Source organism: Neolamprologus brichardi, chromosome 9 (genome assembly GCF_056152115.1).
Source record: "Neolamprologus brichardi isolate AB-2024 chromosome 9, ASM5615211v1, whole genome shotgun sequence".
NCBI classification, from domain to species: Eukaryota; Metazoa; Chordata; class Actinopteri; order Cichliformes; family Cichlidae; genus Neolamprologus; species Neolamprologus brichardi.
Window position 1 is genome coordinate 1799216 of NC_142112.1, and position 72089 is coordinate 1871304.

Genomic DNA, 72089 nt, shown 5'->3' on the forward strand with positions numbered 1-72089 from the left:
GGTTCTGCACAGCAGCGGTCCGTGAGTCGTTTGGTACCGGGCCACGAGAGTTGAGGCTCCGCTGTGAAACTTATGGTTTTCAGGGTTTTTATCGTTAACTCGGTTTCCCTGGGTCTTTCCCTTGTTGTAGCTGTGTGTCTTAAATATTTACATGTTACCATAGCGACCAGAGAGCATTAAGCGGCAGAGAGGAGGATGTTACTCTCAATGTTGGCGCATTTTCAGGAGGACGCTGCTAATAACGTTACACAATTACACACTACATTCAGGTTTATTATTATATTTACAAAATACCAGTTTTTGTCTTGATCATTTTATGTGTTTGTATTTATCCGCGACACCTTAAAGGCTCCGTGTCTGACATAAACTGGTCTGTGGCGCAACAAAGGTTGGGGAGCGCTGCTGTACAGCATGAGGGTTAATGGGACCGCACTCATATGAATATGATGTGTAAACTGATTTATTCTTGTACCTCCATGCCGTAGCGGCCCAGTTCTTCACCCCAGTGAAGAGGTGATCATTTTCTCCTCGTTTTAATAAATTAAGACGTTTGTTCCCCACAACATATCACCAATTCAAAAGAATCAAAATTAGCTGTATGTGAGCGGCTATACATGAATAACCGCGGGACCCGCGATACAAGCTGGTTTACGGTTATTTTAAATAAAAGAAACATGTCTCTGCAGATGCCCAAAGATTAACAACACGACCGCTATAACAATTTAACTTTTGTACAACCGGATGTTCATATACTTACATTTGAAAGTGTTTTCCTCTCCTGCTTCGACCACCATCGTTATCAGGAACAAATCTCCTCTATGACCCGCAATGAATGCTGGGATATAGTAGGACACGAAGGATACATCGGACCATCCTTAGAATTCAGGGCAAAGTTTGTCGCCACATTTTGAGCACTCTTTGAATTCGGACAGCCTTTGTCGCGTCGCCGTGATGTCATTGCTTCCAAATGTGGCATTGGCGCATCCTTCCCCTGAATTCGGACACGACTAACCCTCAAATTCGCGGAGAAGTAGGACGCATTTGTCGCCACATTTTGAGCGCTCTTTGAATTCGGACAGCCTTCGTCGCGTCGCCGTGACGTCATTGCCTCCAAATGTGGCATTTTAAGCATCCTTCCCCTGAACTCGAACACAGCCGGAGAGTGACATGCGGTCTTGCTCTGAGGCTTATCCACAGCCATCCACTTGGGAACATTGTTCAGGCGACGCCGTAAGTATATATATTTCATGAGGAAGGTGTTAAAAAAAGCATGATTAGCGGTATTTGTTAAAAACTATATTTATTTGTAATTCATGAAGGTTGATTTGTACATGTTAAAAAGGCAGTTTTGATGATCATTACTGCTCAAGCTAATACGAAGATGTAAGGTCACATTTTGAGTTATTTCGTGATGCAATATTCATGTAAACACGATCATTTTTTCTATTCTGTATTTCTGTTCAACTACAGTTTTCACCACTTGTCAAATGAAGATTCTCAACTCTACTCGGACTCGTGTGTTCATCGACAGAGGTTTAGCTTGGTGTTTAATCAGAGTTGCTGCACTCTGCAACAGAACACTGCCTGTGTGTGGTGCTCTTTGTTCGTTTGGGTATCCAGAGAGAGCAGAGAGACGTGGCAGCCGGTTTTTAACTTGGGCTTTCAACTGCTTAATACATTTCAGAAAATGCACTTTGAGCATATTTATCTTCTTTCTCCAGAAATGAACCCAATATTGACCATGTGTTTAGTGAATACCTCAGGCAGCAGAAATCCAAGAAACAGGAGGAACCATCATGGAAGGACAGGCCCCTGCACAGTATGTACCACCGGCAGGTAGAGGAGGTGGCTGATATCCAGAAATCCTACCAGTGGCTGGACAAAGGTGGGCACAGAGACAGCACAGAGGCACTAATCATGGCAGCACAAGAACAAGCTCTGAGTACAAGATCCATAGAGGCTGGGGTCTATCACACCAGGCAAGACCCCAGGTGCAGGCTGTGTAAAGATGCCCCAGAGACAGTCCAGCACATAACAGCAGGGTGCAAGATGCTAGCAGGCAAGGCATACATGGAACGCCATAACCAAGTGGCCGGCATAGTGTACAGGAACATCTGTGCCGAGTATAACCTGGAGGTCCCGAGGTCAAAATGGGAGACGCCCCCAAGGGTGGTGGAGAATGACCGAGCTAAGATCCTGTGGGACTTCCAGATACAGACGGACAAAATGGTGATGGCTAACCAACCGGACATAGTGGTGGTAGACAAACAGAAGAAGACGGCCGTAGTGATCGATGTAGCGATCCTGAATGACAGCAATATCAGGAAGAAGGAACACGAGAAGCCGGAGAAATACCAAGGGCTCAGAGAAGAGCTCGAGAGGATGAGGAGGGTGAAGGTAACGGTGGTCCCCGTGGTAATCGGAGCACTCGGTGCGGTGACTCCCAAGCTAGGCGAGTGGCTCCAGCAGATCCCGGGAACAACAGCGGAGATCTCTGTCCAGAAGAGCGCAGTCCTGGGAACAGCTAAGATACTGCGCAGGACCCTCAAGCTCCCAGGCCTCTGGTAGAGGACCCGAGCTTGAAGGATAGGAGTTATATATATATGCGTTGAGGTCAAATGTTTGTGCATGTTGGAGGTATTTTCCTAGTTTGTTGTGTTCAGTGTGGGAGTGATAAGAGTTGCAGTCTTACACGCCTCTCTGCAGCTTCTCTCCTCCTGCTACCCCCCCAAAAACCCATCTCCATAGAGACTGTGTCTGCTTCCAAAAAGACAAAAAACAAACTAAAAACCAGCAACAAACAACTTAAACATTTACAAAGAAAGAACAATACAGTATCCACATCTGAACCAAAGAGTAAAACAGTGAAATGTGGATTATTAAATATTAGGTCTCTCTCCTCCAAGTCTCTGTTAGTACATGACTTAATAATTGATCAACAAATTGATTTACTCTGCCTTACAGAAACCTGGTTGCAGCAGGATGATTATGTTAGTTTAAATGAATCAACACCCCCGAGTCATTCTAACTACCAAATAGCTGATACGACTGTATCAGCTATTTGAAGAGTGAAAATTCAGACACAGAGAAACCACTGTGTCATCGCCCACCTGATGTGCTTCATTTGGTAATAAATATGAAGCACTGAATCTCACCATATAAAGATAAAACATGAGGAAGATCATGTTAAAATACAAAATTTTTGTGCCATTTCTAACCTTTCATAGAGCAACAGGAGGTGGTAATATACAAAGAGAAACACGTACAGAGAAAGGTCAGTCATGTCAGCGTCACCTGGTCATTTGCTCTCACTGTGTGTAGCAACACTGAGCTGTGAGCCATCTTTCTTCTGCTGTTTGCTATGTGACTCGCCTCCCCGCGCTCTGTATGTCTGTTCCTATCTCCACTGTTTTAAGAACAGTCCATGCATTATGTGAAAGTGAAAAAGACAAGGAATACTGGAACAAACACCAGAATGTGGTCGACAGGTTTTTAGAACTGAGCATTTAGATAATATGTTTACAGGCTGTTCAAAGTCTTAATATGACTGACTCTTACAACCGCTCCTGATTGAAGAGCGCTCTCTGGTGCTTTAAATGAATTTATCCTCTGCTACATCATTTATACATACATTTATCCTCTACAGTGTCCATATTTCTATTTGCCAGGGCAAACCAGGCGCGGAGCTCTGAATATCAACAGTGTGTTTATTTACAGTGTGGCAACAACTGATGCACAATTAATCCCCGTGCTCCCCAAGACTCCCGTGTGTCTCCCACTCTGGCGTCCGTGTTTGTGCTCCTCGCTGTCGTGACTCTGCACAGCCTGTGCTGTCCTTCCTCTCCACGTCCTCCTGCAGGACAACAATGGAAGCAGCCGTTAGACACTGACCCCAGAACCAAAACACAAAAACAACAAAATAACAAACCCTCCCAGGTCACAGTCCCAAAGTCAGACCAAGCATCCCGCAGCGGTGCAAAAAGAAAAAAAACCCCACAAAACAGTCTCAGGTGGTCCATCACTTTAACAAAAGAGTTCAGGTGGCCTACCTTGGTCCCGTGATAGCAGTAGGACGCTTTAGGCGGCCTACCTCGAGTCCAGTGGTGGCAGCGTTGCAGCTCTGGCGGGCGGCCATGGGTCTGCAGCGGCGAAACAGTTCCGGCAGCCTGCCCCAGTGGCGCTGCTCCACTGGTGGCTTGCCCCGGGTCCAGTGCCGCTGTAGCTCCGGTGGTCTGCCACAGGTCCAGCAGCAGCGGCAAAACGGTTCCGGTGGCCGTTTCGGCGGATCCAGTGGCGGCGTTGGCGCTGCTCCTCTGGCGGCCTGCCCTGGGTCCAGTTGCGGCGGCGCTGCTCCTCCGGCGGCGCTGCTCCTCCGGCGGCCTGCCCCGGGTCCAGTGGTGGCGTTGGCGCTGGTCCTCCGGCGACCTGCACGGGGTCCAGTTGCGGCGGCGCTGCTCCTCTGGCGGCCTGCCCTGGGTCCAGTTGCGGCGGCGCTGCTCCTCCGGCGGCGCTGCTCCTCCGGCGGCCTGCCCCGGGTCCAGTGGCGGCGTTGGCGCTGCTGCTCCACCGGCCTGCCCCAGGTCCAGTTGTGGCAGCGCTGTAGCTCTGTCTGCCACAGGTCCAGCAGCAGCGGCGAAACGGTTCCGGTGGACGGAAAACAGAAATCAGAAACTTGAGAAATATTTTGCATGTTAATTGGCAGCAGGTCAATAACACGATTGGGTATAAAAAGAAGATCTTAGAAAGGCAGATGTCAACCAGCACTACAAATGGGCAGAGTTACAGCACACTGGTTGCTAAGGTTGCTTAACATAAAATTATGAAGTATTTGAATATATCAGCGTCTACTAAACATAATGTACTCAAGGAATTCTGGAAATCTGGATAAATCTCTGTGAGAAGGGGATTGGAAACCAATGCTGTGATCTTCAGACCATCAGGCAGAGCTGCATTAGAAACAAACATGGTTTTGTCATGGTGATCACTGCACAAGCCTGCCTGACCTGTTAAAAAGTTAACGAGGCAAACCGTCCTCGCTGCACCGCAGGCTACTTTAGGCAAAAAGATAAAAAGCTTGTAAAAAAGATTAAATAAAAGATAAAAAGCCCTCTTTGACTCCTTTGAGAAGTCACACAGCGAAGGTGTATGAAGGGACTTCTTCATCCTGCTCCTCAACTGTAGCCTCGATTGATTACCTATAAAAAGCAACCCAGAAGAGCCCTTGGAGACCATCCATGACCTCTACTGTCAGCTTCCCCAGAACCCACTGGTAAAGGAATGAATGTCAGTCAGGTTTAGAAGAAAACGATGCTTGTCATAAATCCTTTAATCTGTGAAGGAGTGTGGTTGCCATCTTGAACCAGGGAGGTAAAGATAGCGTTTCGGTCTCTGAAGATGAAAAACTGCCAGGCAGCTGCAAAGGCCAGTCAGAACCTGGTCCCCGTCCAACACAGGCAGCAGCACAGCAGACCTGGTCAAGTGGAATCCTCCCCATCTGCATCTGGAGGTTCCACAACAGTTGAATGGTGCCAGAGCACAGAGGTGGCCACGTTGTTAACAACCAAAATTCTTCCCATGCAGGACAACTGCGGCTGGACCCAGCTCCATCGAGACCATCGGGCACTGATCTTTTCTGCTAGACCTTCCCAATTTCTCTTTTGGAATTCGTCTCTTCCAGAAACACACCCAAGCATTTCATTCCATCCCTGTTACACTGCTAAAGTGGGCTCCCTTACACCCTTTCAACAGAGGACCTTCACATTTGATCCAGTTGATGTTTGCAAAAGATGCTTTCTCGTATAATTCCAGTTTTATATGAGAGCGTTGATATATTTTTAGTGGTTATAACTGTAACATATTCAGGATACACAGACAGTCTCAGTGTGCTTCCTGCTCCTTCTGCAAAGTTCAACCCCGGGAGTCCCTGTCTGAGGTGGTTTAAAGGGGGCCAGAGCATAGAGGATTTGGGAAAGGGGGATGTGGCGTGGAGGTGTGGTCTTTGGCTCTGCAATGACCCACAGATTTTCCTGGAAACCTTCCAGGCCACGGCAAAGGCATGCCAGTCTCCCGCAGAATGGGCACAGTGGTTACTGCAGCTGCTGCTGCTCTTGGGAGAGGCTCCGACAGCGGCTCTGCCATCAGCTTAGTTTTGAAGACAACTGCTGCATGGTGCTGGATTGTTTGGGCCTCTCCCCGGAGGATCACTGGCGGCAGTTCCCAGCCATTCTGACGGCAGGGGAGGAGTTGCCGTTCGCATGGCCCTGTCAGCTGTACAATGCGGCAGCAAGGGGGCTGCAGCCTGGGCCGTCAGAGGGGGACACAGATGCGCATTTATTCAGTATTCTTCGGGACCGCAGTCGGCAGCCAATAAGAGTTAAAACTCGTTGCACATGGGTGTCAGGTTGACACTGTGCCCGCTGCACACTACAAGGTTAACGGGTTCCTCACTACTGAGCCCAGACGGACTAGCCACAGACATTTTCTACATTTACAGAATAAATCAGTTTCCTAAATATTTCGTTCTTGTTGTTTTTTTGTCTTGTTTTGCACAAAAGCGAAATGCAATCAGGAGCGTTGTCATGAAGCTTTCCTGAAGCTGCCTGCACTGAGTGAGCAGCGGCGCCCTCTGCAGTTTGCGTGTGGAAGTGCAAAAGCTTACAGCACTAGTATTCCCAGGCGGTCTCCCATCCAAGTACTGACCAGGCCCGACCCTGCTTAGCTTCCGAGATCAGACGAGATCGGGCGTGTTCAGGGTGGTATGGCCGTGAGCGAGGGAAGCCCGCTATAAAAGACCTTTTATACTTGGCAAATGTCACACAGTTTCAAATATAGTATTGTGCTGAGCTTCACATGTTACAGCCAAAACATGCAAACCTTTGTTGTGAACTGCAGCTTTTTCCCGCGGTAACGTCACGACAATAACACATGTTCGTTTCTCACAGCACAGTGTTAAAGTGACAGAGAGCACACAGTGTGTTAGGACCGTTTGGAAGTCCAACATTTTTCTGGTTTGGAGAATTCAACTTATATACAGGACATAAACACATAAGCATGACTGTGTCATCACAGCATGTATAAAAAGGCTGTTTCTGAAGCCGTCCCTTGCTTACGGCCACACCACCCTGAACACGCCCGATCTCGTCTGATCTCGGAAGCTAAGCAGGGTCGGGCCTGGTCAGTACTTGGATGGGAGACCGCCTGGGGATACCAGGTGCTGTAAGCTTTTGCACTTCCACACACAAATGACAGTTTAAATAGACTGTGAGGCACCCTTTAAGCTCATTTTCTAATAGGATGGTTAGTGAGTCTTGTGCAAAGAGCTCTTCCACTGATGTAGGAATGTCAAATTCTTCAAGCGTTACATCAACATCACTGTACATGCACGGAGCACCTGTAGATGTTTTTGTGCAAACACAGTTGTTTATGACGTGAATATTGCAGCATTAAGTATGCATTATAACTGTGCTGTCATGTGCAGGTATTAAAAAATAAAGTAGAAACTAATCAATATCCTTCACTCTAAATTGTTTTTTAAATCCCAATAAATGGGTTACAGTATCTACATGAACCCCGTTATCGAGGAAGCCTCTCACTCACGGCCATACCACGCCTGTTCTCATCTGATCTCTGAAGCTAAGCAGGGGCGGTCCTGCATAGTAGCGTCACCTTCACCTTGCTCCATGTTAGAAACTCCATGATATCGTGTTCCCTGCTCAGGGCAGCAGGCTGGAGAAGGTGGTCCTGGAACAGTTTGTGGAGGGCTTGCACAGGGAAATGGCACGCTGGGTCTGCTGTCTTAGACCGGTGAGCCTGGAAGCTGCAGTCATCCTTGCAGAGGATCCCCCAGCCCACCCGGGTGGGGGGAGCAGGGAGGCACAGCTGCTGCCACTCACTAATCAGATTCTCCCCTTTTCCAGGGGAGGACAGCTGAGTATAGAGTGGAGAAGCAGCTGAAGCGCTGACTGCCCAGAGCGACGAAAGAAAACGTATTAAACACTAAGAAACATCACCTGAAGTTAGGTGGGGTCCGTTCATTTTACAGTGTGAATGCTTGAATGAAGCCAGTTGTATAAGAGCGCTTCAACTGCTCATAGTAAAAGCAGTAGCAGTACTACAAGAAACAGCCCATTTACCAAACTCACCTCTTCAACAATAAAAACAAAAACCTGCCACTCTCGTGTAAAGTTTCTTGAAAGGAGCTACACCAATCTGTCAAAGCAAAGTTATCATTATTAATGTTCAGTGACAGTGATCCCAGACACTGAAGTATCTTTCCATGCAGTTTTGAAGTGGCGTAGTGTTGTGCATCCAGCAAAGGATGAATGTTTGATAAAGAAAGCTTACAAAAAGTTTTAAATCATTTTTAACATGTAAAAAACATTTTAACATCATCTCAAGAATTAGAAAGTGAACCCGAAGCACTTAAAGGCAGTGAAGAGGAAGAAGTCCCATTTCACACAAGGAGACTTCCAAAAACATCAGGCTCATGGAGGAGCAGGCCAACCACTGGCTGGGGGAGTTTAGTGCAAACATGGAGGCACAACCACACGTGTTTATGAACTTCATGTAGGATTCAATAAGCAGCATTTCTGCATTAAAACATCTAAAGACAGCTAAACCAGTTTACATCAAAATGATTCTGAAATCCTGACTAGACAGGGTTTGAATTTCAACTAATATTAAAACAAGCTGATAATGAGGTAAAATAACTTGGCAGCAGAGCGTTGATTTGCTAACCTCACCTGTGGCTGATTACTCATTTCTGAGGAAATGCTCCAGTTTGAATTAGTTTGGTGCACTTACCGTGACAAAGTGTCACTCAGCTAACGATGCCTGCAATTTTCTGTTTTTCTGTTTTTGGTTTCATTTTCCTTCCTCCATCCTGACTCTTCCAGTCCTGTGGACTTCCTGTTACCCAGGGACGTCAATTCGCTGAAGTGAATTTTCCAGTGGTTTCCCCACATCTTGCCGTGTTCACACACACACACAACAGAGGGGAAAGAGCCACAAGAGGAGAGAAAACAGAACGGCGAAGGAGCGAGACTGTGACAGCACCTCGACAGAAATAACCAGGAAACCTCAAGAACACGTTATGTAGAGATCCACTGTCTAATTAAGAAAACAGAAATCACATGCTTCAAACAGTTTATAAGAAAAACTGTAAACAGCAGTCCTTATAGAAATGTACTCTATTCCTCTCCCGTCTTGTCTTTCTAACGTAACACATTAAAAAACTAACTCCATCTATTCCTACTCTTCTCTTCTCTCATGAAATGAGAAAGAAAAACAAGCTGTGCAGGCAGGACCACAGGGTAACATTAATTTATTAATTTTTGAAGTGCATCCACAGGATCTACTGGAAGGAACCGGAGGCTGCAGCACATGAGAAATGATCCCACTCGAACAAACTGTCTCAGGGTTAATTACTCATTCATTCATCATTGCTGTCCCCTTTAACCCCTCATCTGTGTAATGGATGTGCATACATGTCAGTCCACATGTGGCTGTGAGTTTATATTTACAGTATAGTTAAATTATTGTATAGTTTTTATAATGTGCTATACGCATGTGTGCACTTTTATAGAGCTGTTTCTAATTTTGTTATACGATGTATAATGACAGGCTTTCAATTCAATAAATGACAACAGACAAATATTTGTTTAGTTTATTAAATGGTTATTAAGTATCACTCATTCACTCCTATGTTGTACAGTGCTCACATGTAGCTGCCAGTTTTTGTATTGGCCTGCACAAAGCAACAAGAACCTGAGATACTTGAAGCCTTCAGCAGCTCCTCCTAGGAACAGAAGTGTCCCTCCACCCTTTTCTGGCTGAGAACTATGGCCTCAGATGCAGCAATGTCTCTCTCGGACACCCCAAGCTACCACACTGCCAACCAACACTCTCCTCCCAAACCCTGGTATGAACCTCCCCAGAAGTGGAGCACACCCTCTTGTCCCCTTCTTAAAGACTGTCATCCCAGTCGGCCAATCCAAGGGCCCTGTCCCCAACTTCTACATGCAGGGTTGTCAACCAAGATGACCCCATGATTTCCAGAGCATGACAACCTCAGGGCAATCCTCTCAACCCCATGGGCCCAGCCACCAAGGAGCTGTTTAACTGCCTCAGTTACTTTACACAAGTGATAGGTGAAGTCGTCCGTCTCGTTTACAGACTCTAAGGCTACGATCACACTGCAGGCGAAAGCGCATCAAATCCGACTTTTCTGACCCTATGTGACCCATATCCCATCATGCTACGACAGTGTTAACAGCACTTTCGTATGTGGTCCTGAATCCGATACATATCCGATGTTTTAGAAAGCTGCTGTTTGATGGTCATGTCGCATTAAATCCGTCTTTTACGTCACTGACACGAGACAGACGCCAATTATCAGCACCAGAGAAGACATCGCGAACACTTCCTGTCCATCCAGTGAAACTGTTGGACAAACAACGTTGGAGAAACGTGAACATTTTATTTGTTCTGTATAATCTGCAGATTCTGACAGAAATCTGCAACTATCCTTTGAAGCAGCGCTCCTCTAAAACAGCAATAAGGATCATTATTAGGTTATTTACATTATTATGTAAATAACAAAATAACTTAAAGCAAAACTGGAAAACGCAAAGTCTGAAGTCTTTATATTAAGACCATCAGTCAAACAATACTGTTGCTCTGGGTCTAAACAGAGCGCGTTGTGTGTGACGTCTTCTTTTGCGCATGCGGCTGCTTTGAGCGTCACACTAGAGCGCGTTTGCTGTCGCATTTTATTTGTCGTGTGAACGAGCAGACAAAAAAATCGGATTTGATCAAAAAACCATAATTGAGCATCAAGACCTGCAGAGTGAACGTAGCCTTGGTCTTCCTACCTTCTGACACACCTTCCTTCTCCTGTGTTCTCAGTTAAAGTCAGCAGCATCCATCCTAACTGTACACATTGACAGCAGCAAGGAACTTCTTCCTCCTGACAGTTTTCCAGAATCACCTCTAGGCCACCTGAAAATTTTGCTCAGTGGGTCACAGAACTCCTCCCATTTGCATTCAAGTGTTTGCTTCAGCTATTGTCTGAATCAGCTACTCCTGTCAGCTCCCTCTAGAGTCCCACGACCCAACCAAACTTATTAGAACTTTTTCAGCTTAAAATCCCTTCACCTCTGGTATCCATCTGTTTCAGGAGTTTCCACTATCAACCAACTCAATACAGCCTCAGCAATGGAACGGAGTCCATCCAGACTCAATATCCCCGACCTCCCTCACAATGCTTTTGTTCTTTCATACACAATTCAGGGTCCCGGGGTCCTGGGGTGTAATCCAAGCTAACCTCACAGGGTGAGAGTGATGTTAATATCATAGATCACTACGATTCATCTGTTATGCTGCAATAGATGTAGGCTGCCGGGGATTCCCATGATGCGTTGAGTTTTTCCTTTCCAGTCACCTTTCTCACTCACTATGTGTTAATAGACCTCTCTGTATTGAATCATATCTGTTATTAATCTCTGTCTCTCTTCCACAGCATGTCTTTATCCTATCTTCCTTCTCTCACCCCAACCAATCACAGCAGATGGCCCCGCCCCTCCCTGAGCCTGGTTCTGCCGGAGGTTTCTTCCTGTTAAAAGGGAGTTTTTCCTTCCCACTGTTGCCAAAGTGCTGCTCATAGGGGGTCATATGATTGTTGTGTTTTTCTCTGTATCTATGAAGCGCCTTGAGGTGACTTTTGTTGTGATTTGGCGCTATATAAATAAAATTGAATTGAATTGAAAAATTATGCAGACAATGCATTAATAGGTTTTTAATTTTCATGCTAAATAAATAGCTAGTTATCAGATGTTTCTGCATAAATGAGGTAGACAGTAACACATATAATTTGGCAATATACTGAACTTAAAGTCTAGAAGTACTTCCCAAACAGTTATCAGAAAGACAACACAGTGTTTTTGATGATCTGTGGTCCTACTCTGCGTCAGTGTGTACTGTGTTAACCTGGAGTCCTGAGCATTTAGTTAAAATTAGATTTAATGCCGCTCTTTGTGCGGCTTTCAAACAGCGAGTTCTGGACAGAAGCCGCTATTTCATGACACTTCTAGTTGTGAAATATTCCTTCAAGTCAGTGCTAGACCATCTCTGTGCTGAATTAAGACTCATTTCAGCAAAGTCTTCCTCTACTTAACTCAAGCACATTGTCTCCATATCACATTTGACAGGGTTGTTTGTTTTCCCTCCTCCTCCTCGTGTTAATACCAGTATGACTTTTATCCACAGTGCTGTGGACACATGCAGGATGTAAGGCCACTGTTATTTCCCGAGGACAGATAAACAGCAGTGATTTGCTCAGCGTTTGACAGTTTGCTTATTTCGTTCTTCCTCCGAGGACTCCTCATCAGTTAATTTCAACATGGCAGCCTCAGAAGCCCGAGTCTTTGGGGAAATGTCATTTTTAATTAATTCCCAGGTCTTTTAAGATAAGCAGCTAGTCGTTAATTTCACCCAGGGCGTAACGTTGTCAGGGGCCCAGAAGCATGACGTATGTCTGTCAAGATTAATTACTATGCAAACACAGCTCTCTTTTTTTCTTCTTGCCTTTCCCCTCGTATACAGCAGCGCCTCACTGACCAGCTAACAGAAAGTGCTGTCCAAATGGGCAAAGTAATAGTGCCTGATGATACTGTGTGTGATTCATGTTGAAAATGTTTTTATCATGTCAGTCAGATATTTTCAAGGAATTCTGAATATCCAGTGGAAAATCTCAAAATTGATTGTTTGAAAATTGTACAACATTAAATTATCTCTATGATCTGTTTAAATATGTATAATTTATTTGATCTGATTATTTTTGCCATTACTGGATAGAGACAGCGAAAACACACAGGAAGACTGGGAGAGACACGGGCTGCAGGTTGCTTTCCGACTAGGGATGGGTATCGTTTAGGTTTTATCCGATACCGGTGCCAAACCGGTACTTTTGAAACGGTGCCGGTGCTTTAACGGTGCTCAAACCGGTGCTTAAAGAATGGAGAACACAAAATTGGTCCAGAAACCTCTCATGTTCAGCTGGGTTTTTTTGTAAAAAGATAACAATGTTAGCCTTTTCTGCAGCTATGGGGCATATATGGTATCACTCTTGGCTGGAAGCAGCTTAATCAATGGAAAAAACACAAACTTTGTCCAAAAACCTCTCATGTTTAACTGTTTTCCACTTTTTCTTTGGTCATTTTAGCCTTTTTGTCCAGGGTGAAGGGAGTATCTGCCATCAAACAAGAAGACAGCTGCATGTAGCTATGACGGTGTTTGCTAGTTCACCTTACATGCATTAATGTAATAACGTGGTTAGCCTACTCAACGTAAATTACACACGAACAACATTAAGCTACTCACGCAGAGAAGAACGGCTGCTGCTGCATCATCATCCTCATCATTTCTGCTACACTGGCAGGGCTAGGGGCCAGGACTCTCCTCTTCGGGTTTTTGGGGGATGTTGCTAACTCCGGGTCCGATAACAGGCACCACACCCGCAGTAGATGTGCTCGGTGTGAGGTCTCGCAGCAAGCTATCAAATACGGCGCATTTCTCGGCTTTTAAAAAAACGCTATGTGTCGCCAGGTGTTTCATCAGATTTGAGGTGTTACCTCCTTTGACAGTATCACAGTATCAGCTTAAAGCACTTGTTGCAGCTGCTGAGTTTGCATCTTTTGCTGTGAAGTACAGCCAGACTTTGACCGCTTCGCCTTGGGCATTTTTAATCTGTAGCTCTGCTCTAAAAGAACGTACGTACCTGGACCCGCCTACTATCCTCGGAAACGTAAAATGATTGGCTAGAATCTAAAGTGTATCACAGCTCAGGAAAAAAAAGCACCGAAATGTGCGCTGCTTTTTGGTCTGGTTACTACTGTTTATGTCAGAACCGGTGCCCATCCCTATTTCCAAACCCTGGGTTTGAGCTGTCGTTCTCATTGTAACCATGGCAATATCAAACCTCCTCTTTAAATCACACAGGTGTCTTTTTTGTTATTATTGAATCTAAGGCGATCATAAAAAATGATTCAAAGCATGTGTGATAACAACATGGCCAACTGTCCATGCCTAGCTGGTGAACATGAGTAACTACCTCACTTGCTTCTGTGCTGACTTCAAGATTGAAGACTCTTTATTTGTCACAAGCATCGTCATACTAGCACAACACACTGTGAAACGTGTCCTGAACCGCTGACTGTGTAAAACTTTATAAACAATAAGTGACGTTAATCACAGGGGAGCAAAGGTCATTCCTGGGGGTGTCAGGGAAACAATCCTCCAGTTACACTGAAGGCAGAAAATCCACTGAGATGATGTTGGGATTAAATTATTTGACGTGCCTCAATTCTATGCTTTATATTAACTAAAATGCCAGATAACCATATAGTGTGGTATTAACTGAAAATAGAGGCATTGGACTACGTGTGCTTGGGGAGTAGAAAGCTGCAGACTCTCACTCACGCTTGCCTGGGAAAAAGTAGATAACAGGGGAGCATCTCTGGTGGAAAGTTACTGACACACTGTTTAGACTAGAGTGAGAGAGCTTCTGTAATAAAACTGTCAGGGGAACACCAGCAGTTTGAGATCCACGTGTCGTGCAGGACGCATCTCCCTCCTAGAAGTAATAAAGTGTGAAATGGTCTGCTGAGCAGTGTTTCGTCTTCCATGCCTATGAGCAATCAAAGGAACTCGGTGAAGTGTTGATATTTAACAAGGAAGAGAAGAGTGAGATCCCTCACATGTTGAAGATTTCCTTTGATGTCCAGGGATGTTCTCCCTGCGGTGGAGGATGAACAGGTGGGTGGAGGCGAGTGGTCCAGGTGAAATGGGAGGGAAAGCAGCTGGATCATCTTGGCAGGGCTGCAGTGAGGTAAACAGGGCAACACGATTTGGCCTGTTGCCGCTTGAGAGAGGCAGACTATGTGGCAAAACCTGGATAGATCAGCTGGTCCTCACATACTGGCATTAATGATGATGATCAGCAGCAGATGTGCTGAGGAACAGAGAGCTCTGCCCAATAGGGAGGAATCTGCAGGAAGCTCAGGAGAAACTGGACCAGCCTGCTCCCTCATGACAGTTATTTGTTTTTCTAAAACTAATGGATGGATCAGTAGAGCTAATCAAGTGGTAGACGCAAATTTAACAATTTCTTTTCTTTATTTGTTGAGTAAGCCCAAATATACTTAAATCTACATTGAGACTGAAAAAAGCAACCTCCACCCATAAGCCTACTGTATGGATTTTGTAATTTAGATTTCCACACATATATATTTTAACTCAAAAGTACAGTTTTTATATTTAATGTTGCTAAAACAACAAAGTAATAAAAAAAAATAAATCTATCTGATGGAGAAATCCCTCATCTTTGGAAAAGAGAGTTTATTACAGAGAAATGTCTCTTTCCAAAATAAAAGCTATACTATACTCTTCTTCTGGGCTATATTCTCAGCAGCATATTAAACATATCAGGTCCCCATAAGGAGAATCATGTGCTAACGGCTGTCTAAATGACTCGGGTAAAGTTTGTAGCATGCGTGCTTGTTGTTTTTGTCTGCTTCCACTTGTCTTTGCACTAGGATGATGTCGGAGTAAATGTGCAGTCATATTCGTTGTGTTCCCACTAGTGCTGTCAGCGTTAATCTGAAATGACGTTAACGCCACAACACGGCAAATCTCCGTTAACGAGCTACCGCGGATCGCCCCATGCGTGGGGCTGGACAGCCAACACGTTAACGAGCTAACTGCGCTAACACACTAGTTCCCACCCATGTAATTGAGCATTGCTGGCACATCCAACATACTGTTTTACTTTAGTCCATGACGCGCTTACCTTCAGGGTCATACGTCACATGAAAACCAAAATAGTTCCAAAGGCCAGATCTGAATGAGGGTGGGGGAGGTTAAATTTGCCATGTTGCAATGAGCTTAGCTTCTGTCTCGCTAGCTTGCCCTGCGCTCAGTGAATCTGTGTTCGACTACTCTGCCTAGGCTGCACTGTCGAGCGCAGATCCACTGAGCGCTCGACACAGACAGCACCGTCAGAAGAAAAGTTGATAAAATAAATTAAAAATGTTGTATTGTTCGATACATATGCGTACCGAACCGAAAGCACTGTATCGAACGGTTCAATATCGATACGAGTATCGTTGCACCCCTAATATATATATATAGATATATATATATATATATCTATATATATATATAAACAGAAAAACTGGAAATATACACATTAATAAGAGTAACAGATAAAAGTTAATAGCATGCACAGGTTTAAACATAAGCAATTTTAAACAGGTGAGTTTTGAGGGTGGACTTAAAAAGAGGGAATGAGGTAATGTAATGTAATGAGAATGAATAGCCTTAAATGTATAAAGGATTATATTTAAATGAGTAATCAATTCGAGAGATAACAAGATTATGGACGAGAATGGCAGTGGCATGAGGAGTGAGGAAAGGCCGGAGGCGATTAATGTTACGGAGTTGAAAATATGCTGCACGTGTGACATTATTGATATGTGAATTAAAGGATAATGTGCTATCAAGAATGACACCCAAGCTTTTCACAGAGGGAGAGATAGGAACCGACGAATTATTGATAGTGAGAGAAAAATCGTTAAATCTGGATAGCGATAGTTTAGTGCCGACCAGGAGAAGTTCTGATTTATTGCTGTTATTTAAGGAAGTTGGAGGAGAACCAGGAATTGAGTTCAGCTAAGCAGAGGGTAAGGGAGGGTGGAGGAAGAGTAGAATCGGCTTTGGTAGAGAGGTAAAGCTGGGTGTCATCAGCACAGCAGTGGAACTGAATATTATATTTACGAAAAATGTGTCCGAGAGGAAGAAGGTAGATGATGAAAAGGAGGGGCCCGAGGACAGATCCCTGGGGCACCCCAGTAGATAGAGGAGAAGGCTGAGAAGTGAAGGATTTCAATTGAATGAACTGAGTGCGGTCAGACAGGTATGACTTAAACCAGGCTAATGGAGTATGAGAGAGACCAATAGAAGCTAATCTGCTAAGAAGAATGGGATGAGAGATGGTTTCAAAGGCTGCACTCAGATCAAGGAGAATAAGGATGGAGAGGAAACCAGAATCAGCCGCCATAAGAAGATCATTTGTTATTTTTATAAGAGCAATTTCTGTGCTATGCAGAGGACGGAAACCAGACTGGAACTGTTCGTAAAGGTTATTATGAGTTAGGTGTAGATGGACTTGAGAAGCAACTGTTTTTTCAGGAATTTTAGAAAGAAATGGTAGATTGGAGATAGGATGAAAATTGTTAAAGTTGTTGGGATCTAGACCTGTTTTTTTCAGGATTGGGGTAATAATAACAATAATACATTTTATTTATAAGCGCCTTTCAGACCCTTAAGGTGACCTTACAGTAACACGTGAACAATACCATAAAAAACATAAGAAAAAATGTATATATAGAGAACATGGTCGATAAAATTTAGACATAGACAGTCATAAAAGTATAAAAGCAAATATAAAAACTGAGCAAGGTAAAAATGGACTAAGACAGATCAGGTGTCTGCACTTCTAAATAGATGGGTTTTGAGTAGTGATTTAAAAGTGGTGAGACAGTGTGTGGTCTGGAGAGCAAGTGGAAGTGCATCCAAAGTCTCGGGAAGAACAACTAAAGGCTCTGAGTCGAATAGTAGTCAGGCGACCAGGTGGAACTGACAGAAGGGAAGAAGAGCGGCGTGTATGAAGGGGCGAGTATGTGTGGAGAAGATCGGATAGATATGGAGGAGCGAGGTTATGAAGCGCTTTGAAATTGAGAAACAGGATCTTGAAATTGACACGGAGGTGAACTGGGAGCCAGTGGAGCTGTTTAAGAACAGCTGTTATATGTTCAGTGGATCTAGTTCTGGAAATAATACGAGCAGCTGTATTTTGAACCAACTGCAGTTTATGGAGGGATTTATGAGGTCGACCATAGAGAAGAGAATTACAGTAATCCAGACGACATGTGACAAGAGCATTGACAAGTATGGCGGTACTGTGTGGAGTGAGTGAGGGATGAAGACGGTTAATATTACGGAGATGAAAGTAGGAAGACCGAGTGATATTATTTATATGTGCTGTGAAGGACAGAGTGCTGTCGAGGATGACACCAAGACTCTTAACCCGAGGGGAGGGTGTGACATCAGAGTTATCAATGGATAACGAAAGACTGGTTGGAGCTGTAGTCAGTTTTGATCTGGTGCCTGTTAAAATTAACTCTGTTTTATTGCCATTAAGTTTAAGAAAGTTGTGAGTAAACCAGACCTTGATTTCACTTAAACAGTCAGAAATGGATGTGGGGGGAGAGTAGCTGTGGGTTTGGAGTATAGGTAGAGCTGGGTGTCATCTGCGTAGCAGTGAAACTGGATGTTATGCTTCCTAAAAATATTACCTAGGGGTAGGAGATAGATGATAAAAGTAAGAGCCTTGGGGTACACCGGAATTAACTGGAGTAGATACTGATCTGTGAGGGAGTAACTGAACAAACTGTGAGCAGCCAGAGAGATAAGAAGTAAACCAGGCGAGTGCTGTACCATTGATGCCAATAGATGCTAATTTGTGAAGGAGGATGTGGTGGGAGATAGTATCAAAAGCTGCTGTAAGGTCAAGGAGGATGAGGATGGAGATGAGTCCACAATCAGCTGCAAGCAGAAGATCATTGGTGATTTTTACTAGGGCTGTTTCTGTACTGTGACATGAAGCCAGACTGAAACTGTTCGTACAAGTTATTTCCAGTGAGATGATGAACCTGTGCAGCCACTATCTTTTCAAGAATTTTTGCTAGGAAAGGGAGATTTGAAATTGGCAAGAAATTATTTAGATTGGAGGGATCTGAACCATTTATTTGAGTATTGGGGTTATTATTGCAGTTTTAAGAGAAGAAGGAACAGAACCAGATATAAGAGAGGAGTGTACGATATTAGCAATCCGTGGGGCGAGAGACGGGAATGAGAGTTTGACAAGATTTGTCGGCAGTGGATCAAGTTTGCACGATGATGACTTTAAGTTAGTAATTATGGAAGATAGCTGAGTTATTGTGGGAAGTTCAAAACTGGACAGAGAGGATGACAGCTGAGAAGGACAAAGAATGCAGATAGAACAATTGACCATATCACAGCACGAGGGCAATTGTTGGTAAAGACTGTCAATCTTGGTATAAAAAAGTCCATAATTTTGTTGCAAACTGCGGCAGAGTGTGTATGTATGGCAAAGGTTTCTGGGGGTTTAACAATATTATGCAATGTAGAAAACAAAGTGCGAGTGTTTCCTTCAGCGGATTCAATAACAGAGGTGTAGTAAGCAGATTTAGCATGATGAATAGCTTCTTTATAGTGTTGTATATGACTGAGATACATGTCCTTGTGAATAGTAATAATAATAATAATGGATTGCATTTATATAGCACTTTTCTAGGTACCCAAAGCGCTTTACAATGCCACTATTCACTCACTCTCACATTCACACACTGGTGGAGGCAGCTACAGTTGTAGCCACAGCTGCCCTGGGACAGACTGACAGAAGCGAGGCTGCCATATCGCGCCATCGGCCAACACCAGTAGCGGGTAGGGTAAAGTGTCCAAGGACACAACGACCAGGACAGAGAGAGCAGGGGGATCGAACTGGCAACCTTCCGGTTACTGAGCCACGGTCGCCCCAAAGTAAGTCCTGTTTTCCTGGAGAGACGTTCCAGGCGGCGTCCAGTAGCTTTAAGTTGGCGAAGTTCAGATGAGTACCGTGGCGCAGAGCGAGATAAAGAAACAGTTCGAGTTTTTTGGGGAGCCAAGGTATCGAAGAGGTTGATAAGTTCATTGTTATAGTGAGATACCAGGTCGTCTATGGAAGCTGAGGCATCAATGGTAGGTAAGTTATTAATGCCATGGGAAAGAGCTGATAGATCAATGCCCCTAATATTTCTAAAAGTAATTGAGCGGTTTTGTTTATTTTTGTATAGTGGGAGACTAGCATTGAATAAAACTAATTTATGGTCGGAAAAAGGCCAATACAGCACAGTTCTTAGGGGTGACACCAATACAGCAAACAAGATCCAAAATGTGTCCTTTGGAGTGTGTGGGAACGACCATATATTGGTGAAAGCCAAAATTGTCCAGGCAGGATTTAAAATCTCTTGTGGCTGAATTTGATGTGTTGTCCATGTTAAAATTGCCCAGCAGTAGTATATTTGGAGATAAGAGTAGGATTTCAGCGAGAAAGTTAGAAAAATCAGTTAAAAAGTCAGAGTTGATTTTAGGTCGTCGCCGGTTCGATATGAGGGGAAGGAGAGGGGGTAGACAGGCTTTGACAAGGACAGTGGGGATCAAGCTGGCAGGTAGAAGGCTTTGATTTGCTGATGAGATCAGCGATATCAGTTACTTGGAAAAACAGAAAGGAAATGAGAAGGAGGGGAATTAAGACGGAGGAACTACATTAGGGACCAAGTCTGGGTGTATTTTATGATTTTTTCAGTGAAGAATAGCACTAAAGAGTCGCAGAAGTTAGATGAATAGAGATGAGCGGGCAGAGAATCAGGTGGCCTGTAAAAGAGGTTGAATAATGAGAACAGGGTCTTGGTGGAGTCCTCACTTGAACAGATAATGGTAGAGCAATAGATTTGGTTTGATTGATACATTCCTGATAAAACAAAACTTGATTATTACATTTCCTTATGAATAGTAAGGCTGGTTTTCTTTTTGTGGAGCAAGAGAATTCAAAATACTACTGAGACTACGCCTATGGTTAGGGCGACCGCAGCTGGAAAGCGCATCTGTAACCGGAAGGTCGCCGGTTCAATCCCCGGGCTCTCTGTCTTGGTCGTTGTGTCCTTGGGCAAGACACTTTACCCTACCGCCTACTGGTGTTGACCAGAGGGGCCGATGGTGCGATATGGCAGCCTCGCTTCTGTCAGTCTGCCCCAGGGCAGCTGTGGCTACAACCGTAGCTGCCTCCACCAGTGTGTGAATGCGAGAGTAGCATTGTAAAGCGCTTTGGGTGCCTGGAAAAGCGCTATATAAATCCAATCCATTATTATAATATAATTCTAGATCATCTTGAATAGATTGTTTAGAGACAAGCAGCTAGAGAGAGCAGAAGAAAGGATATCAAGATTTATATTCTTGATATTCCGGAAAGAAATAATACGAGGATTGTTAATTATGGAGAAAGTCATGTGAACATTAAAGGAGAGAAGTCGATGATCCGAGATTGGCAGCTCGTCAGCTGTGCAGTTGGAGGGGGTAAGTCCAGAACAACAGACTAGGTTATCCACATAGGGCTGTTGCCATGTCTCAGTCAAGCAGAAAACATCAAACTTACGGTCTGTTAGGAGATCCTGGATGAGATGTCCTTTGTTCGTAAGCGAACGGATACTAAGCAGGCCAAAGTTGACGAAAGTACTGTCAGACTGGATGAGAGTGTTAGCCGACCTAGGCAGGTTAGCCAAAACATTGTGGTCAACAGACCTGCCGGGGTTCCGTTGACAGCGACCATAGGTGGACTAGAAGGACTTAATTGGCTCGGAATTATACTGATGGAAATACCGACGGGAGCCCCGATGTATGTACTGTCAGCGAGGGAGGAAGGCAACGTCCGTGTGGAGATGAAGACAGCCGGCAGTGGAGCAGCCAGGGAAAAGCGGAGCCGGAGCAGCTCATCAGCTGTATACTGATGGAGCCCAGTGCCAAGTCGGTAGATCGATGACATAAAGACCCACACAGACTGTGCATAAATCCTGAGAGGCCACATCACGGACTAGAAGAACTTGACAGAAACAGAGACACCGGTGGGCCGCAGAGACAGGAACAGGACAGGGATCTGTTAGCGACAGAGTTAGTGCCAGAGTTAGCGGCAGAATTAGCGACAGAGTTAGCGAAAGAGTTAGCAAAAGAGTTAGCAAAAGAGTTAGCAAAAGAGTTAGCGGTGAGTAGCGGCAGCAAGTTGCGCCAGCGTTCACTCAACTGGAAGTACAGTGGGGCAAAAAAGTATTTAGTCAGCCACCGATTGTGCAAGTTCCCCCACTTAAAATGATGACAGAGGTCAGTAATTTGCACCAGAGGTACACTTCAACTGTGAGAGACAGAATGTGAAAAAAAAAATCCATGAATTCACATGGTAGGATTTGTAAAGAATTTATTCGTAAATCAGGGTGGAAAATAAGTATTTGGTCACCTCAAACAAGGAAAATCCCTGGCTCTCACAGACCTGTAACGTCTTCTGTAAGAAGCTTTTCTGTCCCCCACTCGTTACCTGTATGAATGGCACCTGTTTGACCTCATCATCTGTATAAAAGACACCTGTCCACAGCCTCAACCAGTCAGACTCCAAACTCCGCCATGGCCAAGACCAAAGAGCTTTCGAAGGACACCAGGAAAAGAATTGTAGACCTGCACCAGACTGGGAAGAGTGAATCTACAATAGGCAAGCAGCTTGGTGTGAAAAAATCAACTGTGGGAGCAATCATCAGAAAATGGAAGACATACAAGACCACTGATAATCTCCCTCGATCTGGGGCTCCACGCAAGATCTCATCCCGTGGGGTCAAAATGATCATGAGAACGGTGAGCAAAGATCCCAGAACCACACGGGGGGACCTGGTGAATGACCTGCAGAGAGCTGGGACCAAAGTAACAAAGGTCACCATCAGTAACACACTACAACGGCAGGGAATCAAATCCCGCAGTGCCAGACGTGTTCCGCTGCTGAAGTCAGTGCATGTCCAGGCCCGTCTGAAGTTTGCCAGAGAGCACATGGATGATACAGCAGAGGATTGGGAGAATGTCATGTGGTCAGATGAAACCAAAGTAGAACTTTTTGGTATAAACTCAACTCGTCGTGTTTGGAGGAAGAAGAATACTGAGTTGCATCCCAAGAACACCATACCTACTGTGAAGCATGGGGGTGGAAACATCATGCTATGGGGCTGTTTTTCTGCCAAGGGGACAGGACGACTGATCCGTGTTAAGGACAGAATGAATGGGGCCAAGTATCGTGAGATTTTGAGCCAAAACCTCCTTCCATCAGTGAGAACTTTGAAGATGAAACGAGGCTGGGTCTTCCAACATGACAATGATCCAAAACACACCGCCCGGGCAACAAAGGAGTGGCTCCGTAAGAAGCATTTGAAAGTCCTGGAGTGGCCTAGCCAGTCTCCAGACCTCAACCCCATAGAAAATCTGTGGCGGGAGTTGAAAGTCCGTGTTGCTCGGCGACAGCCCCAAAACATCACTGCTCTTGAGAAGATCTGCATGGAGGAATGGGCCAAAATACCAGCTACTGTGTGTGCAAACCTGGTAAAGACCTATAGTAAACGTTTGACCTCTGTTATTGCCAACAAAGGTTATGTTACAAAGTATTGAGTTGTATTTTTGTTATTGACCAAATACTTATTTTCCACCCTGATTTACGAATAAATTCTTTACAAATCCTACCATGTGAATTCATGGATATTTTTTTTCACATTCTGTCTCTCACAGTTGAAGTGTACCTCTGGTGCAAATTACTGACCTCTGTCATCATTTTAAGTGGGGGAACTTGCACAATCGGTGGCTGACTAAATACTTTTTTGCCCCACTGTATGTATTTATACTGAGATTCAGTATAAATATGTTATCTGTACATTGTTGTATGTATGTGATTTTTTTTTTTTTTAATCTGTTAAATTTACCAACATCAAGAAGTCACAAGGACAGGGAGACCATGCCATGACACATCTTTAAACAAGGAAAGTTTATTGATATCCATCCATCCAGTCTCTTCCACTTATCATTATCAGCGCTGCGAGGAATTAAACAAATAGACACAACATTTTTTTAGCCAAAAAAAAAACATATTCAAAGCACCACAATGGTAGCCCAATATCAGAAAGAATTGTGAACTCTGTAAAGTGGGGAGTCAAGCTTCTCTTCATATTTTTGGCCACCAGATGCCACCAAAGAGGACTGTTGAAAAGCTTCTGTCATGGACTGGGTCTTTTGACCCAGCATTTTGAGTTTCCTGCCTTTTAAAGGCATGAAACTAATTGTGTTCTTGTTTAAAATACAAACAAGAACACAATAAGACAAAAAAGGTCATCTGTTGTATTTAATGCCATGTTTCCATGTTACTTGTGTCCAGATTTTTTAATGTCTAATTCTAGACATTATGATTATGCTCAGGATTTTCTATGAGTCTGCTGTGGTCAGTGCTATCCTTTGTGCTGTTGCATGCTGGGGCAGCAGGTTGAGGGTTGCAGATGCCAACAGACTCAATAAACTGATCCGCAAGGCCAGGAATGTTGTGGGGATGGAGCTGGACCCCCTTAGGGTGGTGTCTGAGAGGCGGATGTTGTCCAAGATTGTCATAACCTGACGGTTTGCCCAGGGAAAGGACTCAAAAGCAGACTCACTGGTGAACAGCTCAGAAAAACTTTATTTAACCCGAGGAGCCACAACAAGAGTGGAAGGCTGGGATAGAAAATAGTGAGGGGCAAGATGTCGACAGGTGCGGGAAATAAAGAGGGGAACCAACAGGGACGGAGGAACCGTGGAGGGTCTGCAAGGAGACGGAGGAACAATAATTAACACGAGGGCAGGAATTATTGACTGGAGGGAATAGCTGAAGAGAGTAACTGTCCTTACTTAATAGGCCCGATACAGAGAGCTCTGAGGAGGGGCGGTCAGGGGGAGGCCGGGGGCAGGCAACCGGGCTGGAGAAGCAGCCGAGGATCACCAGAACAGGAAGGTGAAAACACTCCAAGCGGTACAAGCCACGCCAACCTCTGTTTATAATTAATCGATTTGTATATATTAATGCTCTTAAATTTTGTAAACATCGAACATTAATATTATTTAATTAGTCTGTCACTGTTACTGTCTTGGAGAAGCTGTAACCCCAATTCCGTAGGGATTAATAAAGTATTCTGATTGTGGTAGTTTACCCAGTTTAGGTTAGTTTAGTTTCATATAGGTTCGCTTTGCCCTTTGTTTTGTGCTTTTCCCACCAGCTATATAAAACTGCTCACTGTTTGTTAAAATCAAGTTACGTTCCACGCTTTGTTTTCTCCACGTCTGCCAGGGTAGATCATAACAGTAATGAATGCTTTTTCGATACAAGTTTCAGTGCTTTAGAAAGCTTCATTTGGCCGTGACTACCAAATATGATCTAAAATATGCATTTATGCTGAAAATGCTTGGCTAGGATTAATGATGATATGGCCTATCCCGCCCTATGACAGCTGGGATAGGCTCCAGCGCCCCCCGCGACCCTGAAAAGGATAAGCGGAAGCAAATGGATGGATGGATGGATGGAGGGTTTTGACAAATCATGGGGATGTGTTTTTGGCTGAGATTGATTTATTTTGTTACAAGTTTTTGTTACAAATAAAGACTTCAATTACAAAAAAAATGCATTTAAACATAGCTAGAAAGTCAGTGGTTAACCTGAAACAATTAGAGGCAATTTGGACATTTGATAGGTTTTGTGTTAAAATAGTGAGCTAAAACTTTAATGTTGAGAGAAAACACTGGCTTCTAGGTAACAAAAAGAATATTATTAATGATAAATGATGTTGCAGTTCTGCTAAAGTTGGCAAGCAAGTAGCAATAGCAATTAGTTCTAATGAAAAACACATAACACATAGCTAACAAACAACAAGCACGTTCTCATCTATTATGTCAAGCCAGCAGGTCAGGTTAAAGTTAACTGTTGGTATTTACATCTTGGACTTAATTGCCAGCTCAAGATGTCTCTCCAGAGCAATTATAAAGCACCACCTCCATCCTAGCCACCACCTCTTCAACACCCTGCCCTCTGGAAAAAAGCTCAGATCCATCAGGTGCAAAACCAACAGACTAAAGAGCAGCTTCTTCCCGTGGGCTGTCAGAGCTCTTAATGCAAACTAAGAGTGTGTAAAGACTTCCCCAACACATCCACCCTGACACTGCTGTTGATCATCTATGTGCAATATCTCAGTCTTTCCAGGTTCTGTGCAATTATTTTGGTCCCAGTCTGTTTCAGTGTTTCCTACACATACACCATGTACCACTCACATATGTATACATATACACTGCTTTTTATTTTATTCTATTTATTTAATTTTTTATTTTTTATTTTTCCGCCTTTGTTGTGTATTGGTTTCTCTTCTTCTTACTTTAGCAGCTTTGTGGTCCAGCTACCCAATTTCGCTGTGCAAGAAACTGCACAGTGACAATAGAAAGCTCTAAGTCTAAGTCTCTAAATATGCTCAAACACAACGTTGATGTAAGAAACTGTCCAGTTTATTCAGAATGATTCAATAAACTATACACACTTTTATCCTCTACACTTTTTCCATGTCCAGTTTTCTGTGTTTTCATTTTGAGCACCACTCCTAGCATTCTTTAAGAGGCATTTATGCAACTTTAGGGTAATCAAAACATTGAGATGTTATGATGGCACTGTTTCAATCTTGCCCAACCTCTATGTAGATTAACCAGAGGTTACTTTCCAACCCTCAGAAGTACTGCAAAGTCTGCAGATTCTTAGGATTTCAAATCTTCTCATGTGAAGAGGTTTATCTGACAAGGGCTGAAATGTAACAGATTTTAATTTATATGTTCAAGTACTAAAACCACAGTGTGTTGAACACAGAAAGTCATGTTCCTGCTCCCCCCTCCCCCTGTGGTTGTGGCCCTTAGAAACTACACAGACTGGCCTGCAACCCAACAAAACGTCCAATTTTGCAGCCTTTTTAAATGAACAAGCAGTTTATAATTCATCAGTTATTTGTGGTTGATATTATGTGTCTTCCAGATCTAACATCTCTGGATAATCCAGTAATATAATGCACAAGGTAATTTAGAAGTGTGAATAATATCCTGCCTTTTAAAGTTAATCCCAAACCCCTGTGTTTGTCAACATAATAATAATAATAATAATAATAATAATAATAATAATGATGATGATGATGATGATGATAATAATAATAATAATAATAATAATAATAATAATAATAATAATGATAATGATGATGATGATAACAATAATAATAATAATGATGATGATGATGATGATAATAATAATGATGATGATGATGATAATGATGATGATGATGATGATAATAATAATAATAATAATAATAATAATAATAATAATAATAATAATAATAATAATAATAATAATAATATGTCATCAGCGTATAGCAACGTATGTTGCTAACTAAAAACGGTCCATTGGAGTGAACGGAGCGAGTCAGTATTGAGGACCTCTGCAGCGAAGCGGCGCGTTCACAGTTTCGGCACTTCTCGGGTGTTTGCGTCACCGACTCGGGCCACAGCGCCTCCATTTTGATTTCACTTGCATGGTAGCTTGTGTGCAGTGTCGGCACAAACGGGAGAAAAACAGGAGCAAACACGGAGGCGCCGAGATTATCACAGAAATGGACGGGTAATATTAAATCAGTGAAGCTAACTACAAGGCATTTCACACATATTACGGCAGCAGAGATGTAACTATGTGAAAACGTCATTGTATGAGAGAGCTATGGGGGAAATGTTGTGTTAGCGGGTTTCCATAGCGCCGCATTCTTCTTTGCTATTTAGGAACGGCTTAATGTTAGCATGCTTTTCTAAGTTAGCACCGAGTCGCTGTTTTTCTTATGAACTGTTCTAGTTGTTATTTAAAAGCCTCTCATATAAAGCGACGCTTTCAGGGAAAAATGCTTCTTTTTTTCCTAAGTTGTACTTGACAGTAGCTTGCTACCGGCTCGGCTAATAAAGTTTAGCAAACCGTTATGCTAACTACATGCTACACTACCACTGCTCCTTTGTGTAGCACCTGACTGCTTTTAAATAACCAGTGTATGTAAAAGGTAAAGAGAGTGAAATGTGCCCTTACTTTAAATCAGTATTCCTAACTTCCGGTTAAAAACATCCTATTTTGTGGAGTTTTACGGTTAAACCATAGAAACAGTTAAGCTATACCTCCTGTTGATATCTAACTTAAACTTGTATCACGTTGAGTTACTAGTATTACAAGTGTACCACAGTGTGTCATTTATAGTATGTTCATTGGGGTCGAAGCGAGAATAACTTGAACGTTAATTAAAGATGTTATGAATCATAAGTGAGCTCATGGGGAGGCGGGTGAAGGCAGTAGGTCATGTAGGCGAGGAATACACGTTTGGCAAAGCTATTTACATATCAGCACAGAAAATAGACTGCGTGTATAAGCGGCTGTAATCACATTAATGAAGGGTCCATGTATTCAGTCAGTGCACAGAGTGGAGTTAAGCAGCTCTGGTTCTGTGTTATGGACTCGAGTGTCATGAGAATACGCTGATATAGTATCATATCTAATGCTGATGTCTGTTTCTGTTGTTCTGCTGTTTTAAATCCCTTAACTGTGAACACAAAATTATTTCTTTCAGCATCGGTGATGTTGCAGTTGGTGTGAAGGTGAGTTTCTTCACATATGTACATACTTAAACATACAGAACACCAAAGCGCTTGCTCATAGGGGGTCATATGTTTGTATTGTGTGTATTACTGTAGGGTCTATCTTACAATATGAAGCACTTTGAGGCGACTGTTGTTGTGATTTGGTGCTGTATAAATAAACTGAATTAAAAACAAGTAATGCAGTACTTTACTTAATCCTCCTGGGAGTAATTAACAGGTAGAAACAAAGACTGTTCTCTACAAGAACCGGCTCTCGGTTCCAATCCCTACATGGGGGTGTATAAAACCTGGAGACCACCAGAAAGAAAGCAGGTGGTCTTTTGTTTGTTTTTGTCTGTGTGTGCGCTGCATTAGCGTAGCTCCAAGGTGTAGTGGTTAATAAGTTTGCTTGACAAGTGAAAGGTTGCTGGTTCAAACTCAGGCAGGGCATCTGGTGTTAAACTGCCAAATCAAACAGGTGACGCTACTTGCTGTGGTGGTGACCCCTTATGGCAAAGAAGAAGCTGCATTAGTAATGACTGTTGCATGTATACTGTTTTCTAAGAGCTTAATATGACATTTTCTTAGGAATAGAACTTATCCTGCAGTATTGAACTGACCACTAATCATCCACAACCTGTAGATGATGTTTGATTCAGGGAATGATTCATAAACATGAATAAGTGTTAATGCTCTTTTAAATTCTGAATAATCATATCTGAAGCTCTAATGTGTTGCAAGAAAGCAAAATATGTGTGTGACTTCTTTGTTATCGGTTAACAGATGGATTTATGTGCTCTGACTATTAAACAAGTTCCACTTGAAAACATCTGTGTTTTAATCTGACATCTCAGTTATTGTGTCAGTGTGTTCATTCAGACTGAGGATTGATTGGGTAAAGCTGAAACCTTATATTGCTCCAGTAAATATGTGGAAAGTTACTCCACACTTGTTTGCTCGTGACTGCGTATAGCTGCTCCGGGCTGCTACTCTTATTTGTTGGTACATTAAGGTGTGTAAAGGCTGAACTGATTGTTCTGATAGTGTGCTGCTGGGAAATGGGTTTATCTCATCAGTGTTTCAGTGTTTGAGGCAAAGACCAGAGGGCTTCCAGCTGTTAGCAGACACATTACTCCGACCCTGTTGGCTGTGACACTTGTGTGCTCATCATTTTGGCCTTATTCAGGCTACTTTTCCCCTTTGAATTTATCTGCACCATGTTTCTGTAGCTGAGCCTGCAAGTGACAGAAGAACAAACAGTTCAAATTCGGCGAGGAGGTGGGATACGAAACTATTAGGAAGTTGTGTGTGAGATGGGTCCCTAGCCATGTTGGTTGCCATCCCATCAGTCAGGGTTTAAGAGCAGAGGGTGCCGGGCAGTGCCAGCAGCCCTTCAGAGACCTTGTATAGCTCAGGGTGAGATGACACATCTTTACATCTTACTTTTAGCAATTTAAACTGACACAGGAGCGAGACCATTAGTGTGATGTTTTATCTTCAAGGGCCTGTCAGGAGAGTCTTTTTCTCAGCAGTGCCTGATGCTGTTTCTTTCCTTCCACAGAGAGGATCGGATGAGCTGAGTATGTACAACAATTCCAACTCTGACATGAGCAGCGGTGAGTTCGTTCCAACCACCCATGAACTCTGAGGGGATTGATGGGATTTGCATGCAGCCGGTCGATACAGCAGACCTCAGCATTAGGTGAAATAGGCTGCATGAGTTTAGGTGGAGGGAGCTGTTTGGTGGGTGACATCACGCTCCTTAGTAGGAGGGCACCTACTCACCATAGCCAGTGGCTGGAACAGACACGAGGATATCCCTCCTCTCTGTTTAAATGTTATCATTGCATGCATGAAGGTTTTTCTGACGAAGGTTTTCCTGTCTTCCTTCTCTCACCCCAACCGGTCGCAGCAGATGGCCGCCCCTCCCTGAGCCTGGTTCGAAGCGCCTTGAGGCGACTTTTGTTGTGATTTGGCGCTATATAAATAAAATTGAATTAAATTGAATTGAAGTTCTTCCACTTCCCACACCGCCCCTGTTGAGTTTCTGACACGGCCTGAGCATATCTGTAGCTTCCTTGTGCAGTTGAAATTCCCAGTACGCCAGCTTTCGATACTCTGATGGAGTTTCCTTGTTTCACAAGGATCTATCTGGACACAAGCTCGACTATTCTGTTCCTCGCTGTACGCAGCCACACTTCCAGTCTCTGGTACAGCTCCAGTCCTGTCTTGGAACATTTGAACTGGGAAAAGTTATTGAACAGGCTTACTGAAATGTATTTAATGCTGTTTAATACTCAAGATGGCTCCTGTGTGGAGAAACTAGTTACATGAGTGATTTTGGCCCAGTCTTCCACACGGACAGTCTTAAACTGAAGGAGCTGTGGCCCCTTCTAGGAACTCTGAGCTTCAGCTTCCAAAGATTTTCAGTTGGTTTTCTTTGAAACAGCTGTCGCTCTCCACACTTCCTCCTCGTCGGATAATCCTTTTCACTCACTGCATTGCAGTTTTGTCTCCACAATTAAATCCATCACAAAAAATTAGCGCATTGTAATCGTCACAGTGCCGTGTGGATCCTAGCATACCAGCTGATGCAGGAAATGTTCTGTTTGTTTTTCTTAGGTTTGCCTCATTGTTTCTGATTCTAGACATTTGTTGACAGTAGCAGAAACTCACAAGCTTTACCTTTAAGATGCCAGTGTGTCGTTGTAGTGCACCTTTCAGTTAATCAGCATTTCTCCTGAAATCTTAGATGGGGCTCCCAATGGCAGTGACAGTAAGAAGCTAAGGGTGGAGGAGGCCCTGCCGTCTCGTGTGATCCACATCAGGAAGCTGCCAAACGAGGCCTCGGAGACTGAGGTCATTGCCCTCGGCCTCCCCTTTGGCAAAGTAACCAACATTCTCACACTGAAGGGAAAGAATCAGGTGAGTGAATCAGGCTGTTTAGCATTTGGATAATTTCATCCAAGACAGTTGTTAGGCTCAATGTGAAAGCACAGATAAATTCACACAGGACAAGCTTGTAAATGCATCTGACAATTGTTCCAGACACAGTCGAACATGTTGAATTTCATCATTAAAATAACCAAGTAAGACTGAGTCAACAGCTTTTTCTTTCTTTTGTCTTCTCTTCTAACGTTCAGGCGTTCTTGGAGATGGGGACAGAGGAGGCAGCTGTCACCATGGTTAACTACTACTCCAAAGTAACTCCTCTTATCCGTAACATCCAAGTGTTTATTCAGTACTCCAATCACAAAGAACTCAAAACTGATGCTGCTAATCAGGTGAGTGGAAACTAACAGACTGATATGTTGTTGCACAGCTTCATGTCCAGAAAACATGTTTTTAAAACATGCTTTCAACGTGTGTGCCTCATCACTGCTGTTATTTGGCTGCATGAAATGCTTGGAAATATCTGGAATCATTACAAAAGAACAACAGCCGTAGAAGGTGCCTGTTTGATATTTGCCACCTACATTAATAGCTGCGTGGTGTGCTTGTGTTTGGGTGCAGCGGACCCAGGCCGTGCTGCAAGCAGTGTCAGCAGCCCAGTCACCAGGGTCCGAGGTACAGGAGGTCCTGGCTGCAGTCTCCAGTCCTGTGCTGCGCATCATTATTGATAACATGTTCTACCCTGTAACGCTGGACGTACTGCAACAGGTAGGCAGCAGCTAACAGAGTATTTGCTGCTTGTGGCTGAACAAGAAACCTCCAGTTTCTTTGTGTTGACAGATTTTCTCCAAGTTTGGCACAGTCATGAAGATCATCACGTTCACCAAGAACAATCAGTTCCAGGCTCTTCTGCAGTTCAGCGATCCCGTCAGTGCACAGCAGGCCAAACTGGTATGGTCACGTTTTCTTTCACATCTAATAGGATTGTCACAGTACTAGAGTTTCAAACTCTATATGAGTCTTAGGAAAATACTCTATATCATTTTTGACACCCCCCCCCAATCCTGCAACAGTATAAGTAATGGTGATGAAGTCTTATCTTGAAAAACTTGGCCTGTTAATTTTCATCCAATTTTCCCATTTCTAAGTTATATTTAACAAAATAAGTGTTTAACTTTCAGGGTTTTTTATTTTATCATATAAAACCTGAGCGCTTACTGTCAAAAAGACTGTAAGTTACTGTAAAAGTAGAAAAGTAACTTTTTACTGTGTTGTGCACATCTGCTTTTTCACGCCGTCACCTCTGGTCCTCAGGCCTGGAAGCTCAGGCTGCCCTGCCTGGATCAGTTATCCATGCTCTGGACTCTGCAGAGTTCATCTAATAATCAGGCCCCATCTTATCTTAATCACCCCAACCAATCACAGCAGATGGCCCCGCCCCTCCCTGAGCCTGGTTCTGCTGGAGGTTTCTTCCTGTTAAAAGGGAGTTTTTCCTTCCCACTGTCGCCAAAGTGCTGCTCATAGGGGGTCATATGATTGTTGGGTTTTTTTCTGTATGTCTACCTTACAATTAGGGCTGCACGATTAATCGTTAGAAAATCGCGATCTTGATTCATACTTATGTGTGATCTCATTTCCAAATGACAACGATTTAAAAAAAAAAAAAAAGGATGACGACGATTGTACCGCATTTTGATCCGGGACGTAATCTGCATGAAAACAAGCGCTCACTCTTCCTGCTCAACAAATGACGAGGGCGGAGCTTATACCACGTGATGCAGAAGCTGGCTGCTAAAATTTGCAGGAAAAACCAACGGAGAGCACGTCAGGGATGACGAGAAAGTGACAGGAGAAAATCCGTCCCGGTCAACCACCCAAACATCAATAACGGGAACCTTATACAGCGCTTCCCTATACCCGTCGAACTCCCGCAGGCACAAAGAAATTACGGAGGCTATCACTTATCACCTGACCAAAGATATGGCTCCATCAACACTGTGCAAAACGAGGGATTTAGGAAAATGATCAACACCCTAGACAAACGCTACACAGTGCCGTCCCGCAACTACTTTTCTATTGTTGCTCTACCTGCTCTATACACGCAGCGTCGAGCAACGGTGGAGACGCAGTTTCAAGCAGTACAACATTTCGCAGCAACGACAAAACGTGAGACATTTGTTGTTTTTATGTTTATTTATTGTTTTTATGTTCAGTCTCAACTGTTACGAAGTTGATGTGCAGTTAATAAGTGCAATAAATATTTATACCGGAAAAGAAAATTGTGAGAGAATCGTGATCTCAATTCTAAGCAAAAAAATCGTGATTCTCATTTTATGCAAAATCGTGCAGCCCTACTTACAATATAAAGCGCCTTGAGGCGACTGATGTTGTGATTATATAAATAACATTGAATTAAATCTACAGCACAGCCAGCATGATCATGGATTTGTAATCTGTTCTGTCACGGCTCAGTGTTCAGGCTGCTGTTCATCTTTTGTCTAACCACAGTCCAGTAGCAGCTACGTTAATCATAAAATATGGCTAATGTGGCTAATAGTTAAATGGTCAATGTGCCAGACTCAGCGAAGCGGCGTCGTGCTGCTACCATCAATAATAACGAATCGTGTAACGACCTTTTCAGTTCTTGAGCACAGATGTCATTCTCCTCCTCCCAGGCACTGGATGGCCAGAACATCTACAATTCCTGCTGCACGCTCCGTATCGACTTCTCCAAGCTGGTCAACCTGAACGTGAAGTACAACAACGATAAGAGTCGCGACTACACCCGACCCGAGCTGCCAGCTGGTGACGGCCAGCCCAGTTTTGACCCCACAGTTGCCGTAGCTTTCAGCAAAGACTCCAGTTCTCTCCTCGGTAAGATCCCAGGTACATCCCACTTTTATCTTTCCTCTTTGAACTTGACGTTGTTTGTTCTCACTCTGCGTTCTACATTAGGTTGGTGTGATGGGAATTCACACGTGCATCGTCAAAGGAGATGTTTTCATCAAACTTACATTTGTAAATATTACTTTTCCCTCCTTTTTTAAAAAAATGGTAAATTAATAATAAACTAAGTTCAGATTGATAACCACATGAACTAATTAAACTAACTTTCTCTTTTACACATAATTAACATAATCTGGTCCTTAGCAGCAGGCTAATGAGCTCAATACAGTCTAGATCAGTGGTCAAAGGACCAGCTCTTATCAGTGCTTTTCTGCTATGAATGCTTTATAGACTGATGAACGACAGTACATGTCATTTATTTAACATAAAATATACGTAGAAGCAGGCCTGTCAACAACTAAGCACACCCTACTGCTTCCATAGGAATTAAGTGGTGAAGTAGCAGCTAGGTACTGTAATACACTTGGATGCACTTGATCATAAGATCACCTCTTTAGAAGTAAGCTGTTTGTTTGTTTTTCCTTTGCTGGTCAGTAGGATTCAGGTTGTTTGAATACAGTGGCCAGAAGAAAAGATATCAGGAAGGATGTTAAAGTGCCAGTTGTTCCTGCTGCAGATAACTACATCCTTTCAAAAGTGGATTCAAGCACCTGAAATATTTGTCTCTCCTGAACCATTGATTTGAAAAACCCTATTAGCCACTTACATTTTTAAATTGCTCACTCACTTCCCAGTCATACTCTGGAATTAGTCCCAGTATGTTTCACAAGATTAAATGAACATGGTTGACACTGAGGTGTCCCTCTTCTCATACTGACTGTCATTTTCTCTGTGGAGGTTGAGCAGAGCAAGGGTGCATCTAATACACAAAATAAAAGCTCCTCTGTTTAACCCTTTAAAACCGGTCAGAGCAGCACGCTCTGTTTTGCATAACTACTTTTAAATCCTTGTAGAACAGCAACCCTGTGAGCTAGCGCAATAATTTTTTTTGCATAAGAAACCGGAGGAGTTGTACTTACATCTTATGCCATCAGCTTGTCCTCGGTCACAGTTTCCTTCCACATATAACTTTGCAAAAACTGCATAAAAAGCACTTGCAGCAACAAAAACATAATATTCCAGAAACACGCTTTGCCGATCAATCAGCTGTTTGTAACACTTCCTACGTCCATCAGCGCGAACTATCGCATGTCCGCCATGACCTGCCCGAAACCGGAAGTGACGTCATTTACGGAAATGTAGTTTTTTACCATCAGGGTCTCATGAGCCTGTACTGGTGTTTTTAAAAGTTATGTTTGACTTTATGACTTTCTGTGTGGTTTCTGGGATGCTTAGGACTCATATTGCACTGCTGGAAATAGTTTATTTTGATGCATATGCTGCTTTTTTGCAAATTTGCATTTTAATATTTATTTTCGTTTTTTCTGCAGTATATAAAAATTGGTGTATTTCAAAAATAAAACTGTGAAGACACTCAAAATAAATTTCCTGTGGTGGGAAACTATTTTGTGCAACTTTTTTGTATTTACAGTTTTGAGGGATAAGCCTCTTAAATTTCTCTAACTAGAAATATATGTTAAAAAAACAAAAACGATTTTCAATTTTTTTGTAGTTTATTGCACTTTTTTGCAATTTATGTAATTTCTATGCACTTAATGCAGACATATTATTAAAATCTGGGCTATAATGGTTGTATTGATGTATAGCAACTTGAAATGCTCCCAAAAATGGCTCCACAGCATGTAAACATATAACATAAGCTCTGGCAGACTTGGTTCTATGGTAGGTCTTAAAGGGTAATTTAAACCCCCAAATCTGTATAATTGCATAAATGTGTCTGGTCTCAAATAGTGCACATGCACATTTCTGTGCAGGTAAGACACAGATTCAGGTTTGCATCCACATGGTGTCAGCTTCTGACAGTTTCTGCAGTAGGTAAAAGCTTGGTTTCACCAGTCACATTTCTTGGACCGTCACCACCACAACATGAGACTTGGTACCACTGACTGACTCGGTTCCCTTATTTAGCCTTAAACCAATTGATGAAGTTTCTTCGTGTGTACGTGAGTTAGTGCCCTTTCTTAAATCTTGCCGTATAGTCTAATGTACATAGCTTATCACACCATCTACATATGGTCTCTTCCTCACTTCTCCACAGCTGGAGCTAGCAGCAGCAGCCTCCTGTGGCTCTGAGGCCTGGTTGTTGCTGGTATTACTGTTCATGGTGCGGCAGCCCTGACAGCTAACACGTCAGTTAATTTGACACATTTTGCTGAATGTTTATTGTTTTCTCTCACCATTTTAGCTCCAGCTCGATTTTTCCATAATAAACTTCTTGTACCAGCTGTGTGAGGTCACAATGAAGGTTGGGGAGGGGCTGATCGCATTAAGAGATTTGATTGGGTAGTACAGTGTCAGTAATGAAAATGAAAGACTGGGCTGCTGTCAGTGTTCGTACAGCTGGTGCAACAGCTCCTCAGGCCGGTCCATCGGCCCGTTCTGCCAGATTACCGGTTGTTTGGTTCTCTGTGTTAGCTCTGCGACACACCCCGGTGACCTGTGGAAGGTGTACCCTTCCTTTCGCCCTGTGGTAACTGGGATAGACTCCTCCTCCTCGGCGGTCATGATGAGGATAAGCAAAAGAGAATAAATGGCGTAGTGGAGTTTTCACCGAGGAGGTAGTCCTGAGAGTTGTTGACCCACCCTGTCATCATGGGAGTCATCAAGGTGTCATGGGTCAAGTTGTGAGTGTGTTGAGCTACCGTAAAGGAAACTCAAAATAGAACGTTAACCACCGTCGGTAATGTTTGTAACGCTATATAAGTAAGTTGTTCTATTCAATATAACCTCTGTCTCGTGTCAGGGTCTAATGTAGAACAACAGTCTGATCTGCCCTCAGTCTGATCCAAAGCTGAACTGTGTCCCTGGTTATTGGTGTGAAATCACAGCTGCTAAACGCCACCGGTGAAACAACAACTACTATTGCTACAACTACATGTCCACATTCTTATTTTGAGATTATTTTCAGAGGGTAACACCGTTCACCTCACATGTGATAGATACCCAGGAGGAAGAGAAACACAACCCAGTGTGTCTGGGCTGCATTACTGCGGTTGTTACAGTGATGAAGTGCATCCAGTGTATCAAACAGTAGAAAAGGTCTTTGTGTATGCTACAAAGAAACAGTTTTGTGTGGTCCGACATGCAGGGTTTGATGCTAAGTGCCAATTTTGATACTTGTATCCACTGAGAAGGTTGTACTGTGTTCTTGCCATGATGTATTGTCACCATCATCAACATCGTTATCGTTTCAACTGCTGTAAGAAAATGATTTTCCACTCCGTGATTGTCCGTCTGCTTCCCGTCAGGAGCCCTGAACCCTCTGAGTGCGGCGGCAGCTGCTGCCGCTGCAGCGGGGAGGGTGGCCCTCGCTGGGCAGACAGGCTCCAGTGGGGTCCTGCTGGTTAGCAACCTCAACGAAGAGGTTAGTAATACTGACACCAGTAACACCAGTAAAATGGAAAGTCTACAATTAAAGCTCCACCGCTCCTACACACCACCTCCATTCATCTGTTCCTGTTTTTCTGTTGCTCGCTGTGGGTCAGTTTCTCTATTTCCAGATTTGTTTTCTTGTCATTAACGATGTGTATAAAAAGCTCATGTTTGACACGTGAATCTGTTAATCTTGATCATTTAGTTTACGTTGCTTTTGTGTGATCTGCGCTGAGACACAGACTGAACACACAGTTTTCATGAACTTTGTAGTCTTAGAACTGCAGGAAAAACAAGGCTTCCTTTATGTAAGCTGTAGTTTCCCAAAGGTCCATTTGATTGTATGATATTTGTTCACATTCAGACAGCCTGTATGTGTCACCTCCTAACCAGCGTGTGTAGACATCATTTTCATTGTAATCACTGAGCTGTGTGGAGCAGTGGATGTTCTACATCTGGGCTCCTGTTGTAGGTCTAGTTTTATCAAACACTTTCCCTATGAACATTTCTTTACTGTAATTTTGTGTTGTTCTTAAAAGCAAGAACTTATTCTCCCCCCTGTTTTTCCTTTTTTGGTCCACTTGGTGACTGCGGGATTTATTTCATAGGCCCCCGAACCCTCTCCCCTCTTTCCTGATAATCAAGCCTCCCCTTCTCTTGTCAAACTGCATCTAACTCTGCTAACTGTCTGTCTTCTCTTTTTCTCTCTAAGCTCTCCTCACCTCTCCTCAGCTCATATGAAAGCTCATATGAAATCATTCTGTGGTCTCCTAACTGTGTCTAAGCCCTGGGAACAAACACCTGCTGCTTTTATCCCTTTTCTTCTGTTTTTGGTTTGTGTGTTTAAACTGATTTGGCATCTGACTCGTCTGCTCTGCTCATCTCTGAACGGTTGTTATTCTGCCTTTGGACAGTATCTGCACCACTTAAAGCCCTGATGTTAAGATACTGTGCTCATGCTTTTTTTAGCTTTGTGGATTTGTGTGAATGCCATGTTACACTGAAGTGGCCTTCACATCAACTCTTGCATGCAAGATTTTGTTGCCTTTTATACTGCATGCTGTCTAATCTCCCTGTCAACTCATCGCTGACAGACGTTCAGTTTCCTCCCAGCTGCTGCATGATCTATTTGTCCCATTGTTGTGAATGAGTTTGAATATTAATGATTTATTATGATTTGAGATGAATGTACCTTTACCCCATGCTTGTCTAGGATGAAAGCAGTTTTGTTTCTTTTAAACTTTGCTCTATTTTCTCCAAAGACAACATTGATCCATTATCTCTGACCAAACTACTGCATTGTTCCAGTGTACTGACCTGTACTTTATTTTTTGTCCCTCCCCATTCCTCATTTTTTAAATTTCCTCACCCAAATTTGCATTTGCCTCCCTGATTTCTCTCTCGCTCTCTCTTTCTCTCGCTCTCTCTCTCGCTTGCTCTTTCTCTCTCTCGCTCTCTCTCGCTTGCTCTTTCTCTCTCGCTCTGTCTCTCGCTCGCTCTCTCTCGCTTGCTCTTTCTCTCTCTCGCTCTCTCTCGCTCTCTCGCTTTCTCTCTTGCTCTCGCTCTCTCGCTCTCTCTCTTGCTCTCGCTCTCTCGCTCTCTCTCTTGCGCTCGCTCTCGCTCGCTCGCTCTCTCTCTCGCTCTCTCTCTCGCTCGCCCTCTCTCTCGCGCCCTCTCTCTCGCGCTCTCTCTCTCGCGCTCTCTCTCTCTCGCGCTCTCTCTCTCTCTTGCTCGCTCTCTCGCTTGCTCTCTCTCGCCCTCTCTCGCTCGCTCTCTCTCTCTCGCCCTCTCGCTCGCTCGCTCTCGCTTGCTCTCGCTTGCTCTCGCTTGCTCTCTCTCTCTCTCGCTCTCTCTCTTGCTCGCTCTCTCTCTCTCTCTCGCTCTCTCTCTTGCTCGCTCTCTCTCTCTCTCGCTCTCTCTCTCTCTCTCGCTCTCTCTCTCTCTCTTGCTCGCTCTCTCTCTCTCTTGCTCGCTCTCTCTCTCTCGCTTGCTCTCTCTCTCTCGCTCTCTCTCGCTCTCTCACTCCCTCTCTCGCTTGCTCTGTCTCGCTCTCGCTCTCTCTCTCTCTCTCCCCCCCCCACCCCCCTGCTCCACCTCCACTCCGTGTGCTGGTGGGGATTTGATAAATTTATAACCTTCAATCACGCCTTCTTCCTCCCATATTAACCAACCCTTCTCCCCTCCATGACCCCTCATCCACCGCTTGCTCCCCTCCTCCATGACCCACCACCTCCATCACTCTCCGGGGAAAAACAAAAACCACCATTCCTCCTACCTACCTCCGTTCTGGATCGATCTGTCCATCTCTACCTCCGCTCCGCTCCGACTCTTCTACCTCTCTACCTGTCTCACGCTGCTTGTTGCTCTTCTCTCCCTCTAAAGATGGTTACGCCCCAAAGTCTGTTTACCCTCTTCGGTATGTTATCGTTAGCTCTCTCTCTTCTTTCTTTAGCTCTACTTTTCTTTCTTGTATCTACTCTTTCTATTCTACTTTCATTCTGACTTTTTGTTGTTGTTGTTACTATTATTATTATTATTGTTGCTATTATTATTATTATTATTATCATTATTATCATAGTTAGTATTAATATTGTTAGCATTACAAGCTTCTCTATATTTGTTTGCTGATTGTAGATTTGGTCATTTTGAATCCTCATTGACCTGTTAATTGGTTTGGGTTATGTCATTACTTTGCCCTAAAGTTTACTACCTAGTAAGAAGTTAATGCATGTGTAAGCCATTGGTTTTTGCATGCTGTTTTTATTGTTAGCCATCTCACATAGCTTGATAACGTTTCTGCTTAGAGGGTGCTTCTTCTTTATCCTTTATCTGTTTTTTCACACACTTTCATACACCTCACACTCTACAGTCTAAAATAAACCTGTGTTTCTATGCTGTCGTCTCTGCTGTACCTTGTTTTTAAATATCCTTGTCTCCTGTGAAACCTTGAGATTTTTCTAACTGCCTGCTTTTTTCGTCCCGACCTCTTCTCCTATTGCCGGCTTCTGGGTCTGTCACAGGAGTGTATGGTGATGTCCAGAGGGTGAAAATTCTTTACAACAAGAAGGACAGTGCTCTCATACAGATGTCTGAGTCCAATCAGGCCCAGCTAGGTAAGTGGATATCTCTGTTATGTCTGACTTGTCTGTAGTGCAAGTCCCGTAGTATGCTGTGTAATAAATATTTTGGTCCTGTGTTGATCATTACACTTTTCTTAAATATAATGCAGCACAGTCATTACTTGCCAGAGAAAGTAATTCTGTACACAACTACTCAGTAAAATGAGCTGAAACGCAGGCTTGTATAATCGGCAGCTAATAATATAAACATTAGGATACAGTCCACACACCAGCACAAATGCATATCGTGAGGACACAACCAGTGATTTCACTGTAGAAACACACGTATAGGTAGAGATAGAGGCTACAGTGCTCCAGCCTGACTGTTCATCGCTGCCTTTGTTGCACATGGTTCTGGGTCAGCATGCACTCAGCTTTTTCATTGGCTAGCTCTGTGTCTGCATGTTTTCTGCAGGTACTTTAAAGAGATGAAGTTAGCAGTGTAACATGGTTATTTGTCCTGGATGCAGTTTGCAATTTACCAGCAAACTGTTATCCATTTGTGCAAAAACAAAATAAAATAATAATAAAGAGTCCTTCTGTGTGTCATCATACAGGACACTTAAGCCCCTTTTCAATTAGTACCTCTTCAGGTTGGTCATAGTACCAGGTAACAGGTCCTTTTTTTAGCACCTATTTGGCCATGGTTCCAAATGATCCCAAAATGTGACGTCAACAGACTGCATGCCACCAGTTGGCTAGTCAGTGGCGTCACAAGAGTGTCTCATTCATGAAAATCAAAACCGCCGTTTTTAAAACCTGGCAACAAGAGAAATGGCTAGAAAAAACAACGCCACGGTCCACAGACCGAGCAGCAGGCATATCGTCGCCTCGATGTCCACTTTGTAGCGTTCGCGTCACATACTAATTACGTCATGGGACGCTCAGCTGTGTTGCTATGACGATGAACACGCGCAGTTCTTCCATTTCTAAGGCTTCCTGCTGCCAACAAATCTGTGAGACGGCGAGGTAAGGAAGACAGAGCCCCTGCAGGACTGCAGCCGGGGACGTGCTCTGATCCACATGGGGTTGACATCAACGGCATCACTGACTACATACATTTCTGTGAAGATACCTAAAGCGCCTTGAGGCGACTGTTGTTGGGATTTGGCGCTGTATAAATAAAGTTGAATTGAATCCCAGCCAGGATGTATGCTGTTTTTCCAACAATAAGCCTGGATCAACATTGAGAAGAAGGCCCTACTGAATGAGTTGAATGTGGGGCTAATAAGGTGTAGATGCATACAGACCAAACTCCATCTGAAAAACACCAAAGAGGTGTGGAGAGAGATGCAGCTGATGCCCTCAATCAGATAAACTGGCAGTAGCCTGGACACAGCATGAACAATGAACTGACTCTCTATCTTAACAGGGTCAGTACTGGGCCCCCTGCTGCCCCTCCACACTCAGCACCAATCGTGATACATCCTCAGCCATCAAACAATCCACCACTGCACATCCCCTCCTCCATGCAAAGATTGGGTGTTCGGAACCAACCCCACTCCCACTGTCATCTAAAATTCCCTCTTCATACCGGACTGTGATCATAGGGATGGGTATCGTTTAGGTTTTATCCGATACCGGTGCCAAACTGGTACTTTTGAAACGGTGCCGGTGCTTAAAGAATGGAGAACACAAACTTTGTCCAAAAACCTCTCATGTTTTTATTTTTAGCAGTCTCTTTTTTTCTGCAAAATGATAACCAAGGTAGCCTTTTCTGTTGATACAACATACCTCCTTTGGTTGGAACCGGTGCTTAAACGATGGAAAACACAAACTTTGTCCTAAAACCTCTCATGTTTAGCTGCTTTTTTTTTGTTGTTTTTTTTTTGTAAAAGGATAACAATGTTAGCCTTTTCTGCAGCTAGCTTAAAGCACTTGTTGCAGGCTGCTTAGTTTGCATCTTTTGCTGTGTACAGCCAGACTTTTGACCGCTTTGACCATTTTTAATATGTAGCTCTGCTCTAAAAGAACATACGTACCGCCTACTATCCTTGGAAAGGTAAAATGATTGGCTAGAATCCAAAGTGTATGACATCTCAAGAAAAAAAAGCACCAAAATGTGCGCTGCTTTTCGGTCTGGTTACTACTGGTTATGTCAGAACTGGTACCCATCCCTAGTGATTGGTGTCCAGCTAAGAGCGTAAGTGTAGGGACTACACCAAGGCAAAGCTACAGACCCTGGTCGCATCAGGTCTGAATGACTTCAGACCAGTTACCTTGATGTTGACATGTCATCAAGGTGCTGGAGAGACTGGTTCTTGCCCGACTTTGCTTCCAGGTGAAACATGCTCTCAACACTCTTCGGTTCACTTACCAGCCTCTTGTGGGGGTGGATGATGCTGTTATCTGCCTGTTGCAACATGCTCGCTTTCACATGCGTGGAACTGGTAGCATTGTGAGAATCATTACTTGTCTTTCCAAGGAAAAACGATTCAAGTGCGAAGCTGCTCGGGGTGGGTATCACCACTTCTCCTGTCTCCTGGATTGCCGACCACGTCTTTAAGGTTGGGCAGGAGTGGTGAGGAACTATGTGGTGAAGTCTGGAAGAAGAGCAAGAATCTTTTATTGTCATTATATGTTCACACATAACGAAGTTTTGTTTTGGTACCTCGGCACACATCAGACACAAGTTTTTTGTTTGTTTGTTTTTAAAAAATACGTGTTTACAGAAACATATTCCAATTATAGTTATATAACCGATATGGACAATGTGTAGACTCTCAGCTTCCATTTGAGGGTATCCACATTCAAATTGGGTGAAGGGTTTAAGAGTTTTTGCTCCTTAACACGTGCCGAAAGTAATTAGCTAATTGACTCAAAGTCGATTCCATGGCCAGGTGTGGGCAGTTCCTTCATTATGTCATTGTCAGTTTAGCAAATAAAAGGCACGGAGTTGATTTGAGGTGCACTATAAAACAGTTGAATGGACACTATCTGGATGTGCATGTGTGCAGGAAGTCACAAATAGAATTTAGATGTATTTTACAGATCTGGGGAAAAAGCTCTCTCAGTCTGGTGGTGCGTGTTTGCATGTTTCTATACTGCTTACCAGATGGAAGCATTTTAAACAGTCCATTGCCAGGGTGGGTGGGGTCTGCAGTGATACGTCAGTGCCAGAAATGGCAGTAGGATCAATAAAGTAATCCTCAAAGCTGGAAGCATCATAAATCAGAACTTGGAGGCATTTGAGTCATTGAGGGACGGGACTGTGCTCCACCATGGATAACCCATCGCACCTTCTCCACTCCACACCTCTAAGGCAGATTTATGGTCTACATATTATTTATTAAATGCAACTTACACTTCTCTCTTACACAACGCCAGTCTTACGTTTACTGTTTTTAACCAACTTTTACTTTTTAAACCATTTTTACTTTTCATTGTTTTTTGTCACTGTTGTATAGTGCAGGAATTATATCTCATAATATAAGGCCCACCTGTGACACTCTTATTTTAACTGTGTTGTTTATTGTTATGTATTGTAGACTCTACTATTTTTACTTTATCATGCTGTTGTAACACAAAAATTCCATTATGGGCTCAATAAAGTATCCATCTATTTATTTAACATAACAAAATCCTTTTAGTGCTTTGTTCGAGATCGAATGCATTCCCCTCTCGCCCCTTTAGGCGGTCTTTATCCTCCAAGCTCGGGTCCTCTACCAGAGGCCTGTGAGCTTGAGGGTCCTGTGCAGTATCTTACCTGTTCCTAGGACTGCGCTCTTCTGGACAGAGATCTCCGATGTTGTTCCTGGGATCTGCTGGAGCCACTCGCCTAGCTTGGAAGTCACTGCAATAAGTGCTTCGATTACCACTGGGGCCACTGCTACCTTCACCCTCCACATCTTCTCAAGCTCTTCTCTGAGCACTTGATAATTTTCCAGCTTAGTTAGCCACCATCATTGTGTTTGTCTGTATCTGGAAGTCCCACAGGATCTTAGCTCGGTCATTCTCCACCATCCTTGGGGGCGTCTCCCATTTTGACCTCGGGACTTCCAGGCCATAAATGGCACAGATGTTCCTGTACACTATGCCGGCCACTTGGTTATGGCGTTCCATGTATGCCTTGCCTGCTAGCATCTTGCACCCTGCTGTTATGTGCTGGACTGTCTCTGGGGCATCTTTACACAGCCTGCACCTGGGGTCTTGCCTGGTGTGATAGACCCCAGCCTCTATGGAGCTTGTGCTCAGAGCTTGTTCCTGTGCTGCCATGATTAGTGCCTCTGTGCTGTTTATTCATAAGGTTAGTTAGTTCCGTAAAAAACGGAATCGTCCTGTATTCAGAGAAAATATTACGTTTTGTATTGAGCTGAAAAGGAACACAGTTTTTCCCGTACTTCAGCTAGAATGGAAAAAGACACAAAGATGGATTTATTCTGTCGTTACGCTGCAGCTGCCTCTTCTTCTCTCATTCTCTCCCCTCCCTCTCCTGTTTCTACTTCAATCATGAAACTGATCAATGATCAGCTGATCGTCTCTCTTGTTTGTTTATCGCCCACTTTGCCCCAGAAAGAGGAAACCAGCAGATGTCGCGCTAAACAACAGCAGCACGTTTAAGTTTGATCAGCTGTTGTTAGAATTGATTTAATATTAATTTCTAGTATCAGCTGATGTTTGCTGGAGCCACAGCTGTAAAGCTGCTGGTCATGATGGTTTGGATATGTGGTGAGAGGGAAACATGAAGGTGAAACCAGGAGATGTCCTTACTGAATCATCAGAGCTGAACAGCTGATGGAGAAACAGGTTTACCTTTTAGGTGACATGGATGAGTTGAAGTTATGAACTGTTTCTGAGAGACAAATAACACCAGGATCCTTTTCTAAGTAGCTGACAGCTGGTAACTGTGCAGGGGCGGGTCTAGCAAAGTTTAGCCAGGGGTCAGGTAGGGCATTAACAGGGAGAGGGGGCACAAAGAAATACTTTCGTATTCTCATTTAAAATGTCTCGCTTTTATTAAATAATTATCTGAATCTTACAACCAAAGTTTTTATCAGATGTAAAATGTATAGAAATCATACATATACCAACAAGACTGTACATCACTGTCACAACAGCGTTTGTTTTCATTCAAAGGCTTTATGGGTCTAGAGATGCTTTTTGAGTAAAGGTTTAACTACAGCCACCTTAAAAGCCTGTGGTACATAGCTGATTAGAGATGGGTTGATCATATTTAAGATCGAAGAATTAATTAATGGCAGGACTTCTTTGAGCAGTTTTGTACGTTGATGGTTTGGAGGAAGTAATTATTGAAGTTAACTCAGAAAGATCAACTGGAGAAAAAGAGTCTAACTTAACATCAGTGCTGGACGTCACTACCTGACAAGTTTAACTGTCTTCAGAACATTGCAGAGGCCTTATTGACAGTATTTAGATCTACATATCTGTGTGAGCAGATTTTCTCTCACGAGTGTCCTAAGGTAGCCTCTGAATGCTGGACACTGGGAGACCTTTGTCTCTGAGTGGGAGACCAGAGATCAGATTAACATGTTTATCTCTGTATTAACAAACATGCCATATTGGCCCAGTTTATTTTTCTTATCATTGTTGTGAGGAGACCATAAATGGCATTTGTATTTTCCGTTGTACAATTCATTTGCTATCGTGGAGTTCTTGTTATGGATAAAAAAGTGTCTTATTTTTGTTTCAAAATAGCTGATAACTATTCGCTGATAGTTGCCAACATCTGCGAACAAATATAATTCTATAAAGTGGTTCTATATCGTGTGTAACTGTTATTATAGAAAGTTATTAAATTTATTGCTAATGCAATTGTATGACACATTGACTTCTGAGGAAATTTTAGATGCACTCATCATCGGAAAGGTTTCCGACCCCTGGACTACACTTCTCCAGTCCGAACGACATTCCGATGTCAGTGCTGTATGTCCTGGTGGTGTGGATCACTTTGTTTACTCTTGGTATACAGCTTGATGTCATCCATGTACATGACGTGGCTGTAGCCAGTCTTGTCAATGATCTCACTTGGGGGGTTCAGGCCTATGCAGAACATTGTGTGATCTACCAAGGCACAGCTCCTTGGTAGATCCCGCACTTGATGGTGACTTGTGCTATGGGCTTGAAGTTGGCCTCTAGTGTTGTACGCCACATCCCCATTGAGTTCCTGATGAAGGTTCTTAGGGTCCTGTTGATCTTGTATAGTTCTAGGCATTCCAGGATCCAGGTGTGGGGCATTGAGTCATATGCCTTCTTGTAATCAATCCAGGCAGTGCACAGGTTGGTCAGCCTGGTCTTGCAGTCTCTGGCAGCTGCTCTGTCTATCAGTAGCTGGTATTTTGTGCCTCTGGTATTCTTGCCAAATCCTTTCTGTGCCATGTACTGACCCATGTACCTGTTCATCTTAGCCGCTATGATGCCTGACACAGGCTTACATGTGGTACTCGGGCAGATTATTGGTTGTTAGTTGGAAGGGACCGGGCCCTTCTGGGGGTCCGTGGGGATCAGGACTGTCTGGCCTTCGATTAGCCATTCCATGTGTCTCTAATCAACTAGCAGCTCGTTCACTTGTACTGCCAGACACTCAGGGAGTAAGTAAAATTTTATTTATACAACACATTTCTAGATAAAAGATCACAAAGTGCTTCACAAGGTATAAAACAAAACAGACAAAAGTTAACAAAATGCAATTCTAAAAAGATGTGTTTTTAGTTGTTTTTTAAAAGTGACAGAAAGGTGCAATAAAAAAGGTGCCTAAGGAGTACAGCAAGCTTCAGTCTGCAGATCTTAAGTTCAGAGGAAGAGAGTTCCACAGTCGACCACAGTGGCAAAAGCTCTATCACCCTTGGTTTTCAGCCTTGTATGCTGAATAACAAGTAGGCCCTGACTACAAGACATCAGGGACCTAATAGGGACATAGAGCTGTAAAAGTTCAATGATGTAGGCTGGTGCTTGTCCTTGAAGAGCTATAAATTGCACTTGGGGTTCGGTACCCAATCTCAGTTGGGGGTGATGATGACTCCCCCTGACCTGTCATCCTGGCTCTCCCTTGCCATAGCATACGTGTTGTACCTTGTCAATCCTCCATGAGAGCAGTCCGTTCTTCCAAATATTGGAACACGGAGGTACTAGTTGATTTGCCATCAATGTGGATGCTGGGTATCGACGATTCCATAGTTCCACCATCCTGTTCCTATAACCCCTTCCGCTGGGGTTACTCACGTAGTAGCATTCCAACAGTGCCCTATTTTTTTTCCTCTTGCCCACCGATGCCGTTCCAGTAGCCCACTTCCAATCATGGTGCCCTGGTTCCTCAACACCTGACCCTGCGGTCCTTGTCCGGGCGACGTCCGAGCTGGTACGATGGCTTCATATTTATCTCTCTCGCTCATCCCCCACATTCAGACACTCGTACATCATACATGCCAGACTTGTTGCTATAAAATAGTCACTTGAATAAACTAAAATACAAAATGAAATACAAAATATTGATAAAAATAATAACAATAACAACTGTGTGAGAATGATAGATAATTAAAACCTTAAACTAAAACACTACCACGACTGTTGATTGAGATATGTAATGTACATATCTCGATGATCATCACTTTCGTTTTGGCTACGTTTAGCACCAGCTTGTTCTCTCTACACCAGCCCACAAGGCGTTCAACTTCTCTCCTGTACACTTATTCATCGTTTCCAGAAACCAGTCCTACCACTGTGGTGTCATCTGCAAACATAATTAGGTTCCCCTCATATCTGGATACACAGTCGTGTGTTATCAGTGCAAACAACAGTAGGTTGAGAACACAGTGGGGTTTGGAGATGGTTTTTCCCAACAAGGACAGACTCAGGTCTGTAAGTCAGAAAGTCCAGGATCCACAGTTCGTGTTCAGGACAAGTAAGAGGAGTTTCTCAGTTAGATTCTGTGAAGTAATGATGTTAAATGCTGAGCTAAAATCAATGCATAGGTGTCTTTGCGGTCCAGATGGATGATAACGGAATGTAAGGTGGATCTTGCATACTTTGTGGAGCAGTTGGAATGATAAGCAAACTAGAGCGAATGTTGCAGGAAGGCTAGCTATGATGTAAATGGACTGGTTCTTATATAGCGCCTTTCTACTCTTCTGAGCACTCAAAGCGCTTTATATAACTTGTGCATTCACCCATGGATATTTGGCATGCAGACTAGGGGAAGCAAGGAATTGAACCACCAACCTTCCGATCGGTAGATGACCTGCTCTACCGCCTGAGCTACAGCCACCCCGATGTGTAGCTTGATAAACTGTTGAAAACATTTCATCACAATTGGCGTCAATGCAATGGGATGGTAGTCATTTAGACAGCATATGGGGTTTTTTCTGGATGTTTTGTCTGTAGCTCATTGATGGCGTTGTGTACCCCTCCAAGTGACTCATTAGCAGTGGCCTCGGTATTAGTGCTGGGCGTTATGTAAACAGCAGCTGTGATAACAATGGTAAATTCTCTCGGCGGATAGAATGGCTGGCACTTCACAATGAGAAACTCTGCCACATTAGTCACACAACACTGCACTCAGCTGCCATTAACACATGAATTTTAATATAAATTAATATAGATGCACAGACCTCCACCTGGACTCTTACCGGAGCTAGGTGCGTCTCTTATATTATATTATATTACATTTTTTCTATATATATATATATAGCAATCCTATAGCAATCCTATAGAGCAGTCCTGCAGCAGCGCTCTGCTGTACAGATCACTCTCTGGAGAGCTTTTTGGTCCTTAACACAGCTGTTCCCGAACCACGATGTAATGTTCTGTGTGAGGATGCTCCCCACAGCGCCTGTATAGAAAATCCTGAGGATCTTTGGAGAGACCCTGAACTTCCTCAGTTGTCGTAGGTGATACAGGCGCTGCCTAGCCTTTTTGGTCTGGACCTGAATGTGGGCAGCCCATGTCAGGTCTGAGGAGACGTGGACACACATCGCGATAGAATATGGTTAAAACACGCATGTGCAGTGCATTTGTTTTCATATGCACATGGCGGCAACGGAGAATGAGAAGGGGGAAAGCGGATTGTTGAGTGAAACGGATGGACCAGAATTGGTTTGTAAAAATGGTGCAACTTCAGTGATGTGGAACTGGTTTGGTGTTTGTCCGTCAGATACACAACAAAGCACTTTTTGTAGTAGAACATGCAAGCGGCCGTCGCTATTACCGTATTTGTTGGACTATGGTGCTCGTAAATCTGGGAGTAATCTGGGTCCTAAACTCCATCAAGTCAAACGAACACTGCAGCACACTGAGAGTTAAAAACTGTCTAAATTCTTTCGTCTTTAATAAAATGATCAGCGTTGCTGCTTTACCAGGTGTAACAATGAAGTTTAACATTCAGGCATCCATGAAAACAGGATTTATTAAATTTAACAGAGTTAGAAGTTACAGGAAGTTAGCTCGCTAGCTTCCACCTAAACATGATATAGCATGTTCTGACTGAGAGATTTCTGAAACATTCAAACGTACAGCTCTGCTATCACTTCCAACATAAATGAAGACAGAAAACTAAACAGCAGTGACGTTTGTAGGGTTACTGAAGTTGGACTAGCTGCTATATAATGATGTGTTATGTGATTGCTAGCGACACAGCTATGTTAGCATAAACACAGTGAAGCTGGAGGATGAACGCTAACTTTTTTCCACTCGAAAGAAGTTAACGTGAGGGATTCTGATGGTTAGAGACAAATGCAATCACATGGCAGGATGCTGTAAACGGACCAAACTTCAGTCAGGAGAACAACTGAGATAATCCATCCACAATACGAGGTTAGTTATTAATATACTGCAACAACACGGGAACAGAGCAGCTGTGATAGAATACAGCATTAATGAGTCAATGGTACAGAAGTGGAGGAAGCAAGAAGAATGAGTTGAATAAAGTTTTATTTATCTGACTGCTTTGTTTCGCTTAATGTGTCTTATAATCTCGTGCAGCTTATGGTCCGAAAAATACGTATTAGACTTTTTTATTTGTCACACTGCAGTTTAATGTTGCAAAGCAGCTCTTTTTAACTTCAGTGGATATTATACATGGTTATGCTGAGGATGTGTCAGCCCATTTCTACTGGAGATGCCCTTTGGTTAAACTTTCAGCAAGGAATTTGCATTTGCCCTGTTAAATGTTTATATAGCTTTAATGCACATAAAAAACAGCTGCTTCTTTAAGTGAAAATAAATGGATGGTTTTTTGCGCTGGTAAAGTTGTGGAGTTGTATTTTGTCTCGCATCAATTATATCGTCAGTTATATCGTTATCGCAAATTTTCAAATATATATCGTGATAAATATTTTTGGCCATATCACCTGCTCTTGTTGCAAGCAAGCATTGTAGTTCAAACAACGTACTTTGCCCTGATTTTCAGTAAGGTCTCTTGGCTGCAAGTTTTACAGCCAGAATGTTGGATTTGCAAAACAAACAAAACTTTCTCACCTGTCCCTCGACGAGCCGCTGCGTCCATGCGCACCGCCATCTTACATCTGAGTGGATTTGAAAGATTTCACTGTGTTAACATGGCATAGGAATGTAAACACTTTGGGATCTGTTGATACATAGCATTCATCCTACTGATATTTCTTTTACCCCCACTAAAGCTATGAGCCACCTGAATGGCCAAAAGATGTACGGGAAGATCATCCGGGTGACTCTGTCCAAGCACCAGACGGTGGCGTTGCCTCGGGACGGCCTGGATGATCAAGGTCTAACCAAGGATTTTGCCAACTCCCCACTTCATCGTTTCAAGAAACCAGGTTCCAAGAACTTCCAGAACATCTTTCCACCCTCTGCCACTCTTCACCTTTCCAATATCCCGTAAGTACTGGTATGGTCAGTTGGCATCACACAGAGGACACCAAAGGAGTTCTGAAATACTAACTAGCACAGCTGTTAATGAGATTAGCTGTGTTCTTGGTGTGGTGGCTAATGAACAGATCTCGTTGATATTCAACTGCTAAATGATTAGACTCGGAGAAAAGAGCTGATGCTAGTCTGTGTCTTTCACTTTGGCAGACAAGATGTGACAGAAGATGACCTGCGGCTGCTCTTCTCCAACACTGGAGGCACTGTGAAAGCATTCAAATTTTTCCAGTACGTACAGCTGTCCTACCTACTGGACAAGTCCAGGCTAACATTTGTTAAAGATTCCCGTAAAGCTCCATCCTGCCACTTCCATCCATCTAGTTAATCTGTGGTGTTTGTCTCGTGTTTTCAAGAGATCGCAAGATGGCTCTGATCCAGATGTCAACAGTGGAGGAAGCCATCCAGGCACTGATCGACCTCCACAACTATAACATGGGAGGCAACCAGCACCTGAGAGTCTCGTTCTCCAAGTCCACCATTTAAGAACGTGACCCACAGGCTCCTGACAGTATGACTGTGATGGTTGAACGATTTAAAGCTCCTAGATCGTCTGAACACCAGGGGGACCACATAGATTGAATCAGTTATCTTGTATCATTCCTTGATATCCTTTTCTTTAAAAAGAACAACATTGGATCTCCCCAGCTCTTTCTGAAGTGTCTCCATATGTTTTTGTCAAGCAGAACCTTGAAATGGTTGGTTGTCCCCCTGTACGTTAGTTTTAAATGAAAGATACAGTACTCGTGTGCCTTACTCAACTATCTTTTCCTGCAGTTGGATATGTTAATTTATCAAACTCCTACCGAGGCACATTAGTATTAATGAGTTGATGAGAATGCAATTTCTATTCATCTAGACAGAACAGTCTAGAAGCTGCGCCTCTGACTGGGCATGGCCGTGTTTTTCTTCTCCAGTTTTAGACGACATTTTCCTTTTTAGTTTAGCAGCAGGAGAGCTGAAGGTTGCTGAGGTAAAATGTTTTGGTAGCCTACGACAGGCAGTTTAACTGGAACGCCTTTATTCCAAAGGGACGTTCAGTGGAAGATTGTTCTAGCACAATCCATGCATAAGAAACTATGACAATGTAGTAAAGTATTTTGTTATGTGCTTTTGGAGCCTTCCTTGCTTTTCTTTTCTATAGCAGTGAGGTTTAATAGTTGGTGACAGTGTTCTTTAAAGCATGCGTGATGATAGGATCTCACATAAGTGTTGCATGCTGTGGAAGCAGTAAAAAGATGAGTCCACTGTGATTGCATTGTCATGTGACACTGTACTTGAGAGGGCTACTCAGTTGGACCAAAGTTTCTGTGCCTTTAGTGTTAAATCATATAAAAGAGCATTTTAAGTGTTGTGTATTTGGGGAAAATGTCCACGATTCAAAGTGTTCACTGAATTCTTTTATTTTTAAATCACAAACCTGATTTCATAGGCGTTTGTTCTGAACCAATCCTGGTGTATATACGTATATTTTTTTTTATCGTCAAAGCTATGTTTTTGTTTAATGCAGTTCAGAATGTAAGGATTTGGACTCAAGCTGGTGCAATTAAAGGATAATTTTTTTCTAACAACGGAGGTTCAACTTGGTTTTCTGTGTTTTGAGTTTCCCCTCTCACGGTGTCTCTTATGTGTTCAGCATTACCTCTGTAGCATGTCTAATAAAACTCTTCTGTAGCTCTGCATTCACTTCCTCTGTCTCACTCCTCTATTTTACGTCTGCTCACTTCGGAAACCATCTTCAGTCCTAGGTGGGAGAAGACCAAAATCAATTTGGAGGCACTTGAAAACAAGCTCTAATAAGCCAGATTGAACCCTGTGAAGTTTCTAGATTATAGGACACTTTCTCGATACGTTTCCCACTCTGCCAGCTTACTCAATCTGTTCCTTTAATGTCTCGCTCTTCTCTCCTCTGGTGTTTCCCCATTTTCTGATTAGCCTAAGGACGACTGCTGTCCTGACCATCTGTTTGGGAGAGCTTGACACAACCACAGGCATCAGTTACAGGCACTTTTTAGTCTCTGCACACAGCGTTAGCCTGTAGAAATTTGAGGGGTTTTGATTTAGCCAGCACTAAAACCCAGCTGACAGGGAACATATAAACCACACAGAAGGCCTGCAGCTAAACTGGGGGTTTAAACTGGGAAACTTTGCACTGACAGATCCCATTAAATCGTATAGAATGGCATGAAATGTAATGGACACAGCATTTAAATGTGCAGAAAGTGACTTTCAATCTGTAAATAAAGTACTATTAATCTACTTCTTTCTATTAACCGGAAGGTTTTGTTCGTGGTTCGTTCCCCGGCTGCTCTAGTCTACATGCCAAATATCCTATGGCTTCAAGTTGCTCTCCGATGCAGCTGGATGGATAGAAAGCACTAATCTAGAAAAGCATAGACAAATGTGCTTGGCTGGATAAGACAAAACACTTGACTTTGCTCATGCATTTCATTTACTATTTACTCCCTGAGCTAGAAATGACTGAAACACTGGAAGAAGTGCTAGTACTCACACTACACCACAGTTTTATTAATTTAAAGAAATCAGTGCATCCAGTGGCATAGTTCTAGTGATTAACAAAAGTGGAAAAATGTGATTGTCAGTCCGTGATTGTGAGGGACACTAAGTTTGAACAGTGTGGTATCTTAGACTGGAATAGAATAGCCCTTTGTTGTCATCGTAAGTAGTGTAAAGAAAAGACTACTGTGGAAACTACATGAATGATAAAGAGCTAGTTTCTTTCAAAGGTTGGCTGTAAGGCATGGTGCCGAGTGGGTAAAGAGAGGAAGGCATTCAATGTCCTGACAGTCTGGTGGAGCCTGAAACGATGTGTGGGGGTGGATCCCGCTCTAATAAGTGGAACCACTAATAGTGGAAACTACTGGAAATTTACTGTCATCACTACCAGCACCAACTACACTCACAGTTTGAACAAGAGCATCTTCCACCACTGGAGACGGCACTTAAAGGTAGGGATGCAACGATACCAATTTTTTCAAACCGATACGATACCGATACTTGGATCTGAGTACTTGCCGATACTGAGTACAAAAACCGATACTTCTACCACCAGTGTTGGGGAGTAACGGAATACATGTACCGCCGTTACGTATTTAAAATACAAAATATGAGTAACTGTATTCCGTTACAGTTACCGTTTAAAAAGGTGGTATTTAGAATACAGTTACTTTGTTGAAATAAATGGATTACACGGCGGTACTTCCCTGTTTCATATTGTGGCGGGTCAGGACTGTTTGGGTTTGTTTGACAGCTACGTTCTGTTGTTCCAAGTGGCAGCGTTACGGTTGCCATGGTTACAGGGCGACGCTCTCTCTCTGTGTTTCCTGGGTGAGAGAGCGCCTTCTTGTTGTTGTTGTGCTAAGCTAATAGGCAGAATGCTACAGGTATAGCTTGTGCTATACCTGTAGCATCTCCGTGCTGCAGAGAGAATGGACCGCCATACCTGTTATGTGTCTGTGAGCGAGGGAGGGAGAAAAAGGAAAAGTACGAGCTGTCATCGAGCAGAAACGGGAGCTGGAAGCATGTAAATATAATAATAACCACTGCAGCCAAGAAGAGAGCCTGACGAGCCCAGCTGTAAGTAAGCTATTAAGACTCGACTGTACACCGTGTTCGTGTTTTCCTCTGAAACAATAAGTTCTGTTGGAGCAGCCTTTCAACGCCTCTCTCTGTCTCTCGCAAGCAAAGTTGACCCAGACAACAAAGCTAGTTTTCGGCTACGAGCCGACACAGAACCCACCATATTAGCCAGAGGTCCCTTTACTACGGTTCGGAGCCGCGGACCTTCAGTAACCGTAATAAATCACAGAAATAGTACATTCATATAGTTGTAAACAGCATGATAATATATTAAGTAATCCAAAGTATTCAGAATACGTTACTCTCATTGAGTAACGTAACGGAATACGTTACAGAATACATTTTGGGGCATGTAATCTGTATTCTGTAATGGAATACATTTTAAAAGTAACCTTCCCAACACTGTCTACCACACACACACACACACTGCCCGTGGATTTTCTCTTGACATTTTTCATCGCTTTTCCAAAACCTGAGTTAAAGTTGGCTGTTCCACACTGCTGACATTTTGTTTAGCCTAGCTACAGCAGCCTCCAGTTTCTCTTTTTTATCTGGAGCTGCCAGTCTCACTCGCCTAACCCTGTGCCTGTTTAGCGCGGGATGTCCCCCTAGTGGCCAATCTAAAAAACTACAACAGAAATGACAAGCCACCCTCTGATTAATGAAATAAGTTGGTATCGGTTCATGGTATCGGTTAACTTTTACGAGTAAGAGTACACACACATTTTACAGTATCGGTCCCGATACCCGATACCAGTATCGGTATCGGTGCATCCCTACTTAAAGGAATACAGGATGATGAACAGGCAACGTTTCTGCTGAACTGGAAAGAACAAAGCTTATGATGCTAATGTTCTCCATGTGGTAAGTGTCCATGTGCTCATTGATCCTGGTCCCTCCTGTTTAGGTCTAGAGGTAACTTAAGAAGGAGCCAAAATCAGGCAGGGCTCCTGAAAACAAACAAATGGCCTCCCACTGGTGCTTTCTGTGTCCTGTCTCCTCCTTCATGCTAGAGTCAACACACTACTTCCATTTACTGATCACAATCATTTTCATAAGGTGACAGTACCTGTAATATTAATATTCCCTTTTCCCTTTAAAAGCTCACTTGCTTCTGTCATCAGACTCTACTGATGAAAAAGTGAAACGTAAAATAAGCCCACACACACACACCCACGGTGTTGTCTTTTACTTGTGTTTTTTGTATTTATTTCTGATTTTTTATTATTTATTAAATAAAGGAAAAGTAAGAAAAAGGTATTTATAAAGGGCAATAAGCAGCTGCAAAGCATTATAGAACAAAACGGTAAGATAAAAAAGGAATATTAGTGAACGTGAAGTAATTGTGTAGTTAAACAAAACTGCTGCTTTCTACGAGTCCAGATGGTCTGCTAACCAAAGCTGTACTGGGAGTCTTGATGCCACAGACTTAACCAGTACACACCATACAACACCTCACCTGGTGTTGGGTCTCTCTGCAGTAGACTATCACGTCCTGTTCCTGTTACAAGTGACAGTGGTTTTATCTGCGTGACCCATGTAATTAAAAAATTAATTAGTGAAGGTTACAAATAATCTTCTCATGGCCTCTGACGGTGGACTCATCTCCCTGCTCATCCTGCCAGTGCAGTTCTCCACAATATTGACTGTAATATTATCTTACCGCTATTACAGCATGGTGGAGGTAGTAAACATACTGCATTGTATCAATAGACTGCAGTTTGTTCATGTAAATGGGGAATCCATTACAAAGAATGACTCCTAGCATGTATAACCTGACAATAATGAACTTGTGTAAGAACAGTGGAACGTTTAAAAGGATGAAAATAATAAAGTTGCTGTCGCTGTGTTGATGTAAACAGGCTTCGTTCCATCAGGGACCGGGTACATCGACATGACTTTGTGATGATGGACGCCCCTGTCAGGCATTGTTTGAAGAAGATTGCACTCCACAGTCCAGTCCTGGGACTGTGCAGATGGCCTGATCCATCATCATGCAGACATTTGCAGCTCACTGTTAGTGCCATGGGTTTTTATTTTGTGAGCGTTCAGTGGAAGTGCTTGTGTCCTGGATTGGGCTCTGAAAACAAAGATGACATGATGTATCAATGCAAACCAGAGGAGCTAATCAATATCTAGTCTATGCAATGCATCACTAGGGCTGGACACTGTGATCCTGCTCTCTGTCACCCAGATTATAGATGACAGGACAAAGTCTCATGGCTGCTGTTAGCTCATGGGTTTCTGCACTCCTGACTATAAAAACACATTGGAACTGCGAGTTTGAAAGTAGGAAATTCTCATTTTCTGTGTGAAAGAATAATAATAACTTTGTTTGTATAGAACAACACAGGGTTACAAAGTGCTTCACAGTTTGAATAAAACCCACACACTGAAGTATACAAGTTAAAACATGCAGACACAATCAACCACACAGTCAGACTCACCTATACACAACCAGTTCCAAACTATGGCCGAAAATAAAGGCGCAAAGATTAAGGGAAAGCTAACCTGTAAAAATTTGTTTACAGTAGTCGTTTAAAACAGTTAGTAGAGTCAGACGACCTAATTGACTCAGGAAGGCTGTACCGAAGTTTGGGTGCAACAACCTCCAAAGCACGATTACCTCGAGTTTTGAAATCAGAGCAAGCGACAGGTAGGAAACCTTGGTTAGAGGATCGGAGAGGCTGATTGCTCTGTAGCTACAGATACAGCCACTTAAAATGACCTAACTAGTATAATTGCAATAGTATAATTAATTGCAAGCTAGCATTTAATGCAATACAAATAGCCAGACATAAAGCACTCCGATTGCACAACAATATGTATGTGCATGGGTACTTCTGTTGGAAATATGTGGTGCTTTGTTCTAAACATTAATAAGGTCAGTGAAAAGCTGCTGCACTAGAGGGACCCAAAGCTTTGGCACTGTGCTTAAAAACTATTGGTAATCCATTTACCCATTCCAAACAAGTTAACAGATATAGCTGTAACGATCACAGTCACGCCAGCTTTCTTGATGGATGGTATTACTCAAGTTGTCTGCCGCTAATCTTAGTACTTTCATCTTTGTGATTTATTTTAATACTCTGGTAAAAAAAATGTGTGCTGTGAAAGGGACACTCAGGGTGCAACAACAGGCACATGTCCCATAAATAAATGTTCAACACAATACTGCAGTATTCATTCATTCCTAGTTAGGTACTTAATGGTGCAAAAACTTCATGTACTGACAGGTAGGAGAGAAATAACATTAGCATATACCCCAGCCTGAATGAGTGACCATGCAAACAGTGCTCTTAGCCTTCATAGATGGCGATTTTTTCAACTATGCAATCAAGACATTGTCTATTTTATATACCACCAGTACCACATCCATCAAGTTAACACTGATGTAAAGCACTTTAATTACAGAAATAATATTAGTTAAATCAGAGAATAACCTAATACCCAAGTATTTCATCCAAGTAGGGATCCATCTAAACTGGAATGGAGAAGCCTGGTAACACCCCTTTGACACTGGCATAGCCTCTGATTTTGGCCAATTTATCTTATGGCCTGAGATCTTAGAAAAAGTTTCTATTGTGGACATAATGTTTGGAATTGAAGAGGAAGGATCCCTAATAGTAATATATCATCAGCATACAAAAACATTTTGTGTTCTTCTGTTCCCTGTGCAACTCCCTCAATATCTCTTCGTGATTTGATTGTGGCAGCTAAAGGCTCTAAGAATAGTGTGAAGAGGAGAGGGCTAATTGGGTCTTCCTGTTTTGTCCATTGTTTCAAATTTAAAAAAAAAGGTGAGATCCTTCCATTGGTCAGTACGGCTGGCCTGGGATCTGAATAAATGGCACTGACCTGCCTAGTTAGACTTGCACCAAATCCAAATGCACTTAAAGTATATTGAAGGAAGCTCCACTCTATCAAATGCATTATGGGCATCCAACGATAAAGCAGCTGCAGGTGTACTATTATCTCTATTTAGTTATATGAGGTGCAAAACTCTCCTGACATTATCCGAGCATGTTCTCCTTTTAACAAACCCCACCTGGTCTGAATACATCAAGCATGGCGATACCTTTTCAGTCTAAGAGCCAACACTTTGGTTAATATCTTACAGTCCTAAAACTGCCTGGGTCCATTGGATCTTTGTCTTTCTTCAAAGTCAATGAGCTCAAAGCCTCATTAAATGTTTCTGGCATCCCTTCTGCATTCTTCAAATACCTTGGTTAAAATGGGGGCTAGTCTACAGTGGCTTGAACTTTCCCACATTTTGTCACATTACAGCCACAAACATGAATCAGTTTTATTGGACTTCCACGTGAAAGACCAACACAAAGTGGTGTACACGTGAGAAGTGGAACCAAAATCAGACATGATTACAAACATTTTTTACAAATAAATAACTGCAAAGTGGGGTGTGCGTAATTATTCAGCCCCCTTTGGTCTGAGTGCAGTCAGTTGCCCATAGACGTTGCCTGATGAGTGCTAATGACTAAATAGAGTGCACCTGTGTGTAATCTAATGTCAGTACAAATACAGCTGCTCTGTGACGGCCTCAGAGGTTGTCTAAGAGAATATTGACAATATTGACATTTATTTACAAGATGGCGCCGGTGTGTATGGCTGGCCGTCCTCCTCCTCCCTGCTTTAGAGTACTACTCATTCTTTTAACATTATGTTCATCTGGTTGCAACGCACTAATTAACTATGACCGGCAAATGCTTTTGGACCTTCGTTTTTCTCAATCTCATGACTCGGACTCACGATGGACCTTGGGAGGCGCCAGCTTGATGCACTCGGTCTCCTCCACCAGCGTATCCTGCCTGCCTTTACCCACCCTACGCAAGAAACTCTACAGGAAGCGAAGCAGCATTCGTGTCCACCTTAAGGCTTATGTTCGAGCTCAGGCTATGGCTGATCCATATGCTACCATGGACCTTCTACTTACCTCTTCCTGCTCCCGGCACCGGCTTTCTGCTCGATCACTCAACTGTCAGTGGATTTGCTTCGCCGGGTAGCAAGACTACCCCGCCCTCCCAGAGGCATGCCTACCTATTCGGACCTGGATATCGTCTTCCAGAGGTGGTGCGTGCCGCAACAATCGAAGTCATCTGCGCCACGCTACGAGCAGAGACGCAACTATGACACGGATGGCTCTACTGAATGTAAGGTCACTGGTGAACAAGACTTTTATTTTAAATGACGTCTTCCTCTCTTCGGGGCTTGACATGTTGTTCCTGACAGAGACATGGATTCGCCCTGATGACTCCTTCTCCTTCTCGGGGCTTCTCCCCCCTGACTGTTCCTTCTTTAGCTCACCGAGGCTTACGGGTGGAGGTGGTGGCTTAGCCTCAGTTTTTAAAAATATACTTAAAGCTCAGCAGCTGCCTTCTCCTACCTACGGTAGCTTTGAAGTTCAATTAGTGGAACTGGTCAATTCTTCTAAAACCTTGTGTGCCGTGGTTTATCGACCGCCGAAGTATAATAAATTTTTATTCATGATTTTACTGATCTGTTAGGATCTATTTTTGTTGATTATGACTGTGTTCTTATTACTGGGGATTTTAACATTCATATTTGCTGTAAGGATGACCTTTTAGCCACAGACTTTCTTACCTTAACTGACTCTTTTAACCTTGTTCAGTGGGTTAGTGGGCCAACCCACTTCAAAGGCCATACCCTCGATTTGGTTTTCTCATATGGCTTGGATATTAGTATTAAGCATATTGATAATGTTGGGATCTCTGATCACTTCCCAGTTATCTTTGACACTGACCTGTGTAAGATTGAACTGTTTCCTGAGAATCCCCGACGCCCTATGCATATTATTAATTATGAATCTGTGACTAAATTTTCTGTGGCTTTTCTCAACTCTGTCTCTACTGCTAGCTTTGACTGCTCCAAACATCATACGGTTGACGACATCGCTAATTCTTTGCTATCCATGTGTTCTTCCATCCTTGATACTGTAGCACCGATCAAAATAAAATCTCCTAAAACTAATTCTCAACGTCGATTTAATGATTCTTCGCGTGCCCTGCGCCAAGCTGAGAGGAAATGGAAGAAAGATAATCTCCAGGTATCCTTTGATACTTTGCGTTCTAGCCGCCTGGAGTTTCAAATTGCTGCTAAACGTGCTAAAGCAGCCTTTTTCTCTGATATTATTGTGACCAATGGCCATAACCCTCGATTGCTATTTAAAATCTTTAATTCAGTGGTTAATCCCTGCACTGATATGCCGATGGTCCCATCCTCAGCTCTCTGTGAACAATTTCTAAAATACTTTACTGATAAAATCCTATCTCTCAAATCCTCACTCCCCCTAGTGGTGAGCCCTGCTCTCACTGGAGAATGTGCTTCAACTTTTCATCAGTTTGAGCCAGTGTCACTCTGTGCACTTACGCAAATTGTCAAGCAACTGAAAATTAGTAGTTCTGCATATGAACCTCTTCCGTCTCGCATTGTGAAGGATGGCATTGATGCAATTACATCAATGCCATCCTTCCAATTGCATCAATGCTATGTTGCACTATAGCATGTTTTTAAACATGCTATAGTGCAACCTGTTCTTAAAAAAAGGTGTCTTGATCATTGTGATTTTGTTAATTATAGGCCGATATCCAAACTTCCGTTCCTCTCCAAAATCCTAGAGAAGACATTTCTCTCGCACCTCCAGGCTTACCTGGATGCCCATGACATCTGTGATAAATTTCAATCTGGTTTTAAACCACGCCACAGCACTGAAACAGCTTTGCTGAGAGTCCTTAATGATCTTCTCTTAATTACTGATTCAGGGCATTCTGCTGTATTAGTCTTGTTGGATTTGTCCTCAGCCTTTGACATGGTTGACCATAATATTTTATTAACGAGGTTAGAATGCACTGTGGGCATTTGGGGTGAAGCCCTTAACTGGTTCAAATCATACCTTTTGAACAGGTCTTTCTCCGTTACCTTGGGTACTTATTCTTCCTCAACTGCATCCTTATGCTGTGGTGTGCCCCAAGGCTCTGTGCTTGGCCCAATGTTATTCTCATTATATATGCTCCCCCTAGGCTTAATCTTTGAAAAATATAACATTTCTTATCACCTCTATGCCGATGATATACAGATTTATTTTCAATTAGATGATGACGACATTGCTCCTTCGTTGCACTGCTTCCTCGAGTGCATGAGAGAAGTCAGAGAATGGTTTTCAGACAATTCCCTTATCCTGAATGAAAAGACAACGGAGATTGTGGTGTTTGGCAACCATATCCTTAGGAGCCTATCAGCTGATACCTTTGGTTCCTTTGCCACTTCTTTGTCGTGGGGAATGCAAGACATCATCAACCACAGAGGCTGTGAAAGCAGAAAACCTGAGTGTGCAGCTGACAGAGGAAATAAACAGCTTCTTCGCCCGCTTTGAAACACCACAACAGGAGCACTCATCTGCCTCAGCCCTGCTCCCATCCTCATCCTCACCCTCACCTGGTTCCTGCACCGCTCCACTCACTGTAACTGAGCACGATGTCAGACGTGTGCTCCTAGCAGTGAACCCCAGGAAGGCGGCTGGTCCAGACGGAGTACCTGGATTAAGTACCTGTATTAAGAGCATGCGCACACCAGCTCACCCTCATCTTCACCAGACTCTTCAGCCTCTCACTGGATCAGGCAGCCATCCCATCCTGTCTAAAATCAGCCACAATCATCCCAGCGCCGAAGACGTCTCCCATCTCCAGCCTGAATGATTACCGCCCTGTGGCCCTCACACCGGTAATCATGAAATGCTTTGAGAGACTAGTCCTTCAGCACATCAAGGATTACCTCCCCCCAGAATTTGACCCCCACCAGTTTGCATACCATGCAAACAGATCCACAGAAGACGCCACAACCCTCCACGCTGTGCTGAATCACCTAGAGCAGCGGTAGAGCTACGTCCGAATGCTCTTCGTGTACTACAGCTCAGCCTTTAATACAATCATCCCGGACATCCTCATCACCAAACTGGTCACTCTTGGCCTCCCTCCTCTCACATGTGCCTGGATGAAGGACTTTCTCCCAAACCGGCCCCAGACTGTAAGACTCCGCCCTCATCTCTCCTCCACTCGCACACTGAGCACCGGCTCCCCACAGGGCTGTGTGCTGAGCCCCCTCCTGTATTCTCTCTACACCCACGACTGCAGTTTGACCCACAACAACAATCTCATCATCAAGTTTGCTGATGACACCACGGTAGTCGGACTCATCTCAAAGGGAGACGAGGCAGACTACAGAGAGGAAGTCCTGAAGCTGGCAGCCTGGTGTTCAGAGAACAACCTGACACTGAACACTAAGAAAACCAAAGAGCTCATTGTTGACTTCAGGAGGCACAGCACTGACTTGGCCCCCCTTTACATCAACGGGAAGTGTGGGGAGAGGGTCCACACCTCCCGGTTTCTTGGTGTCCTCATCTCTGCTGACATCTCCTGGAGACAGACAACATCTCAGCGGTCGTCATGAAGGCCCAACAGCGGCTGTACTTCCTGAGAGTCCTCAGGAAGTACAAGCTGAACTCCAACCTGCTGCTGACCTTCTACCACTCGTCCATTGAGAGCCTACTAACCTACTGCATCACGGTATGGTACGGCAGCTGCACCAAGGCGGATAGAGTGAAGCTTCAGAGTGTGGTCAAGACAGTGCAAAAGATCATCGGCTGCCCTCTCCCCTCCCTGATGGACATTTATTCCTCCCGCTGCCTCAGCAGAGCAGCAAACATCATCAAGGACAGCTCCCACCCTGGTTTCAACATGTTCAGCGCTGCTTCCCTCAGGGAAGCGCTGCAGGTGCATCAGCAGAAAAACCCACAGACTCAACAGTTTCTTTCCCAAAGCCATAACCACCCTGAACTCACACATGCACCGATAACACAGCCCCCCCCCCCCCCAATTTTTTTCTTCCCACTTCCTCTATGGACCACCACTGTGTAATACCAATTCTATATGCAATAACTCAACTGTATATACACAACACTATTTATTACATATTACTTTTTTTTTAAAAAACGGCTTGTATATTTGTACATTTTATATATATATATATATATATATATATATATATATATATATATATATATATATCTTTTTCCTCTGTTAATACTGTCCATATGTATATAGTGCTGCAGAACTGTATCCCCTTCCCCCTCCCCCCAGCATGTTTACACTGAGTAGGAGATGCTCTGTATGTATCTCATTGTACAACTGTATAGTGACAATAAAGGCATCCTATTTCTAATTCTCTGACTCAGTTAGTGACCTAGGTGTCCTGCTGGACAGCTCTTTCAAATTTAACAAACAAGTGTCTTCAGTAATCAAATCTAGCTTTTACCAACTGCGCCTTATTGCTAAGGCGGTCGCAGCAGATGGCCCCGCCCCTCCCTGAGCCTGGTTCTGCTGGAGGTTTCTTCCTGTTAAAAGGGAGTTTTTCCTTCCCACTGTCGCCAAAGTGCTTGCTCATAGGGGGTTATATGATTGTTGGGTTTTTCTCTGTATCTATGAAGCGCCTTGAGGCGACTTTTGTTGTGATTTGGCGCTATATAAATAAAATTGAATTGAATTGAAGGCTAACCACTATGTCCCTCATAAAGATCTCGTAAAGCTCGTTCATGCTTTTGTGACTTCTAGATTGGATTACTGTAATTCCCTCTACTTTGGTCTTCACTCCGCTCTCCTTCACAGACTTCAGCTTGTCCAGAATGCTGCGGCTCGCCTCCTGACTGGCACTAGAAAGCATGCCTCTATCACCCCAGTTCTTATTGATTTGTATTGGTTACCCATAAAATATTACATTGAATTGAAAATATTGTTGCTCACCTTTAAAATTATAAATAATTTAGCTCCTCGTTATCTTGTCAATCTTCTTAGTCTATATGTCTCTGGGCGAGCCCTCAGGTCTTCAGCCCAATTACTCCTGGCTCAGCCTGGATCTAGACTTAAATCTGGGGGTGTTATGGCCTTGGGCCTTGGAGAGAGTCAGACTACCCTTTCGTTTATGCAAATCTACATGTGCCAGACCTCGCGGACGATTGGCTGCCTGGAGATCCCATGACCACTCCAAGACCAATTGACAGGCTGATTGTCTGCACCTGGGAGTAGTGATGTGACGTTCTGTATCGAGGCTTCAAAGCTTGTGTCGAGTAATTGAGGGGGCGTTTCCGCGATGCGCGTATCGAGGCTTGCTTCATTTATGGGAGGAGCTGAAAACGATGACGTCCGAAGCCTCGCTGCCCGGCTGTACCACGTGACTGGTTCATGAAGTGGTTCGATCTTTGCCGCGAGCTATGACAGCGATATAAACCCCTCGGACTTCATTCAAAATGTGAGTGTTTGATGGAGAGTTGCGGTTAGTGAGAGTTAGAGACAGTTTGGAGGTTTATGAGAGTGAGGAGAGAAAGTCAGGAGAGAATGGAGCCAGCTAAGAAGAGGAGGACATCCTCCCCTGTGTGGGAACATTTTGATTTCATTCCTCCAACAAGGCATGTAAATTTCTACAGAAGATGTATTTTCATAATACTGACGGTGCAATACAATTTATGTTAAGCGGCTTTACTTTTGTACAAGGTGAAGTGTTTACTATGTGCCAGGGAGCTGGGATATAACAACAACACCTCATCCATGTTTAGGCACTACAGAGCTTTGCATGAGAATAGGGGGAACACCGATTGTGGAGCAAGACCAGGTGAGCCATCAAATGATAATATAGCATGCAGTAATGTTACTAAATGATATAACAATATTATACAACTGTACTAAGTGACGTGTGTGATATTTATATTTGTGCTTTGTTTTTATTGTCTTTCCTCAGGAGAACGATCTCAAATAGATGAAGACCTGGTTACCATGGTGATTGAGGACTCCCAGCCATTTAGCATTGTGGAGGACAAAGGATTTAAAAGATTTGTTAAATCATTAAATCCTAGCTATGTTCTCCCCACTAAAAAGGTCATAAAAGCAGTGAAAATTTAGTTTTTACAGAATAAAATGTGAACAGGACTGAGGCTCAGTGTGTAGCTGTCCATACCTCAATGTTACAAAAGCACAACCACTGTCCACACCCCAACCACACCTCACCTCACAGTAAATCATCATTTCCATTTTAAGCATTTCCAAATGATCATTTTCCACACTGCCAGTATAAATATACACAGTATACTGCAGTCACTACAATATACATGTTTTACACACTCCTTTTGTTGTTGACATTTACAGGCTGTGTGCAAAAGGCCACACTCTTCAAATTCATGCCAACTAATATTTTTATGTCCAGTAGGTGTCCTACTAGAGCAAATGAAGCTTCAAGCAGCTTTGTGCTGGAGTGAACCAATTGGATGAAAAGCTTCAGTGCTTCATGAAGCTTCATCTGCCCATCACTACCTGGGAGTATAAAAAGGCTGAAGATCCTTCACACTATGGGGAACACTCTGAAGTGAACATGCAGTGTCCTCCTCGTCTGCTTTGCATATGAAGTTTGTTGGTTAAACCTGTTCGCTGTGTTGCTCTTTGTTTAAACCTGATATACAGCTGAACTTCGTTTCATTAGAGTTTTGAAGCTGGCCTTAGTTACCTTAGCTTTTATTTTGTGTGTCGCCAGCCTGCTTTAGTTAACCCTTAGCTTTTACGCCTGACTGTTTTTTTTCTTTATGTAATAATTATATGCTCAGTGGTCTGTTGAATAGCCCTGTCGGTTTTCTGTTTAAAGTTTGAAATTAAAACCTTTTACTTTACTCAGTTTGTGTGGGGGGCTTGTTTATGTTACTCCTCCCCTGACGCCAAGCAGAGGGGGTCGTAACAAGGGGTGACTGTGCTTTTGCCCTGGTTGCACCGAATCTGTGGAACAACCTTCCTATCGCTATCCGTGTGTCAGACTCCGTTTTATCTTTTAAATCCCGTTTAGAAACTCAATTATTCAACATCTAGTTAGCGTCCCTGTTTTATATTTGGTTCAATTTCTTATTTATGTACTTTATCTTTTAGCTATGTCTGTTCCTAGTAACTTTGTTCTTATATTCCCTTTTATTGCTGTATAATTAGTGCCCTTAACCTGATGACGTATGTGGTACTTTGTTAATAGTCTTTTATTTATTGTCTTAATTTTCCTGTTTTTATTGTAAAGCACTTTAGTGTACCGCTGGTCTTTTAAACGTGCTATACAAATAAAGTTGTATTGTATTGTATTGGGAGCAACAACACCATGAAGTCCAAAGAACACAGCAGACAGGTCAGGGACAAAGTCATTGAGAAATCTAAAGCATGCTTAGGCTACACAAAGATTTCCCAAGCCTTGAACATCCCACGGAGCTCTGTTCAAGCCATCATCCAGAAATGGAAGGAGTATGGCACAACTGTAAACCTACCAAGACAAGGCCGTCCACCTAAACTCACAGCAGAACAAGGAGCTGATCAGAAATGCAGCCAAGAGGCCCATGGTGACTCTGGACGAGCTGCAGAGATCTACAGCTCAGGTGGGGGAATCTGTCCATAGGACAACTATTAGTGGTGCACTGCACAAAGTTGGCCTTTATGGAAGAGTGGCAAGAAGAAAGCCATTGTTAACAGAAACCATAAGAAGTCCCGTTTGCAGTTTGCCACAAGCCATGTGGGGGACACAGCAAACATGTGGGGGACACAGCAAACATGTGGGGGACACAGCAAACATTTGGGGGACACAGCAAACATGTGGGGGACGCAGCAAACATGTGGGGGGACACAGCAAACATGTGGGGACACAGCTAACATGTGGGGGATGCAGCAAACATGTGGGGGACACAGCAAACATGTGGGGACACAGCTAACATGTGGGGGACACAGCAAACATGTGGGGACACAGCAAACATGTGGGGTACACAGCAAACATGTGGGGGACACAGCAAACATGTGGGACACAGCAAACATGTGGGGGACACAGCAAACATGTGGGGGACACAGCAAACATGTGGGGGACGCAGCAAACATGTGGGGGACACAGCAAACATGTGGGGGACACAGCAAACATGTGGAAGAAGCTGCTCTGGTCACATGAGACCAACATGCAAAACGCTCTGTGTGGAAAACTAACACTGCACATCACTCTGAACACACCATCCCCACTGTCAGATATGGTGGTGGCAGCATCGTGCTCTGGGGGGGCTTCTCTTCAGCAGGGACAGGAAGCTGGTCAGAGTTGATGGGAAGATGGATGGAGCCAAATACAGGACAATCTTGGAAGAAAACCTCTTGGAGTCTGCAAAAGACTTGAGACTGGGGCGGAGGTTCAGCTTCCAGCAGGACAACGACCCTAAACATAAAGCCAGGGCAACAATGGGATGGTTTAAAACAAAACATATCCATGTGTTAGAACGGCCCAGTCAAAGTCCAGATCTAAATCCAATCAAGAATCTGTGGCAAGATCTGAAAACTGCTGTTCACAAACGCTGTCCATGTAATCTGACTGAGCTGGAGCTGTTTCAAAGAAGAATGGGCAAAGATTTCAGTCTGTAGATGTGCAAAGCTGGCAGAGACAGACCCTAAAAGACTGGCAGCTGGAACTGCAGCAAAAGGTGGTTCTCAGGGGGCTGAATAATTACACACACCCCACTTTGCAGTTATTTATTTGTAAAAATTGTTTGAATCATGTCTGATTTTCGTTCCACTTCTCACGTGTTCACCACTTTGTGTTGGTCTTTCACCTGGAAGTCCAATAACATTGATTCATGTTTGTGGCTGTAATGTGACAAAATGTGGGAAAGTTCAAGGGGCCGAATACTTTTGCAAGACACTGTATCTATGAATTGCTTGTAGTACTCTGATTGAAATCCATCTAATCCTGGTGACTTTCCTACTTTCATTAGTGATCCTGCCTTCTTAACCTCTTTAACTTTATAGGGCTATCTAAATAACTTTGCTGGTCTTCAGTAAGCTTGGGCAAATTAAGCTTAGAGAAAAAATCATCACATTTATTCATATCATCCTCTACCTCTGACTTACAGTTTGTTGTAAAAATGTAAAAAAAAACCATTATTAATATCTCCAGTACTTGTCGTGAGTTCCCCGTCCTCATCCTTAATAGCAGGTATTATTTAATTAGCCACTTTCTGATTTAGTTGTCTTGCCAAAAGCTATTGTGCTCTCAGAAAAGCTACTCCTCATTCTAAACATAGCATATTCTACTTTTTTGTTATATAAGCATTCATTTGAAACTTTTAAAATACATTTGTGATAGAAAGAGCCTCAGTATAGCCTTCTCAAAGTTTTTTCTCCAATATCTTAACTCTTTGTAATTGTTTTCTCTCTTCCTCTTACTGGCGTAGGCAATAATTTTCCCTCTAATGTAAACCTTGGATCCCTCCTACACTGTTCCAATCCTCTCAGTAGAGCCCATATTAAGATAAAAAAGTCATTAAGCTCATCTTCCAAATGTCTAATAAGCTCTGGCCTTTAAAACAAAGATATGTCCAACCTCCATCTAGTCTGTTTTTCCAGTTCTGGCTCTAGGACTAACACCAAATGTACAGTAGCATGATCCGTTAACACAGTTCCTATTGTAGTCTGAAACATTCTCTATAAATGTTTTACTAACCAAAACATAATCAATTTTGGAGTGTGATTTGTGATTGTGAGAAAAAATGCATGCTCCTTTTCTAGGGTTCACTAGCCTCCAAACATCTATCAGACCTAGATCTTTCCTCATTATTTTAATAGCAAGTCTATCCTTGGGCATGTTTTTGGAAATTATGGTTTTATCTAACACTCCACTGAGAACCTGATTAAGTCCCCCGCCATAATTGTATGACCATCTATAATCCCCCCTATTATTTTGTTTCTGTTATGGGAGAAACCAGCATCCTCTATGTCAGGAGCATAAATACTGCATAGCCCCAAGTCCATTAATTTTTTCTTCCAGACGCATTAGTCTACCTTCTGTGAAGACTTGCTCCTTCACAACAGGAAAATTAAGCTTTTTGTGTACCAAAATGGCTATGCCATGTTTCTTACTTGTGCCCCACCCAATCTCTTTGCCATTTAAGCCCTTCTGAGTCTGTCAGGTGTGTCTCCTGTATAAAGGCTAACTGTATCTGTTGGGATTTTAAATATGTGAAGCTTTCTTCATTTGAATAATATTCTGAAGCCCATTTACTTTCCCGGAATGAGTCACATAAATATATGTGTCTGATTAAGTTCAACTGCCATACATAATAAGGTTTATCAAAATAAACTGTGCCTGTGTGAAGATAGGAACGCCTCCTGATAAAACACTGGAACACTAGGAAACACATCTAACCCCCTCTGTTGGTCTTCCTTGGTCTCTTGTGTTCTGCTGGCCTCTGGATGTCTGGAGTCTTGATCTCCTCCATACCTGCTTCATGCCCTGGAGGACGGGTCTGTGGCCTCCCCACGCCCTCTAGCAGATCATTACATGAAGGAACCTTTTAAAAACAAGCATCCATGCTCACAGGTGTACACACGGGTGCTCAAACACACAAACTACACCCTTTTTGGCTCCTACCTCAAAGCACACTGTGCTGTCGATCTTACGTGCTGCACAATAATGTTTAATATTTAGTATTTACTGTCATATTCACATAGATCATCGTGATGTTGTTTATTCTATTACTCTCGTTTTCTTCTGCTTGTTTTCTCTTTTTTCTTTCTCAACAGGTGATCCAGGTGATCGATAGATGGATTTTTTTGTCTGCTTATTCTGTTGGTTTTTGTTTTTTGTCCCTTCTCCCCCGTCCCTCTTCTCAACTGTTTTTCTTTCCCTCTTTCTTTCTCCCTTTTCTTTTCCCCAGCCAAGTCTGTCCCGTATTCAGCAAATGAAAATAAAATAAAGAATAAAAGGTGAATCAAATAAACCATTACATCAAGGCTGGGATGGTGCATTTGGTAAAGTAAATCCGTTGGGCATCTTTCTTCGCCTTTAGACAATCATTCTGATGCAAAAGAACCAAACGCGACAGGCAAAAAAAAAAAAGGAAAAACATCTAACACCGGGCATCCCCCTCACCCCCCCGCCCCACTGGTGTATAATCCCCCCACAAATACTGCCCATGTGTCCCACAAGTGGTCGCCTCCAGAACCCCCCCAACCCCTCTTGTTTAAACGACAGCTTCTGTGATTACTGAATGAGCAGATTTACCCGTTTAGATCCCAAAATTACCATGAAAATAAGAAACCATGCATATTTTACAACAAAAAGAAGGGTACCCTTTAAGCACTGCTTCTTAGGCAAAATACAAAGGTCTATATGGCACTATGTTACCTTAATTTCTCTACACTTCAAATGCGATTGTCAAACCTATCACCTTTCATCCCCACTTCACATTATTGACCATATCATAAGGTTCACTTTCATAAACTCCAGATTCGTCTGTAACCGGTTAAGTGAAGGTGAACAGATAGTGATGTAAATCTACTAAATGTACTGTTTGCCGTAGTATCCTGTGTTTTCAGGAGATCCATTGCTTTGCAGTGATCTGTAGTGATGTGCGATACCACTGATTTCCTTTCCGATCCGATACCAAGTAAAATCCAGGGTGGTATCGACGATACTGATCTGATACCGATACTCTGTGCAAAAACTTAATGTTTCATTGTATTTCATAATACAGTATAGAATTGCATTCTGTCATTGTAATAATAATATAATAATATAGCTTCATAATGATTACAGGACATCAGACTACTTGTTCTTATTGCTTAATGATGCAGAATTATCATATAGAAATAAAAAAAACCTGAAGTTGTGCACTATTTGAACATGTTGCCTGCCTGCAGCACTAAAGGACTCCATGAGAGACGTCTGTTTCGCCCTAGCAGCGCCCTAGGAGCA

At 43.1% G+C, this 72089-nt stretch overlaps 1 protein-coding gene and 2 non-coding genes across 6 annotated transcripts; 2 read left to right on the plus strand and 1 right to left on the minus strand.

The window, feature by feature from the left end:
* Positions 1-6651: 6651 nt before the first annotated feature.
* Positions 6652-6769, minus strand: LOC118455336 (5S ribosomal RNA). Its single transcript, XR_004844113.1, has one exon. It is a non-coding gene; the product is annotated as a 5S ribosomal RNA (ribosomal RNA).
* A 334-nt stretch (positions 6770-7103) lies between these two features.
* Positions 7104-7222, plus strand: LOC118455335 (5S ribosomal RNA). Its single transcript, XR_004844112.2, has one exon. It is a non-coding gene; the product is annotated as a 5S ribosomal RNA (ribosomal RNA).
* A 20074-nt stretch (positions 7223-27296) lies between these two features.
* Positions 27297-53236, plus strand: LOC102776535 (polypyrimidine tract-binding protein 2). 4 transcript variants are annotated; one of them, XM_006805155.3, is made up of 14 exons: positions 27297-27412; positions 28395-28422; positions 29966-30020; positions 31157-31329; positions 31548-31688; positions 31918-32064; positions 32137-32247; positions 33972-34182; positions 37572-37687; positions 40078-40111; positions 40716-40808; positions 51404-51620; positions 51819-51896; positions 52022-53236. In XM_006805155.3, exons 1-14 carry the CDS (start codon positions 27327-27329, stop codon positions 52149-52151), a joined length of 1620 nt encoding a protein of 539 aa, XP_006805218.1. In that variant the 5' UTR covers positions 27297-27326; the 3' UTR covers positions 52152-53236. The 4 variants fall into 4 exon arrangements, with proteins under 4 accessions (XP_006805218.1, XP_006805219.1, XP_006805220.1 ...); XM_006805156.3 differs by having other exon boundaries at positions 33972-34170; XM_006805157.3 differs by having other exon boundaries at positions 29966-29984.
* Positions 53237-72089: the final 18853 nt, after the last annotated feature.

Coding starts and splice junctions, on each gene's coding strand:
- LOC102776535 (XM_006805155.3), top strand. CDS start 27,327: ATGGTAGCTTGTGTGCAGTGTCGGCACAAACGGGAGAAAAACAGGAGC. Junction 34,183..37,571: donor TCTCCTCGGTAAGATCCCAG/GTACATCCCACT, acceptor GCTTCCCGTCAG/GAGCCCTGAACCCTCTGAGT. Junction 51,897..52,021: donor AAAGCATTCAAATTTTTCCA/GTACGTACAGCT, acceptor CGTGTTTTCAAG/AGATCGCAAGATGGCTCTGA.